The sequence below is a fragment of the Papaver somniferum genome, chromosome 6 (genome assembly GCF_003573695.1).
Source record: "Papaver somniferum cultivar HN1 chromosome 6, ASM357369v1, whole genome shotgun sequence".
Taxonomy (NCBI): Eukaryota; Viridiplantae; Streptophyta; class Magnoliopsida; order Ranunculales; family Papaveraceae; genus Papaver; species Papaver somniferum.
Window position 1 is genome coordinate 65,204,695 of NC_039363.1, and position 60,948 is coordinate 65,265,642.

At 36.7% G+C, this 60,948-nt stretch overlaps 3 protein-coding genes across 5 annotated transcripts; 2 read left to right on the forward strand and 1 right to left on the reverse strand.

Annotated features, from left to right (window-relative positions):
* Nucleotides 1–28,246: 28,246 nt before the first annotated feature.
* LOC113287807 (60S ribosomal protein L8-1) lies at nucleotides 28,247–30,462 on the forward strand. The gene is made up of 2 exons (XM_026536643.1): nucleotides 28,247–28,740; nucleotides 29,917–30,462. The coding sequence occupies exons 1-2, from the start codon at nucleotides 28,301–28,303 to the stop codon at nucleotides 30,257–30,259; spliced, it is 783 nt and encodes a 260-aa protein (XP_026392428.1). The 5' UTR covers nucleotides 28,247–28,300; the 3' UTR covers nucleotides 30,260–30,462.
* Nucleotides 30,463–31,865: 1,403 nt separating this feature from the next.
* On the forward strand, nucleotides 31,866–34,622 carry LOC113287808 (terpene synthase 10-like). The gene is made up of 7 exons (XM_026536644.1): nucleotides 31,866–32,167; nucleotides 32,338–32,602; nucleotides 32,732–33,113; nucleotides 33,224–33,442; nucleotides 33,580–33,718; nucleotides 33,812–34,060; nucleotides 34,169–34,622. The coding sequence occupies exons 1-7, from the start codon at nucleotides 31,931–31,933 to the stop codon at nucleotides 34,499–34,501; spliced, it is 1,824 nt and encodes a 607-aa protein (XP_026392429.1). The 5' UTR covers nucleotides 31,866–31,930; the 3' UTR covers nucleotides 34,502–34,622.
* An 11,024-nt stretch (nucleotides 34,623–45,646) lies between these two features.
* Nucleotides 45,647–48,775, reverse strand: LOC113287809 (protein PIN-LIKES 7-like). Of its 3 annotated transcripts, none has more exons than XR_003330344.1 (7): nucleotides 48,096–48,775; nucleotides 47,693–47,857; nucleotides 47,534–47,613; nucleotides 47,354–47,434; nucleotides 47,042–47,229; nucleotides 46,840–46,956; nucleotides 45,647–45,990 (listed from the first exon to the last, which is right to left on the reverse strand). XR_003330344.1 is itself a non-coding variant. In XM_026536646.1 (7 exons), exons 3-7 carry the CDS (start codon nucleotides 47,534–47,536, stop codon nucleotides 45,928–45,930), a joined length of 507 nt encoding a protein of 168 aa, XP_026392431.1. In that variant the 5' UTR covers nucleotides 47,537–47,613; nucleotides 47,693–47,857; nucleotides 48,096–48,775; the 3' UTR covers nucleotides 45,647–45,927. The 3 variants fall into 3 exon arrangements, 2 of the variants coding, with proteins under 2 accessions (XP_026392431.1, XP_026392430.1); XM_026536646.1 differs by having other exon boundaries at nucleotides 47,042–47,284; XM_026536645.1 differs by lacking the exons at nucleotides 47,354–47,434; nucleotides 47,534–47,613 and having other exon boundaries at nucleotides 47,042–47,284.
* Nucleotides 48,776–60,948: the final 12,173 nt, after the last annotated feature.

Consider the following 60,948-nt stretch of genomic DNA (forward strand, 5'->3'; position numbering starts at 1 on the left):
TTACTTGTTAATTAGTGAGAAAAATATTAATTAATTTGTTGTGGTTACGACACGCATCACCAGCACGTATATATTACAGTGAAGCTACTTTAGGTTTTACTAAAAGAGTACAGCAAGGTGACCCACTTGGATCGTTGCTTTTTTCCCTAACTCTCCATCCACTTATTTGCAAAATAGTTGCACAATGCTCTCTCCATCTCCACTCCTGATACCTTGATGATGGTACCATTATTGGAGACACCCTTGAAGTTTCTAAGGCATTACAAATAATACAACATGAAGGTGGTGCTAGAGGTCTTCACTTGAACATCAGCAAGACCGAGATATTTTGGCCATCCCCGGATTCGAGATGTCTTGCTGAGGGTGTATTTCCTAGCAATATCAGCAAATCAAGTGGCGGTGTAAAGTTATTGGGTGGACCAGTCAGCTTGGATCCACAATACTGCAGTGAGCTTGTAATGGCTATGTGGATGAAACTGTTCACCTCATGAACTGTGTGAAGAAGTTACGTGATCCGCTGTGCGAGCTTCTTCTTTTGCGTAGCTGTACTGGTGTTTCCAAGCTGTATTTTACTCTCCGCACCACCAACCCTCAAGTCCTCTCCACTGCAGTGAACCACTACGACCAACACGTTTTTCAGTATTTGCAACACCTCATCACAGGCGATGTTGCTGGTTTTGGGCCTGTTCAACGTAGACTTGCCACCTTACCCATCAAAGATGGAGGTTTAGGCGTGTACACTATGGCTGACACTAGACAGAACTTCTACCTCGCTTCTTGTATCCAGACTCAAGACTTGCAGATCCATTCTACGCAGTGTGGACACATCAACTCCAGGCCAGATCTTTCAGTCAGCTCTAAACAACTATATGCAAGTCTGTGGCTTTTCATCCTCCTCTTTCGATATCAAAGATACTGCCCCACATCCTATGAGATGTTTGGCAGTACGATACTTTGTTGTTGTCAAGCGGGAGGTTCCCAATATACTTGCGTTATCTACTAGAGGTGTGATTCTTTGGCAGAGCAACCAGATGGCTCATGCTCTGGACTTTCTTAAGGCCATTACCATTGCTGGGCTCAACCAGAATCTCAGGCCAACACAGTTTAGGGGTGTCCTTCAATACCGCTTTGGTGTGCCTCTTTTCGCAGAAGACAATAAGTTCTTGTGATGTAATCATCTTATGGATACTTTCGGGGACCATGCCATGTATTGTGTGAAAGAGGTCGGTGTTAAATTTAGACATGATTTAGTTCGTGATGTGGTCATGGATATATGTTACAAGGCGGGTGTTGCTGCTAGAAAGGAAGTCTCTTTGGGATTCTTCGACGGTGGTGGGGCCTAAAACCTGCTGATCTTCTTGTATATAATTGGGAAAATGGTCCAGATACTTTCTTTGATGTCACCGAGGTCTCACCTTTTTCTGGCGATGGATTCCGTAGCTTTACTCCGGGACGTGCTATTTCTGCCGCCATTAATCGCAAACGCGCTAAATATTTGGATCAATGCACATCTCATGGTCATGGATTTAATGTCTTGGCTTTCTCAACATTAAGAGAATTAGGAGATGATTTAATTGTGTTTCTAATTAGATCGAGGAAATGCTCAGTTAATTACGATGCTAATTACAAGATAGGCGGTTATCTTTTCTATAAGATAAGGATCGCTATCCAAAAAGGTGTTAAGGCGCAATTTTTTGCTAGGCTCACAACCCTATCAAACAACTCTATATAATTATCTTTTCTTTGCCCAATTCATGCCTTGGTGACCCTTTTTTTTATCTATAAATTAATAAAATATTAATTAATATTTTAAATTAATAACTATTAATTTATCAGTTAAAAAAAGGAAACCACATGAATGGGCCCACCGGCCTGCCGACTAGGCATGGCCCCGGTTTTGGCTGGTCCCCTTCCCCTTTCCATTTTATTTTATAATTCAAAAAATTATTATATTAATTTTGGTGTTCCTCTTTAAAGGATTCCTTTTTCAACCAAAATTCCTAAGCTTTCATATTTTGTGAAATCTTGATCCATGGATCATATGGATGACAAAGCAAGTGGTCCATCAACCATCTTGTCTTTCCAGCATTAAAATAATATTATTTTAATACTGATCAATCAAGCAAGAATTAAGAGTTTCAGTCAAACTCAAATTCTTTGAATTAGGAGTTTTAGTAAAACTCAAATTCTTCATAAAAGGATGAAAAAATGCTCGATGGACCATCAACAAATACCAAAATTCTCAGGATTGGTCCACGGGTGACATGGAAACATAAACACATCACCATGACCAGTCATGGTCGAAATTTTTCTTGACAAGGGTCGGTACCACCATTATCATTGATTAATGACCTAATTGATCATTCAGAGTCCATATTTGATTCAAACTCTCTCCAACCAACTTGGATGATGATCCATCAACCATCAGTTGGTCCCACAGCCACCTAGGGACGGTTTTACACCCCTTGGTTGGTTCCTCATGCTTCCCTAATTAGGTTTTGCAACCTAATGCTCAAAAGAGCACTATTTTAGTTATATTAAAACACTGATTGATCATTCTTTCACCAACTGCTCTGCAAAAGGAGTTTGGTAAATGCTCAGTCTAGCATCCAGTAACTATATGGTCGGTCCATCACTCATAGAGGCGGTCCCTCTCTTACGCATTGGTTGATTCTCAGTTGATCATTCATTGATCATAATTAGGGTTTTGAACTGAATGCTCTGTCTAGCTGTTTGAGGGTGAAAACGGTTTCTGCCGATTTTGGTAATTTCGGGTGTGTGGGTGAGAAATGAGTTTAAACCCTAAACAATGTACTACAAGGGAGTACTTTAGATTCGAGAGATCAATCTATACAAAGCCGACCTAAACCAAGAAGTGTCCGTTCCAGACTTGCTTCGGTCACAAAGTGAAGGAGAAGGGTTGGTTTTGGGGAGAAAAGCAACGAGAGTATTGAGAACATAATAGTTGATTCTGAAAGAGTAGTTTTTTTACGACTTGTATCAGAAAGTGGGAAGCTAATAGATGGAAAGCTAGCAAATATTTTCTGAGTGTTGTATGCTCCTGACCCGAACTTTTTGTTTGGTGGAAATAGGTGAAACCTATTTATACAAGTTGTAGTAAAACGTACCCTGGTGTTTGAGGGTGAAAACGGTTTCTGCTGATCGATTCAATAAATGTGCTAATGGTCATAGTGACGTCATGTCAAATGTGCGATTTTACGATCTGTGAGTCTGTTGCGTCCTTTGAGCAATGGATGCGATTCATGATGAGCCATGAATGTGTAAAAGCCAGTTTGACCAAGGCGCAGATTATTGATGTTGTCGCGGCTTCCACAGTGCTTCAAATTAGAAAAGATATTCCAGGCTTGGTTGCCTTTATTTCCAGATGGTGTCCGGACACTCACACGTCCATATGCAGGTGGGGTGAAATGATTATTTCCTTAGAGAGCATGGTTGTACTGCTGAACCTTTCCGTAATAGGAAACCTCGATGTCAATCTGCAGATGAAGAAGAAATGTGCGCCGCTCTGGTTGCGAAATCAAAAGGATTTGTCCGGAAAGAAAACGAGACGAGGTGCTTCTATGGCTGATGGGTATCTCAGTGTTTTCCTGATGAGTTGGAGCCAAATCAGAAGAATAGTACGCTTCATGTCGCGACGTTCTTGGCTCTTTGGTTATCTAGGGATATTTTCGATGACGGCTCTGGTAAGAAAGAGATAAGACAGGAACTTATCAAGTTTGCCATAAAATTGGCAAAAGGTGTCGTTCTCCCCATTGGCGGCTTGTTTCTTGGTTCTCTGTACACGCACTTGGATCAGATGGTCGCGGACATGTGCGCTTCAAATGGCTACATAAAAGTGGATTCGTATATCCATGCCGCCTTTCTCCAAGCGTGGATGTGGGAGCACTTCGAAAAGTATGCTCCCAAACCGTTGGCCTTACTTCCTGAGTCTTAGGGTGGCTCTAGGATACTGCGCTGGTCGAATAGGCGCCCAAAGGTTGGTTCAAAACTGGTTGGATTCCTTGACAACTCGCACACGGTTAACTTTCTCCCATGGGCTCCGGTGCATGCGTCCATAACTCAGATCAATACCTTTGCTCCTTCTCCGAGCATGTCATTGTCTTCTGATAAAGAGGATATGAGTGTTGGAGAGATGGTGTTCATGCGAAGCTGCACGCCTGGTCATGTGCCGTCATTCTTTTGAGGATCTTGTAAAGCAGTCTCTTACAATTAGGGCGGATCGACATATGGATTTTGACCAAGGGGTCCCACTCGTTCGTCAGTCAGTTGTTCCAGAAAACTCGTTGCCAACTGTTCTCGATGCTAGTGTTCTTGTGTTGGGTAAAAGCCTTCCTTTTCTGCTCGCGGAACGAAATCCATCAACAACCTCCAAATATATCATATTCTGGCAGGATGAGTTTCTTGCTATTCATGGGTTTGTGAATGATGTGGTAGAAAACCGTCGCGGTAAGCCTTCTCCTGCGGTTTTAGTGGAGCACCCATTGCTGAGGGATCCTTCTTCAACCAAGCGAAAATCCGTTAGCCTGGACGCGGACATTCCCCAAATGAAGGAGCGAAGGTCTAAAAGCCATGCAGATGGTTCCCAGTCAGATTTGGCGGCTTTTCCGATTTTAAGTTCGTCTAATATGCGAGTATGTATGATTTTCTCTTTGATTTTAGTTGGATTGCGTATATCCTCGTCTCTTTTCTAAGCGTCTGTCTTCGTGCCTTGCCTAGGGTCTCAGCAGCGTGAACGCCTTTACCAAACTTGCTAGTAGTCAAAACAACGTTTCTCGAGGAAGGAAGTGGCGGTGCGGAACCTGTCCATGGTGAGGGGGAATCCGAGAATGGAGAAAGTTCGGAGTCTAGTGACGACGAGAATAGTTTTTCCAACAGTAGCGTTGAATCTTCTTTTGGCCGGTCTGAAAGCGGATCAGTGAATCTTCTACATGTTTTTCCTTCTTCCTTCTTTCTTTCTTCTCTTTGAAAAAGCATCTAATACGTGATATCACAGGGGGAAGCCGTTTTTGAAGATGAACTCGAGACGGAGGTTGGTGGAGATACAGCTTTGTCTCCAACTGTGGCAGCTGCACCGGGCGACCTTGAAATGGAGGTTGATCGAGGTGAAGACGTCGGTGTGACTCAGACAATGGAGAGCACCCCAGTGGCTGCAGGTGCAATTATCGTTAGGAATCCCTTGCCGATCGTTGATGCAGTCGCGGACGCCACCTTCAACCCTCCATACCTGGTTCCTCATCCGAATCATTTAGCATGCCAGCCAAATATGCGGCGTTGTATACTAAGATATGGTAGAGCTACAAACATATCTCCACGACCAAGAAAAAAACTAGTCGATTTGTGTTGGTTAAGCGTGTGTAGGAAGCCTTGTCTTCAATTAACGACATGTGCAACGTGACTGGCTATACCGTTTCTGAGGATGTAATCTCAAGCTGGAGGTTCCATCGTGACATGTGCATAAATTTCGAGTTCAATGCTCCATGGTTCGTCGAGGGTTTCTCTGAGGTTGAAAAGTTGCTGGTCGAAACAACCGAAGGTCCTTCTGCAGATACGGTCAAACAACAAGAAGCGGAAGTCGAAAAGTTGTCCAGGAAGCTGAAGATGAAACGGGCGGCTCTCCAAAGTACAAAGGAGGCTTTCGCTAAGAAGAGCAAGCCGTTATTGAAAAACTTTCCTTGAATGCATTTTTGTCTTCTGAACTTCTTATCTTAGTTGTTTTTTTTTTTTGAAAGGCAAATGAAACGCCTAGTTTACGGTTTTGATTTTCAGGATTTTTGGATTGATAGACAAGTATTACCCCTGAGGGTTTTGGATTATTATTTGGAATGAACTGTTTTAGAATAATGATGTTTTGGTTATGATTGTAAGTAACACAAACATCTCAGGGAAGATATGGAAACGTGAACATTGCGTGTCAATAAATGACATGGGATGAAACATAACATGGCTATCAGTTTTATCATTCCTGTGAAATCTTGAAATAGTAAACCATGTATTTTTTCTAGGCAGGACTTACTCAATTTTTTGGATCTGCTAACGAAAATGAGTCAGGTGCAATTCCAGGTCTTGTGGGAAGCACCGCGATTGTGGAAAGTCCCCAGTCGTCCCCGAGTCACTTGGTAATCGATTCGTCGATCCATGGACGGATCGTTTGATTTTGACCCCTGGGAAGTCCCCAGTCGCCCCTTGCCGTGTCATGACTGGTAACCGGGAAGTCTGGTAGCTGATTCGTCGATTCCTGAGCGGATAGTTTGATTCTACCGTCCTGACGTCTGGGTCAAAATATGAGATCGAGGATTGAAAGTTGACATTGTAACCGAAAGATCAATCTCCCACTGTGGTCGCCAATTGTTTGAGGGTGAAAACGATTTCTGCTGATTTTGGTAATTTCGGGTGTGTGGGTGAGAAATGAGTTTAAACCCTAAACAATGTAATGCAAGGGAGTACTTTAGATTCGAGAGATCAATCTGTACAAATCCGGCCTAAACCAAGAAATGGATGTTTCATACTTGCTTCAGTCACAAAGTGAAGGAGAAGGCTTGGTTTTGGGGAGGGAAGCGAAGAGAGTGTTGAGACCAGAATAGTTGATTCTGGAAGAGTAGTTGTTTTACAACTTGTATCAGAAAGTGGGAAGCTAAAAAATGGAAAGCTAGCAAATATTTTCTGAGTGTTGTATGCTCCTGACCTGAACTTGTTGTTTGGTGGAAATAGGTGAAACCTATTTATACAAGTTGTAGTAAAACGTACCCTGGTGTTTGAGGGTGAAAACGGTTTCTGCTGATCGATTCAATAAATGTGCTAATGGTCATAGTGACGTCATGTCAGATGTGCGGTTTTACAATTTTAACCCTAAGCTAAAAACCACCATCAACACTAGCATAATTCTGAACAGGTTCAAACACCAATATTTTAATATTGATCCAGCAATCAATATTTGAATTAATTAATTAGATAATATTCACTTAATATTTTTAATTAATATTTTATTTGGTCTTGCTACAAATTATTCATGAATCTAGCAGTATTTACTCTGACTATCAATACTTGCTCTAATCATCAATGTTTCATCTGTCAATACCTTAATTGCTTCAGCTAGCAACGTATCACGGCCAACAGGTTCAGAAACGCCGCCTCTGACAATATTGATTCAACTATCAATATTTAATTGCTCTACAGAGAAATATTCCTCAAATTGATTCGACTATCAATATTTGAGTTGCGGTATTTTTCATGTTGATTCAGCCGTCAAATTTTAAGAATTTAATACTGATCCAGCTATCAGTATTCTATTGGTTCATCAACACATTTGGCTCGTTTGTCAACCATTATTTTAATATATCTCCTCTTCATTCGACTGACTCATGACACATGGATCGAGAAAGACCTTCAATGATCATTCAAAAATGATTATTTTCACAAGTGCTCTGTGTACCAACATAATGGTTTATGATCAATCTAGCAATCTCATTAAACAATCACTAAGTCATTCGACTACCATTACTGCTTCAACTAGCATAACGATATGACACAATCATCAGTGAGCATGTTGTTGTTTCAACATTCCATGCTCCATCCATCTTAATGTTGAACTCCGCATGTTCAGGTCATAAGACTCATAGTCTTAGGTCAAAGATTGACCACTTACACACGAGACATCAATTCACGTCACATGGGGGGATATCACTAGGGTTTTGGTCTGGCGGCTTACAACACATGCGATGTGAGGTACATCCGCGATGAGAGTTGTGGTAAGCGTGCTGACAATTAAGTAGTAAATGTAATAGTGGATGGTTGATCAACCCAGTCTTCCGTACAAAATGGAAATGGTTTTTACACGATCTCCCACTTCCCAATTATTCAACTACCTTCAACTGTCACCACTTACAGGAGATTGATGTGTTGCTATAAATAGGTTTCTGAACCTATGATATGATAACTAAAGACAACTATGGCTCATTACTGTCAAGTTATGAAACACTTTCAGAAGATTTCTCTCGTCTACACAGAGAATCATCTTCACAGCAGTTCAACACATCACATCACTAACAGATCAATCTCCACACAATCTCCGATTCCCTCTCTATAGACCGACCCTTCTCCTTCTCTTGTAACCGAATTGAACCTAGAACGACCATTGTCTTGGTTTAGGCCAGGGTCTTACGGATTAGTCTCTCGAACTCAATGTACTCCCGTGCAAAACATTTGTGTAAAGGTTTAGACAATTTTCAAATTCAAGAACCTGCTTCAGCAAGCACTTGCCCCCTCCACCACCTTTTTACCAAAAAACCTGTCAGTCATTTTTACCCGCAAACAAGAGTTTATTTTCCTCAAGACCTCTGTTCTTTCAAGATAATATCGGGTCATCTAAAAATTTAGAAATCTTAGATGATGGAAAACAATCTAAAGGAAAAAATAAAGGCTCCTTCAAAAAGGTTCGTTGCAGGAAACGTGTGAGCAAAATCTCAAGGATATGGAACCTCACTAGCCTGCTTCTCAATATATTTGAGTAATACTATCATGACGGATCAATCGACAAAGATATATTCAAGGCTTTTGAAAACGTTTTTAAATCGCTGGAACAACTTAATTCGATTAAGGAAAAGGTTTGTGCTGGTGTTAATTCCGACTCTGTCAATTCATATATTCTTGACATGAAATCTGGCACCTCTGTCGACTCAGATAAATTCGGTAAAAAGATTTATGTTGATTTCGTTGTCAGTCCCAAATATCGGAAAACTCCATTCATTAATCGTAATAAAGAGGAGTCAAAAATATCAACTAATCCTGAGTATCAGCATTACTATGACTATACTTCTGGTACATATCACAAGTATCAAACTGAGATGGTGCGTGAGCTACCTCCTTCCCATCTAGAATATTGGTAACAAGATTGGCTCCACCTTATCTGTATATAACTTGAGATGAGATAAGTAACAGTTTGATTAACTTTGTGTTTTTGTATTACGGGTTAGTTTTTGTTTTTGAAATAAAAAAAATTCCTCTTCAAGAAAAGCTCCTTTTACATAATTCTTCTGTCTACCTGAGGTTAAATAGTTTTTTGTAGTTTTTCTACTATCTTATTTACCATACTGTGACGTGGTACTCATAGTGTGCGAACCTCATGGCTTAGCTTTAAATTTTTGGTTGTTTGAACCTCCTAGGAATCATGCCTTCCTTTTATGGGACACGGTTCATTAACGGGTCCAAGCCCACTACTTAGTATATAAGGGTTCCAGTACGCGTGCCCTTCATCTTCTCCATCTCTTTGTACACATACGTGAACAAGGGTGTTTTTAGGGTTCACGTATCAACTCCATTAGAACCAATTTTGAAGTTATAAAAGTGGCAAAGGCTTGTCATCATCTACAAGGAGCATATCAAGTAAGATTTTCCTTCCCTTTTTTCTCTCAATTTTTTTTAGGTTTCATGGGGAAAATCAATAATGATGATAAGAAGTAAAAGACGATATCAAAAAATCTTGTTTCATCTTCTTTTATGAGTATGAACATACCGAGTGACCAAGACTCTATTAAAATTAGATTCATCAATAATTTTAGTAGTAATTTTTTTTGAAAAGATTTTTTCTAGTGGATTCATACTAGAGAAGAAATTGATAGAGGAAAGTGGTCATAAAGAAGATTTGGTGTGTTTTGAAAAGTTTAATCTTGGTAACATCTTTAATGGTCTTGGTGAAGGTTTTGATACTCTCACAAGAATTTTTTATGCTAACATCCATGATGTTAATCTTGATGATTTGGAATTCAAGACTATGATAAGTAGCAAAAGGATTCTTGTTCATAGAAAGTTGATTCAAAGATTACCAAAATTCCTTTGGGTAGTTTTCGCCTTCCTAGACCAAAAGGAAAAGGACCATCATGTGAAACAATTTCCAATGGTCTTCGTGGCAAGAATGTTGATTGGATAGAAAGGAAATTTCCTACTCATTTTCTTAGTCTTGATTTGATGGTTTTCGGAAAACTTGATAATCTTTGTCCCTCCACAATGGAGAACTCTCAGTGGAATCGTGAGTTTGAGGAGTTGATTTATTTCCTTGAATTGGGTGCTCAAGGTATTGATATTTATGGATTTATCATTCTTCAAATGGTCTCAATGACATCATCCAATAATAAGTTAGGATGCTTTATTGGGAAAACATGTAGTGCACATTCCATTACTCCCATTGGCAACTCCATTGGAATTCCCAAACTAGTTCGTCATTGTACCTTCAAACGTATGAAAACGAATCTCTACAAAAGACAAAGATGTGATTCTCCTGACGGTTCTTATGATCCTACCACCTTGAGTCTTCTTCATCAAATTCGCAAGGGTGTTCATAAGATCAATTCCAAGGTAAAATGTGTGCAAGAACAATTATGTATGATTGCTACAAAGTTTCCCGAAATCAAGGAAGAAATGGAAAAAGTTCAAACCTCTTGGATGGATTCCGATGATGATTAGCTTCTCTAACTCTTACCATGTTTATCTTATTGTCTAGGAAACTTCTTATAAGAATTTATTCCTATGTTTAAGAAGGATAACTAGGGTTTGGAATATAAAATATTGTGATTACACATAGCTATTGCCAACGATTTTCATCTTGCAATGTTTTTGGATTTATTTATTTAAATTCTAAATTAATTGGAAGACGATTTTGCAGCATTAGTCTTTATTGGTTTTATATTGCAAAAACATTATTTTGGGATATGTTTGTTTATGTCCGTGAACTATGATTATCTCATATATGTTTAAAAATTAAGTCTATTGTGTCTTTATGCAAATATTCATAAAAGATAGAATGAACTTTTGAAATATTCCACAGTATTGATCTTTCTCTGATCCACTTCTATGTGAAAGTATTGTATGGCTCCATAAGTTTTCTTATGTTGAGCATTTCCGATTAAATTAATCTATAGGGTTCCCTTGTGGTTAATTTATTCGAGTTTTCTGGATACAAATTCATGTGATTTGTTAATGTCCAAAGAGATCCTTATTTTCTTGTAAAAGTAAGGTCGTTATTGTTGTTTTTTCGGGAATGACATTTTACGGGGGAGAGTTCTTAATTCAACTTGTGCTTAATTGCCAAATCTTTGTGGGGAGTGCGGCTGTGGAATATTGTAGGAGTTATCTTGTATCTTTAAAAATTCCTTGACGAATACATTAAGTTTCGACTTTGTGAAATCATCGAAACAAAGTTGATATGTTCTCTTTTAGTCATGAATTATCTCTTTGAGAATTTCATTATGATCCCGTAGTTTTCGTACCTTTGCCAATTTATATTGACAAAAAGGGGGGAAATTATTTGGTAGTTCACACTACATACATATGGTTTACGGATCGTTATGTAAGGGGGAGTGGTTTTCATTGTGAGATGGAAATATTGACTAAGGGGTAGTGATGCATATCGCCGTAGTATTATTGTCAAAATTGTGATACAATTGGACTTTGATGATGTGTAATAATACTATGACATTGTATAACAATGATTGAGAACAAATGTTAATTATATGTTTTATTATTGTTATGTCTAGGGATCTTCAACAACAATGATGCTGTGTTGAACACGTTCAGAATTGCTGAAGTACTTGGAGTGACGAAGAATTCAAGGAATGTTGAAGAACCAAGGAAATCAAGCATGTTGGATGAGAAGCTACAAAGTTTATTTATTTTATAATCCATATATTTTGATAGTTTTATAACTAAAATTGACAAAGGGGGAGATTGTTAGAGCACTGCTCGGTCGAACTCGTAAGCGTTGCTATCTCAAGCTTGTTTGTCAAGTTTAGGTGATCAAAACTATAAGTCTTGATTTCTAGTCTACTTATAGATATGTCTCGGATTATGATAGAATGTGTAGTTGAGCTATAAACTTCACGGCGTTCATCGATTGAAGACGAAGATCTACTAGGAACTTCATCAACAAAAGGTATTCTAATCTTACCTGTTCTATCTTATCTCCTAATAAGACTAAGTCGTGTAGCTATTTATACTTTTATATTATACACATTTGATATTTCCAGCCGACTTTATCTCGCTTATCTATTTCTCGAAATACGAGTTGAAAGCTTCTTGCTTTAGCTATGTTCATCATTATTCTTGACGAGTTTAGTTGGAAAACAATTTATTTGTTGGAAACTAAATAATAAGTTAAAAGATGATCATGTGGAAATTGCCTTGAAACATCTTATATGATTTGTGTAAGACAATCATTTGTTTTCGACTTAGAAAGTTTCGTGTTGGTCATTCAATCACTTGAAAATTATCTATAAGCTAATAGTTTGTGTGAGACAGCTATTGTCGTCTTCTAAGGATGTTTCAATGATTGTTAATGGGAGTTTAGAACAAAAACCTTTGTCTGGATACAACACAGTATGCGTACCTAGTATGCAAACTGTTTTGGTATGATTTAGGTCCGGGAACCTTGTTTGCATACCTATGCGAACGGTTTTAACTGTTAAAGTCCGGGAACATAGTTTGCATACCTAGTATCCAGACGGTTCTAACTGAGTTAGGTCTGGGATGACTGTTTGCGTACCCGTTTGTAAACGGCTGGACAATACCAAAGTCCAGAAACTACAGTTTTGCGTACCTGTTTGCAAACTTAGTGCTAAAATTGGTCAAGTATGTTTTTCATGCTCATGAAAAAATACATTTACGAATTATGGAATGCAATCTTTGCGAACCGTGGCTTAATGTTCATGATTCATTCTTATATAAGTACTTTATTTTAGAGCACTGCTCTGTCGAACTCGCATGTGTTTCTATCTCAAGCATGTTTGTTAATGTTAGTGATCAAAACTATAAGTCTTGATTTCTAGCCTATTTATAGATTTATCAGACTAGGACATAGATTGTGTAGTTGAGCTTTCACGGAGTTCATCATTTGAAGACGAAGAACTACTAAGGGGAGCTTGTGGAACTTCATCAAAAAAAGGTATGTGGAGACTTAAACTCATCTATCACTTGGAAAGTCTATTTCTACTATATCTATTATATTGAGATATAAATCGTATTACGGTATAGTTTTCTATATACACATTTGAGATTTCGAGCTGAGTTTATCTCGCTTACATATTTCTCGAAATATGTGTTGGCAAGCTTTCAATTCAACCAAGTTCATCTTATATCATGTGAAAATTGCCGAGTAACATCTTATATGGTTTGTGTGATACAATCATTTGGTGTTTTATTGGAATGTTTCGTTGTGATTATTTCAATAACTTGAAAATTGCTTTGATGCTAATAATGTGTGAAAACGGCAATTGTCATCCTCTAAGAAAGTTTCAATGATTGAAATAAGAGTTTAGAACACTTAACCATTATTGGATACGTCATGTTGTACACTCTTGCACATATGTAATCCATGTCACGGAACCATAGTATGCGCACCAGTTTGCGTACCAGTTGGTTTGAGAAATCCGGGAACCTAAGTATGCGTACCCGTTTGCGTACTGGCGTACAGGTTCATGTCCGAGAATTTCTGCTGGGATTGAAAGTTCGCTTACCCGTTTGCGTACTGGCGAAACCCAATCTTAGTCCGGATATATCAAGTATGCGTACCCGTTTGCATACTTGAAGGTTAAAGTTCTAAAATCGGTTATGAACAAGAACATAAACATTTATATAATAAGGAATGTAATCTTTGCAAACCGTGGCTATAATGTTCATGATTGATTCGAGTGAATCAACTTGATTTTGCTTCAATTGTGTTCTTGTATAATTCTATGAGAATATAGCAATTGAACAACTCTTTAACTAGTTTCATTTTAGTCATTTGAACTAGTTATGGTTAATATGAATAAGATTGATATGAGAGTAATCATATGGCTAACCTTGGTTAACTATTTGTGAACCAACATGGTGTACACGTTTAGGTACGGTTACATAAACCTAAATAAGGGTACATTTCATTTGAGTGTAACAATCTATGTTCGGTCTGACGGTTGAAAGATATTAGCTTGGATGAATCAGGTTTTTCATCTAACAGTGAATATTGAATGCTTTGTTACCAAGGTAACTTAGATTGCAAACCCTGATTTGAGAACTATACAAAGGAGAACTCTAGAAACTGGGAAAACTAATCCCAACACCTCCTGTGTGTTACTAGTTGCATAAACTAGAGTCGATTCTCCTTTAACCTTAGGTTTCTATCGAGACCCTGTAGGTTGACGACTTCAAAAACTTCATTGGGATTGTGAAGCCAGACCCAACTATTTTCTTTGTAGTTGTGTGTTCTGATCTTGCCCGATTTTATCGTATTGAGTTCAATTGAAATAATTGACTCAAGATTAATTTCTCCGATAGGCAAGATAAAAGTAATCACAAACATCTTCGTCTCATCGTTTGTGATTCCACAATATCTTGTTTCGCTAGTCGATTAAGATTATTGTGAGGTGATTGATAATACTAGTCTGTTCTTCGGGAATATAAGTCCAGTTTATCAATTGGTTCCTGTTCACCTTGATTTATCAAAAGACGGAACAAAAACTCTTGGCTATTTCTGTGAGAGACAGATTTATTCAATCCTATATACTTTTCTGTGTGAGACAAATATGTTTATCAAGTCTTCGACTTTGGGTCGTAGCAACTCTTGGTTGTGGGTGAGATCAACTAAGGGAATAAAGTGCGTAGTATCCTGCTGGGATTAGAGATGTAAGGAACATAACTGTACCTTGAATCAGTGTGAGATTGATTAGGGTTCAACTACTGTCCAGTCCGAAGTTAATTGGTAGTAGGCTAGAGTCTGTAGCGGCTTAATACAGTGTGGCGTTCAATCTGGACTAGGTCCCGGGTTTTTTCCTCCATTTGCGGTTTCCTCGTTAATAAAACTTCTGGTGTCTGTGTTATTTCTTTTCTGCATTATATTTTGTTATATAATTGAAGTATCACAGGTTGTGCGTTAAGTTCAATCAATTAGAATATCCGACCTTGGGTTGTTGATTTAAATTGATTGACACTTGAACATTGGTCTTTGGTACCGTTCAAGTTACTCCTCTTATATTCAATCGGGCACGCATATTTCTATTTGCTGATTGCGGATTGAATTAAAAGTTAGAGATATTAAACTCTTTAATATACTTTACTCTAGATTGAGTCTGATTATCTAGTTGATTCTCTAGAAAGTATATTTGAGTAAGTCCTCTCAGATTGTCAAACGAATTGTTGGGTATGGTTGTTAGACCCCCGCATTTTCAATTGGTATCAGGGCAGGCAAACACTATAAACCTAATAAGTTTGTGTTTGACTGATCCTTAAAAAGTTTGCCCTCATGGGAAATTTCTTTGTGAAACTTGCTCTTGGCATCTGTAACGCATGCCAGAACTCCTTAATGATTGTTCAGAGATTATTATGGATCAAACCTATGGTTTCTCATGATAATCTCTTTACATATAAGAACTTGGAAAACTTAGATGATATGAAACAATCTAAATGAAAAATTAAAAAGGGTGGGAAGTTGAGAAAACGTTCTTTATGCTCAAAGATATGGAATCTCACTAGATTAACTCTTAATCTTTTTGAGAAATACTATCGTGATGGATCAATTGACAAATATCTATTCAGAGCATTTGAAAACGTTTTTAGATTCTTAGAAAAACTTAATTCAGTTAAGAAAAAGAATTGCTCCGATAAAAGTTCGTTACATATCAAATCATGTAATCATGATGTACGAACTAGACATTTATCAACACAAGTAGGCCTAATGAAAGGGGTTCTCATGTTGTTGATGTTGGTTTGAGATATCGGAAAAGTTCCTCTATAGTCATATGAAAAAGAAGTTAGAAAGCCCGGTTAACCCTGATTATCATCATTACTATGATTATATCACTTGTACTGCTCACAAATATCAACCAAAAATAATGCATGAGGATCTCTCTGCACACCTTGCCACTTGGTAACTTTCTTGGAACTAGCCCATTTGTATATATCTTGGGATGGGGCAAGAAATAGTTTGATTCATGTATAGTTGGGTTAATATATTATTATGTTCTTCTAGGATATTCGAATAAGCTTTCTACTGCACCGGCTTTTCACACAAATGTGTGTTTTCACGAGTTGCACAACCTTGATGTATGAACATCAAAGAAAATCCTACATTCCTTTGTGGGTCGCGGTTCAGAAACGTGTCCAAGCCCATCAATAGGTATATAAATGAGTATGTGTACCTTCTTCTTCCTCCCATCTTACCCGCGTACGTGAACTTTCTAGGGTTCATGAAATTTCTCCATTAAATCATCTTTGGGGAAAAATAAGAAAAAAGGGTGTTCAAGACTCATTCCAGGTAAGTGATTTCCTCTTGTTTTCCTTTCCAATTTCTAGATCTCATGATGAATTTCAAGGTTTCAAAAGGAACTTCAAAAAATTTGGGTTCTTCATCTTCTAGCAAGGATTTTCCTATAGATCAAGATTATCTTAGGGTTAGATTTGTTAATGATTCTTGTGCTAGAGTTTTTGAAAGGATTTCGTCTAATGGATTTATTCTAGAAAAGAAATTGGATTTTTCTAGTGGACATAATGAGGATCTAATTTGCTTTGGATTTTTCTAGTGGAATAAGGAGGGTTTAATTTGCATTGAAAAATTCAAGCTTGGAAATATTTTTGATGGTCTTGGTGATGGTTTTGACACTCTTACAAGAATCTTCTATGCTAACGTCTATGATGTTAATCAAGATGACATGGAATTCAAGACCATGGTTAATAGACAAAGGATTCATGTAAGTAGAGAGTTAATTTCAAGAATTACTAATATTCCCGTTGGGAATTTTTGTATTCCAAGACCTAGTCATGAACGTCCCTCTTATGAAACCATCTCCATTGGTCTTTGTGGTAAGAGTGTTGCTTGGAATGAAGGGAAGCTTCCTACTAATAGTCTTAGTCTTGCTTTGATTTCCTTTGGTAAACTTGGAATATCTAATCTTTGTCTCTCCACGATTGAGAATTCTCGTTGGAGTCATGAATTTGCGGAATTGGTCTATTTTCTTGTGTTGGATTCTCAAAGTCTTGACATTTGTGGGTTTATCATTTATCAAATGTTGTCAATGACGTCTACCAACAAGAAGCTTGGATTTCCTTGCTTGATTGGGAGAATTTGTCACGCCCTTGCTGTAGATCCGATTGGGAACTATATTGGTACTCTTAAGCTAGTCCGCCCTTGCACCTTAAATCTCATGAAGGAGAATGCTTGCAAGAGACAAAGAAGCAACACACTTGATGGCTCATGTGATTCCTCATCCATGAATCTTCTTCATCAAATTCACAGAGATGTTTGTAAGATTAGTGCCAAAGTAAAGTGTATTCAAGAACAATTACTTGTAATTGCTACCAAGTTTCCGGATATCAAGGATGACATGGACAGGATTCAAGCCACTCTTATGGTTTCCGATGATGAAGATGTTGACTAGTCTCTCCATGTCTTATCTCTTGTGATTGTTGTTTTGTTTTATTTTGTCTAGGAAACTTCTTATGAGAATTTATTTCTTGCGTTTTTAGAAGGATTACTAAGGTTTGGAATAGCCATTATTGTGAGTACACATAGCTATGTCCAACGTTTTCATCTTCATGTTTTTAGATTTATTTATTTAAATTCTAAGTTTTTTTTGGAAGATGATGTTTGCAATTTTAATCTTTATGATTTTATATATTGTAAATTATTATGGATATGTTGTTTACGTCCGTGAACCTGTGACTGTCCCATACTTGTTTAAAAGTTATCTCTATTATGTCGGTATGAAAGTATTGATAAAAGATATAATGAACTTTTGACAATACAAAAGTTAAATCCTTTTCTGTCATTATGCAAATTTTGATGGGAGAAAGGATGAACTTTTGTTTACAAGGATTAAGTCTATATGTCATTGTGCAAATAGTGATGAAAAATAGAATGAATCCTTGTTTATTCCGCAGTATTGGTCTTCTCCGATCCACATTCTTGTGCATATACTGTGTGGCTCCGTAAGTTCTCTTATGTTGAGAATGGCCAATTGAATTGATCATTTTTGTGGTTAATTCAATTGAGAGTTTTGAATTCAAATTCTTGTTTTCATGTGATTTGGTTATATCCAAAGAAATCCTTCTTTTCTTGTAAAAGCAAGGTCGCCTTTGTTGTTCTTTCGAGAATGAAATATTATGGGGGAGAGTTCTTTTTGAACTTGTGCTTAATTGCCAAATCTTTGTGGGGAGTGCGGCTGTGGAATATTATAGGGGTTATCTTGTATCTTTATAAACTCCTTGATGAATGCATTCAGCTTCGGCTTTATGACTCCATCTAAATAAGTTGGTATGTTATTCTCTTTTGGTCATGAAGTATCTCTATGAAAATTTCATGAGGATCCCACTAGTTTTCGTACCTTTTCCAATTTATATTGACAAAAAAGGGGAGAATTAATGTGTAGTTTCATACTACAAATACATATGGTTTACGGATCATTATGTAAGGGGGAGAGGTTTTCATGTTGATATGAAGTATTGAATAAGGGGGAGCGATACATATCACCATATTATTGTTGTAAAAGTTGTGATACAATTGAAATTTGATGTTGTGTAATAATACTATGACACTGTATAACAATGATTGAGAACATTTGTTTTCACATTGTTATCGTTAGGGATCTTCAACAACTATGATGCTGAGTTGAACACGTTTAGAATCATGGAGTACTTGGAAGTGACGAAGATTTCGAGTCGTGTTGAAGATGCCAAGGATATCAAGCATTTGGATGAGAAGCTACAAATTTTTATTTATTTTGTAATCCATATGTATTGATAATTTTGTCACTAAAATTGACAAAGGAGGAGATTGTTAGAGCACTGCTCGGTCGAACTCGCATGCATTGCTATCTCAAGAATGTTTGTCAATGTTAGTAATCAAAACTATAAGTCTTGATTTCTAGCCTATTTATAGATGTCTCAGACTAGGACATAGATTGTGTAGTTTAGCTTAGACTTCACGACGTTCATCATTTGAAGACGAAGAACTACTAAGAGGATCTTGTGGAACTTCATCGAAAAAAGGTATGTGGATACTTAAACTCATCTATCACTTGTAAAGTCTATTTCTACTTTATCCCCTATATTGAGACATAAGTCGTATTACGGTATAGTTTTCTATATACACATTTGAGATTTCGAGCCGAGTTTATCTCACTTACATATTTCTCGAAATATGTGTTGGCAAGATTTCGCTTCGACCAAGTTCATCTTATATCATGTGAAAATTCCCGAGTAATATCTTACATGGTTTGCATGATACAATCATTTGATGTTGTCGTGGAATGTTTCGTTATGATTATTTAAGTAACTTGAGAACTGATTTGATGTTAATAGTGTGTGAAAACGACTATTGTCATCCTCTAAGAAAGTTTCAGCGATTGAAATAAGAGTTTATAACACTTAACCATTATTGAATACGTTATGTTGTGCATTCTTGTACATATGTAATCCATGTCCGGGAACCATAGTATGCGCACCCGTTTGCATACCGGTTGGTTTGAGAAATCCGGGAACCTAAGTATGTGTACCCGTTTGCGTACTGGCGTACAGGTTCATGTCCAAGAATTTCTGCTGGGATTGAAAGTTCGCGTACCCGTTTGCGTACTGGCGAAACTCAATCTTAGTTCGGGTATTTCAAGTATGTGTACCCGTTTGCATACTTGAAAATTTAAGTTCTAAAATCGGTTATGAACATGAACATAAACATTTATATAATAAGGAATGCAATCTTTGCAAACCGTCAATCAAACTGATTTTGCTTCAATTGTGTTCTTGTATAATTATGTGAGAATATAGCAATTGAACAACTCTTTAACTAGTTTCATTTGAGTCATTTGAACTAGTTATGGTTAAGATGAATAAGGTTGATATGAGAGTAATCATATGGATAACCTCGGTTAACTATTTGTGAACCAACATGGTGTACACGTTTAGGTACGGTTACAGTCCAGTGTGAGATTGATTAGGATATGGTGTACACGTTTAGGTACTATTAGGTATGGTGTACACTTTTAGGTACGTTTAGGTATGGTGTACATGTTAAGGTACTATTTGTAAACCAACATGGGATCAGAGACGTAAGGAACGCAACTGTACCTTGAATCAATGTGAGATTGATTAGGGTTCAACTACAGTCCAGTCCAAAGTTAATTGGTAGTAGGCTAGAGTCTGTAGCGACTTAATTCAGTATGGTGTTCAATCTGGACTAGGTCCCGGGGGTATTCTGCATTTGCGGTTTCCTCGTTAACAAAACTTATGGTGTCTTTGTTATTTCTTTTTCGCATTATATCTTGTTATATAATTGAAATATCACAGGTTGTGCGTTAAGTTCAATCAATTAGAATATACGACCTTGGGTTGTTGATTTAAATTGATTGACACTCGAACATTGGTCTTTGGTACCGTTCAAGTTACTCCTCTTATATTCAATCGGGCTCGCAGATTTCTATTTGCTGATTGCGGATTGAATTAAGAGTTAAAGATATTAAACTCTTTAATATACTTTACTCTAGATTGAGTCTGACTGTCTAGTTGATTCTCTAGAAAGTATATTGGAGTAAGTCCTCTCAGATTGCCAAACGAATTGTTGGGTGTGGTTGTTAGACCCCCGCATTTTCACTTTGTAAGATTATGAATCAATCCGATTTTGTTTCAATTGGTTCATATATATTTTTATGAGATAGTGAACAATTGAACAACTCTATGTGAAATACAATTAGGTTCATTTAATTATCTTTCATGATTGATTGATCATCATATTTGATCTAGAAGTGTTAGATGAATGTGGTTACGACAAAAGTGTTCAAATGGATAACTTCGGTTAACTGTTATTGAGCCAACTCAATATACACGTTTAGGTACGGTTACCCAAACCTAAATGAAGGTATATTTCATTTGTGTGTAACAAGCTAAGACCATCTAACTGTGGAAAGATATTGCTTTGGTTTTAAGCAAACTTAGCTTGAATCTTAAATCAGGATTTCATCTAACGGTGAATATTGAATGCTTTGTTACTAAGCTATCTTAGCCTTGATTATAAGCAAACCCTGGTTTAAAAGACTATATAAGGGAGAACTCTAGCAACTAGAAAACCTAATCCCGGTCTGTGTCCTAGTTACGACTAGAGTCGATTCTCTTTTAACCTAGGTTTTTACAAAATCATTATAGGTTAACGACTTGAAGACTTCATTTGGGATTCGTGAAGCCAGATCCAACTATTTTCTCTATAGTTTCATATTCTGATCTTACTTGTTCTATCGTATTGAGTACTATCTTCTCTAAGATTTGCTCGAGATTTATCTCCGATATGTAAGATATAAAAAGTAATCACAAAGCTCTTTGTCTCATTCTTTGTGATTTCACAATAAATTCTTCTACTACCATAAAGTTAAGTTATTGTGAGGTGATTGAATCTGTAGCGGCTTAATACAATGTGGTGTTCAAATACGGACTAGGTCCCGTGGTTTTTATGCATTTGCGGTTTCCTCGTTAACTAAATTTCTAGTGTCTGTGTTATTTATTTTCCACATTAAATTTGTTTATATAATTGAAATATCATAGGTTGTGCGTAGTTCAATCAATTGGTAAATCCGACCTTGACTGTTGGATAGAAATTGATTGACACTTGGATACTGGTCTCTGGTACCGTCCAAGTTATTTATCATATCAATCGGGCTTACAGATTCATATCTGTTCGATTGCAGATTGTATTGAGAAATTGAGATATAACTGTTTGATATATATCTTGGTTGAGATCGCTTTATTAGCTGGTGCTCGCGGAATTATATTGGAGTTAGTCCATACAGAGTGCAGAACGAATTATTGGGTGTGGTTGTTATTGTTACGTGTGTGTTTGGGGGGGCATGTCAGTAGGGTTTGATTAGTGTTTAGTGTGGTGTAGAATTCTGTAATGATTATCTAGATAACTACGGTTAGCGTCTTGGGTAGTTTTCCTTATTTGTAGGAAGTTGAAAGTGTAACTTGCGTAACTATCCGTGTATATATATTATGTGAAAGATCAATGGAAAAGCAGAGAATTATTATGTAAAACAATTGTTAGTCTTCTAACAAGGAGGTTTAGTGTCTCTTGAATGATATTAGAGGCCGGCGCCCCTCTAACGATACCGAAACTATTCTACAATCCATTTCTACATCATTTTCATCTTAACCTGTAGTCATAACCATGATCTGTTATGCGAGACCATAACAAGTGGTATCAGAGCGAGGTTAATCATCTTCCGAAAAGCCACCGATGGACGAGAACAAATTTAAGAATTTGGAAATAGAAGTTAGAAATATAAGCACCAAGAAACATGGGCTACAGAAACAAGTTAGCAATATAAGCACTGGTTTAAAGAAGGATTTGAAAGATTTGTGTGCAGCGTTTATATCTCGTTTGGATCAACTCATTAACAATGAAGGCATGGAATGTGGTGATACGACTAATATTGTTAATCTAAAAGATGATGTCCACAATATGGATATTGTCTCTATTGAAGATCATTGGACGGGGTCAAAAGAGATACATAAATTTGGTAATACTCGTATATCATCAGTGATAGCGTCTCAATACCAAGGTGGTTATTATCCTACTGATTTATTTGACATCTTCAAAGAAGTAAAAAAAAACTTGGATTTCAAGAACAAAAATCAGAGATTTGTCAATCTTTTATATTTTTGATTTCTTCGATATTTTGGAAGAAAATAGTGACAACGAAAGATCATCCCTTGTTATTCCACCATTGAAATCTTCTTCAAACTGTGGAGTTAAATTTTCTGATACGATTTGTAATTGGGTTTGTTTACAAATCAATTTTCAAATACTATCTTATCTAAAGAAAGTTTTGGGTGATCAGATATCGTGGTCGACTTAGAACTGCATTTCCGATCATTCTTCTTTGTGAAGTTAGAGACTATGAGGACAAAGTCTGTTTTACGATGGGAGGAAGGTTATATGACATGGAACTAACAGACTTGAGGACAAGTCTCAATTTAAGGGGAAAGGAATGTTACGTGTATTTTTGGGGGGGTCATGTCACTAGGGTTTGATTAGTGTTTAATGTGGTGTAGAACTCTGTAATGATTATCTAGATAACTACGATTAGCGTCTTGGGTAGCTTTCCTTATTTGTAGGACGTTGAAGTGTCACTTGTGTAATTTGCGTAACTATCTTTGTATATATATTATGTGAAAGATCAATGGAAAAGCAAAGAATTATTATGTAAAACAATTGTTAGTCTTCTAACAAGGAGGTTTAGTGTCCCTTGAATGTACTAGAGGTCCGGCGTCCCTCCGACGATACCGAAACTATTCCACAATCCATTTCTACATCATTTTCATCTTCACCTGTAGTCACAACCATGATCTGTTATGCGAGACCATAACAGTTATACCCCCGCTTTTTCAGGTTTAGTGACTATAAAGACTTCATTGGAATTCGTGAAGCCAGGTCCAGTTATCTTTTATCTTAATAACTCGAGTATCCTGATCTTGATTGTTTGTAGAACCTTGCTCCGACAATCAAGATAGATAATAATCAACAAAGTCTCTTCGTCTCATACTTTGTTGATTCGGCAAGTTTTATACTTGTGAAGTAATAATAGCCGCACTTCGGGTTGCATAAGTCCGTATTTTGAGTATAGACAGACCTTTGTAAAGTTGCTATCGATTTCCATCACTTGGATCTTTCGTTTGATCTGATCATCCATTTGTATCATAAATCAGGAAAACAATCATAGGCTTAATATGTGGGAGGCAGATTTGGTTTAAAGTCTTCAATTGAGTTAAAGAAACTCTTAGTTGGTGTGAGACCGTCTAAGGGAATCAATTGCGCAGAGTTCTCCTGGGATTCAAGAGGCAGAAGGAGCGCGACTGTACCTGAATCACTGAGATCGGGATCAACTACATTCCATGCCGAAGTTAATTGGTAGTGTGCTAGTGTCTGTAGCAGCTTAATACAATTTGGTGTTAAATCTGGACTAGATCCCGGGATTTTTCTGCATTTGGGTTTCCTTGTTAAAAAAATTTCTGGTATCTATTTCTTTTTCTGCATTATATTATTCATCTTTATAATTGAAATATCACAGGTTGTGCATTGATCAATCCCTGTAGATAGGTCCAACCTTGTTTGTTTGATTGACCCTTGGACATTGGTCTTTGGTACCGTCCAAGAACTCTCTTCGTAGTTAGGTTCATAGATTCAGTTATGTAAATGTTCTAACAACAAGAGAATGAGAGATATAACTCTAGATACTTTCATTGATTGAGTTTTTACTCTCGGAGTTGTGTTGAGTTTGTCCATACATATTGCCTACGAAAAGTTGGTAGTATATTTTGGTACCCCAGTATTTTCAAAAGTTGCTTCATAACTTATGTATATTGAATTACGATGTATAACGTCTTCTTTTGAACTTCGTAGTTGCGACATAGTAATAATTTTGTAACTTGTTACTAGATTGTGTAATAAACTTAGGATTTATTTCATGCCTAGAAAACTATGTTTGATCACATGAGTATAAGGAAGTAGACTTACGAACTTGTTTTGTAGTTGAAAGAAAACAATGGGTTGGTGGTCTGGTCCCTATTCGGGATCTATAACAAGACCGATCCCTATGCGTTGGGTATTTCTAGCAGGACTGATCCCTATTGGGGATCTCTAGCAGAACCGATCTCCATGGAAAAACCTATTTCAGAATTCACATACACTTAAAGGTTTGTGCGGTTTTGGAAGTTGGGTTTGGAAAACAGGAAATTTCAAGATGTTGACGTTGTGAGTAATTTGAACATACATACAAATATTATTTTCTATTGTTCAAAGATATTCCTTGATATTCAACGTGAGATACAAATCGAAATATTTAAGAATATTTTTGTTAAGATTTTTGAATATATATATTTTATTTTTCCAGTAGGCAAAACATATCTCTGGAAGATATATTAGTTAAATATCTTATATGCTATCTAATATTGAGTTGTAATCCAAGAGAGATTTCAGTATAACAGTTGGATATTGGTTGGATTAGATAAAGCTGAAAATAAGTGTTTATTTCATATCTTGAAAATATTTTCGGTTATGGAAATTCCTTGGTGATCAAACTACATCGTCTATAAATAACGAAGTTTTTTCTTCTTACAAACTTATCCCGAGTCAGGCTAACAACTTCATTTGTAGTCAATGATGTATCCGACTATTAGTATTACTTGTAATATCATCTTGGAGAGAGTAACTTAATTAGGCGAAATATCTTACGTCCGCTAGTTTTAAAAACTTATGTGGAATCAAGAAGCGTCTAGATAGTAGCGTTGATGGGAAACTAGAATTTACATTGTTATTTTAGTTTACCATTAATGATTTGATTGACTAACGGTTGTTAAACCTTAATTTTACCTAGTTCAATTATTCTTGAGAGCCTTCTCTTCTGCCATAAAGTCATTCAAACCAGATCAATGTTTTAATGGTAGTTCAAATCTGTTTTTAGATATGACGGTGACTTGTTTCATCCATTGTTAATAGACTCGGTTCTGTGTGTGCTCGAACATAAGTCGGAATCAAGTTTGGCTGTGCAGGTACAAAAGAAGACATTGAAGATTTTAAGACAAGAATATTTCTTGTTGGTTTCGTATCTTTGTGATTTAACTTCGTGCATAAACTTGATCGTCTAGGATACGACTAGATCTAGTTTATCTTTGATAGAAAATTGATTCACTAGTCGTATTAGATCGGTAAGCTATCATTTAGTGGTATTCTTTAGCATCTGAATCCGATAGTTTGTATACCTAGATCTTGTTATCTTGATAATCTAAATCTTGGTAGACCTTACCCAACAAAGAGGTTTATTAGATTAAATAAAAAAAACTTTTGTTGAACTCAAGTATAATCTCTGATTTACTTCTTGAGATTGAAAGAGTATTTACCGAACAGATTAGTCCTTAACTATTTCGGAAGAATATCCAAAGGTGTTAAGTGCTTTAAGTCTTCACAACGGCTTAAGCCACTTAAGATAGTGGATTCTATATTAGGATTCATGAGTTGTCCACATTGCTTGTAGGCACAGGGATACTGAGGAAACTAAGTAACTACGAGTAGTGTACCTGGTCTCAACAATACCAAGTTGGCAGTAGTCTGTGTATAGCGGCTTAATTCTGAGAGTGTTCAAAATCGGACTAGGTCTCGTGGTTTTTCTGCATTTGAGGTTTCCTTGTTAACAAAATCTTGTTGTGTGCTTTTACTTTACTTTACTTTTCGCATTATAGTTATTATTTATTTATAATTAAAGTAATTATACTTGTATGTTAATCAGACACTTGGGTTGATCCTTATAGTTAAGGTTCTGTTTCAGACTTATACCTATACACCAAGTGTATACCTTGTTGTCGCCATCTTCTTGATAGCCTCTGTATATATTAGATCATACAAGGTATTGGAATTATAGGTTGATACCAAAAATATTGTGGTGTACTTGGTACCCTCGTCATTTCACGGCTTAATACAGTTCGGTGTTCAAATTTGGACGACCCAGGTCTTCTACAGTTGCAGTTTTCCTCGTTAACAAAAATTTCTGGTGTATTGTATTTTTCCTTTTTCGCGTTATATTTTTTTATCTTTATAATAGGAATAATACAAGTAGTACGTAATCAATTCTAGTATTAATTGTGATAAATTACGAGACTCGTTCTTGTAGAACTCATATCTTGAAAGATAGATAACAAGTTTCATACTTGAAAAAAAATTCAGATTCGATTATTTGGATACGACTAGATTGATCTTGGATATTGATTTTTGAGATCATCCAGGTACTCTTCCGTACATTCAGGTTCACAAACTATTTTGTCTTGACTTTCTGATTGTGAACAGAAAGGGATATAAACTCTATGTACATATTTTCAAGGATCTTTAAGTAGGTCTACTTGCAATTGTATTACTTTTGTCTATATATGTTGTTGAATGAAAAAGTTGGTAGTATACTTGGTATCCTCTCCTTTTCAGGTTGTTCATCATATTTGCGAAATATATTTCCCACTTGGTGTTACCTTGTTGTTGTGCACCATTGATATAATCATGGGTAAAATAAACATAATTCCGATAAATACATTCATTTTCTGTGACAGTAAATTTTGAACCCGAGTTTTGTTACTTCGACCATATTGAGATTCATGTTGAGATTGAGAAGCCATATTACAGAAAATTTGACAATCGTGATATGTAGAGAAGGTGTGAGTAGTGTATTTTGTTTTAGATTATAAGAAATATGAGTGAGAGATTGAGAAATGTAAAGCACGTGCGAGTTGAAATGAGTTTGAAATTGAGTATTTATAAGGGGGTGAATCTGTAACTGTTTGATAATAAACCACTAGGTGACGAACATGCGCTAAGCGACGAAATCATAATCCGTGACAATGAAAATCCCATTAAGCGATATAATAACCACCGGATAATAAGTCTTTATCGCTCGATAGAGACCAATCTATACTGCACCTGGATAAGTGGTATATTTGTCCGTTAGGCAGTTAAGTTGCCACTTTGCTATATCCATTATGGGTAGGGGTGAGCATGGGCCGGTATGGATCGGTTTTCGCCTCATCCGCATCCAATCCATTGCACTACGGATTTCAAATTTGGCATCCGCATCGAATCCATATTCAACGTATTTGCATCCAATGGATGCACGGATGGACGGATTGGATGCGGATAATCCAATGGATTTGTTTTAGTTAAAATTTATAATAAAGAAAATAAAGCTAACACAAATGACTCCTTATAAAACCTACGTATCCTATATATGTATACAAACATAAAAATGCCATGTACAACACCTCAAGCAAACATCTTAAAAATTCCTAAATGATCCATAGTATTTTCTAGAACTATATAAATGCCCTTAATTTAACGGATATGGATGTCCAACGGATTTTCAAGATTGCATCCGGACCCGATTCGTTATCCGTTGGATTTCAAAAGTTCCATCCGCATCCAACCCATTAACGAACGGTCCGGACATCCATCCGCAAATGAACGGTTGGTCCCGGTTAAATCCGCGGATTACGGGCAAATGCTCACCCCTAATTATGGGTGCAAAAGTGTCAAATTCTCCCTTTTACTCCACCCATAGGAACCAGGCCTAAACAGAAGTTGATATACCCAACCCAGTATTACATAGGCCGGTGGCCCAAACGCTATACCAAGTTCTCAACCCTAATTTTCTTTACCGATATAAATTCTTTAGGTGGTCTTCATTTCATTAGCCTTTCTCCCCCAAACCCTAGACCTTCAGAGGAGAAGAACGCCGAGAGAAAGAGAGAGATGGGTAGAGTTATCAGAGCTCAACGTAAGGGAGCTGGATCTGTATTCAAGTCCCATACTCATCATCGTAAGGGACCTGCAAGATTCAGGAGTTTAGATTTTGGTGAAAGAAATGGTTACTTGAAAGGTGTAGTTACTGAAATCATTCATGATCCAGGACGTGGTGCACCGTTAGCCAGAGTTACTTTCCGTCATCCATTTAGGTACAAGCATCAGAAAGAGTTGTTTGTTGCAGCTGAGGGTATGTATACTGGTCAGTTTTTGTACTGTGGGAAGAAAGCTAATCTGATGGTTGGTAATGTTTTGCCATTGAGATCAATTCCTGAAGGAGCTGTTGTTTGCAATGTTGAACATCATGTTGGTGATAGAGGTACTTTGGCTAGAGCTTCTGGTGATTATGCTATTGTTATCAGTCACAACCCTGATAACGGAACCTCAAGGTATAATTTGTTTTTTCATTTAGGGTTTTCATTTTATTTATGGATTACAGTTTTGGTTGGTAAAAATGATTTTTATTTGGGAGTTTTCTGGACTATTTCAAGTTAGGGTTTCGGCTGGTAAATGAGTTGAATCTATTGATAATCGGCTAACATCGGATTTGATGCAAAATTCTGCTGCCTTATGTGGTACTGTTATCGATTCATATGTTTGACTATTAAGTAGAGATGGTTATTTGGGGGTTTTCATTTTATTTATGGATTATAGTTTTGGTTTGTAAAAATGATTTATATTTAGGGGGTTTCTGGACTATTTCAAGTTAGGGTTTCGGCTGGTAATGTGTAGAATCTATTGGTAATCGGCTAACATCAGATTTGATGCAAAATTCTGCTGCCTTATGTTGTACTATTAAGTTATAGAGATGGTTATGGTTAATCTCTCATGTTTGTTTTGGATGATTGTGATTGAATATTTACATTGATGTTGTGTGTAATGGATGTTACTTTTTGTCTTCACCCTCCTGTATGCTGCATGGATTGAATCTATTCAGTCAGTTTGTTGGATTTCTATAGATTATATTTTATCTGAAGCTGCTTATCTTCCTTTTGATTTGCTTTTTTCATTAACTGTTGATTTCCAGCACTGCATGAGTGCATTTTGAAAATGTGTTTAGCATTTATTCATACATTTTGTTGGTAGAATCTATATGATTGGAGGATCGTTGGTGTCTGTTTAACTAGAAGTAATTTGGGTCATTAATTGGGCTAGGAATAAGCGTGTTCTCTTTTTCATGGGCTGAGAGATATAAAATCCTTTGTTATCTTTCATTTAGCTTTGGGATTTCATCAGTGTCTGTTTGGTTAGAAAATAATTCAATGTCATGATATTCATTGGGCTAGGAATAACTGCATCATCATTCTGACTGGTTGAATGATGTAATAGCCTTGTTATGTTCCACGTAGCTTTGGAATTTCATATTTCTCTTTTGCTTTACCTGATAAAGTATTTGGCATGTTAAAGTGATGCTTTGTATGCAAATGAGTTTACTACTTTATTTCTACAAAGCCTTGTGTTTTCTGTTTTGCTTTTATCTTGTTACAATTGATGTTTAGATGTACTGATTTTTTTGTTGGAATGATGGAATATGCAAGTTAAATCTAACTGTGATAAATTATCAGAATCAAGCTTCCTTCTGGTGCCAAGAAGATTGTACCAAGTGGCTGCCGTGCTATGATTGGCCAAGTTGCTGGTGGAGGTAGGACTGAGAAGCCCATGTTGAAGGCAGGAAATGCATACCACAAGTACAGAGTGAAGAGAAACAGCTGGCCTAAGGTTCGTGGTGTGGCTATGAATCCAGTCGAGCATCCCCATGGAGGAGGTAACCATCAACATATTGGACATGCCAGTACTGTTCGTCGTGATGCACCTCCTGGTCAAAAGGTTGGTCTAATTGCTGCCAGGAGAACTGGTCGTCTTCGTGGACAGGCTGCTGCTACTGCTGCTAAGGCAGATAAGGCTTAGATTATAATATTTTCTGGATCTCTTTTTTGATACATTTTGTTGCCAAGTCTTGGATAATAGTCTACATTGAGGGAAGTAGTTTCAGAAAGAATTGAAGTTGTTTTTGTTACTGCTGTAAGTTTTGGATCTCAATTATTAGAGTTTTTATGGAACCTCTTGCTAGGTTGTATGTTTTTTCAGTTTTTACATTCCTATTTATTCTCTAGTTGCTGAGACTTTTAATGGCCCTGGTTTTCTCAAGAAGTCTTATTTGCGGAACTTGACTTAGAATCCCTTGATGATGAACAACTACTTGTAGTGGCTTTGGTGATGCCATTTTAAAATCATCTCCAACTTTGAATAAATAACACCTCAGGTACTCCAGTATACTAGGGATTGGATCCTCATCGCAGAAGTAACCAGCATACAGTGGTTTTCTTCTAAGAGCCCGACCTTGGCATACCATTTGTTTTTGTTTGTTAAGTTTTCTTTATTTTGTTTTTCTTGTTTAAAGGCTAAGTTGGTGATTCATTCTTTCCGAGGACAGTTAATGGTGAATCTGCTGAAAATCTTATTCTGTATCATTGGCCAAAATATGACTCAGGTTGAAACTTTGTCCAAATGCTGTATGCGAATAATATTTGATCCGGGGACGATGTTTGTTATGACAATGATAATTTGCATTCTTTATGGGTTCCCAGTTGTCTCAAAATTCAGAAGTAACATACACGCCGAGGAGTCGCAGCGAACTGTATACTTCCTCTGTGTTCCTATTTACCAGGGGAGGCCGCAGTGGACAATCTGATGTAAACCAAGCGTCAAAAGTGGATGCTTAGGTACAAACATGATGTCTGCCTGGGTAGCTCATATTCCGTGTCTCGGGTTCAGCTTGGTCTCAGAAGGTACTCATGCATGTTAAAAATTTGGCCACATACAAGGCAAGTGTGCAAGCCATCCGCATAAAGCCATAAACCATTCCGTATTCTACAACAGAGTCATGTTTACAGGAAGCACATGCCAATGCCCATAAGGTTTGGCCTAAGTTAGCCTTTCTTCTCATTGCATTTCCTTCGGCTGCTGCGATTTCACAATTTTTGGCCTATTGGAATAAGACTATTGGGATAAGACTAACTAGATTTTTATGGAGAGACTTACATAAACCATACAAGTGTCCATAAACCCGTTCCTGATTAGGTTCTATTCGAGGTTTACTTCGACGATCGATTGGTTATTCTTTTTTTGCGAGTTTAGGGACTAATAATTTGACTAGAGAAAAACTGGTTGCCTTAGAAAAGTTAGCCAATTTGTGTCCAACCCTGGGGATAGTACTCGATCGATGAAAGAAACCGTCTGTCTGTATATTCTTCTTTAGATTCTTCTAGAGAATTGTAGAACCTGCAACAGTCCAAATAGGTTTTTTCCTTCTTTTTATTCACTCTCCACAAGTTAAGTTTTCTGTGGTACGATATACCCATCTCTTTAATCATCTCTTGTTTGTATTTGTTTGGAAAATGAGACCATTTATTTGAGTGTTTTTTATATGTCACAAATATTAAAATTAGTCACTGTTCATTCTGGCCTAACTAGACCATATCAACTAGTATATATGAAGGACTTTGAATTGAATATAACATGTAAGACTACATTAGTTTAACTACACTCTTAAGTCGTAACACAGGAAGCAACACCATAATGGCACTTCACCTTCAACTCCTAACCCCTTCTTCCCCAATAAGCTCGCATATTGGTAAACACGATCTTGGTCGTCGAGTTCTCAACTTTAATTCACATGTAGCTAATTTACGTTTCAAATGTTTTTCCATCCCCGTCAATTATGAGGCAACAGTTCCTAGGCGGTCGGAACACTATCAATACCAACCCACCATTTGGGATTACGATTTTGTGGAGTCACTCCAGAGTAGCTATGCGGTGATTATTTTACAAATTCATTTTCCTTTTTTCTGTCATCGGTATTATACTATTATAAACCTTACTAACTAATATGGACGACCACATAGTGAATTTAGCCTCGGAGCCTGACACATTCAATTGGTGCTGTAGTAGTATGGACCATTACTAACACGTGATCATATGTGTAGGACGAAACTTACATGGACCGAATGGAGAAGCGGAAGAAAGACGTGAGGCTTATGCTAGAAAAGGCGGAAACACCGTTAGCCAAACTCGAGCTGATCGATACAATTCAAAGGCTCGGAATGAGTTACCTCTTTGAGGAAGAGATAAAAAGAATCTTAGGAAACATATACAATGAAGAACATATAGATAGTTGGAAGAAAGATAATTTACATGCCACTGCTCTCAGTTTTAGGCTCTTCCGGCAATACGGGTTTCAAGTCTTCCAAGGTATATATGTCATTTCTGTACGCAGCAAACTTCCTGGTTTTTAATCTTCCCATTGTGCTCTAATCATATGCGTCTCATCCATTATTAGGTCTTACCGTCTTAGTTAAATTGGATTCTTGGTCATGGCAGATGTCTTTTATGACTACAAACATGCAAGGGGAGATTTCCAAGAATTGGTGGCCGAGGATGTAAAGGGGATGTTAAGTTTATATGAAGCTGCACACGTAGTTTCCGAAGGGGAACAAGCCTTAGAGGACGCCATATTCTTCACAACCAAATATCTCAAACTGGCTATCTCATCAGGGAACAATATTGACCCTAACCTTGCTAATCGAATCAGCCATTCTTTAGAGATTCCATTGCATTGGAGAATGCAGAGAGCAGAAGCTAAATGGTTCATCGATGCATATGAGAAAGAGAAGGATGTGAATCCTCTTCTTTTTGAATTGGCAAAACTCAACTTTAACATGGTTCAAGCAACACATCAAGCAGATCTACGAAATATGTCGAGGTATATATATATATATATATATATATATGTTCCAGTTCTACTCAATATGCTAGTTAACCTGTCCATGTTGATCCTTCGTAATTATATATATGACATATTCTGTCACATAGGTGGTGGAGAAGTCTTGGTGTTGCAACCAAGTTGAATTTCGCTAGAGACCGGTTGGTTGAGAGTTTCCTATGGAGTATGGGAATAGCTGTGGAACCTCAGTATGGGCGTTGCCGGGAATGGCTTACGAAAGTTATGAATTTTGTGCTAATCATCGATGATATCTACGATGTTTATGGTTCCCTAGAAGAACTAGAGCTATTTACTGAAGTCGTCGAGAGGTACTTATTCTCCATATATAACTCTTTTGAATTTGCAACCAAGATAAGAATAATAGTACTGCTTGTAATCTAGTTTTGATAAGTTGATTAGTGTTTGTATTAAGTTAAACATAGTTCTAATTTATGATTATTTATAGGTGGGATACTAAAGAAATGGAGAAACTGCCCTACTATATGAAGATATGTTTCTTAGCTCTATACAATACAACAAATGAAATGGCTTTTGAGACTCTTAAAGATCAGGGATGGGACATATTGCCTTACTTAACGAAATCGGTAATTATTACTCTCTTCTCTAATTCTTGGATAATCCCATCCTGCTAACGAAAGGGACACTCTGCTCATTGCCGGTTGTGGGTTTAATTTCAGTGGACGAACTTTATAAAAGCGATGTTGGTAGAGGCTAAGTGGTGTAACGAGGGCCACACACCATCCCTCAAGGAGTATTTGGAGAATGGTTGGCTCTCATCTTCTGGCTCTGTATTTCTAGTCCATGCTTTCTTTGCAACAAAACAGAACATTAGAACTGATGTCTTACAAGCCCTGGAAGACAACCATAATCTTCTCTATTGTGCATCCATGATGTTTCGACTCTCCAACGACCTCGCAACTTCATCGGTAAGGATTCATACTCCTATCAAATATTTATTTTGTTAAAAACCAATATTTTTATTTTTGATTTAGGATTGGATTAGACTATTAATTAGTAAGTTGCTTATATTGTAGGCGGAACTGGAAAGAGGTGATGTTGCATCATCGATACATTGTTATATGCGGGAAAATAATGCTTCGGAAATGGATGCCCGTGAGCATGTAAGAGGTTTAATCAAGGATACATGGAAGAAGATGAACGGTTCAATATGTGATTCTCCATTTGACCTTCCATTCATTAACATGGCTTTGAATCTTGCTAGAACATCGTTATTCATTTATCAATATGGGGATGGACTTGGTGTTGAAGACGCTAAAAGCAAAGACCATGTCATGTCTTTGATAGTTAATCCGGTTCAAATTGAAACCCATAAAGAAACCTTGGTCAATCATTTCGCTGCTGTATAAGAAGTCGAAAATATATTTTTCTCTCGTATAATCTTTTGGTTTCAAAAGTTGTAAGTTGTCGATGTACTAAACCTATCAGGAATAATAAATCCGAACATCTCAAATGGTGTTTTGTTCTAAATCAGGCAAAGAACAGAAGATACACTCACTTGATCATTTTTATTTTATTGGGCGGACCGACGGGAGGGCCCGAAAAAAATGAGACCATTTTGTGACCACTTTTTTTAAAATAAAACATAACGCAAACGTGCAATTTGATAAAAAAAAGATTTAAAGTGGTTTGGTGGGGGCTCTCCTTGAACTCTGCTCCGTCATTGTGACGTAAGAAAAATTCTCCAGATGCAATTCGGTTTTTTTCTTAACAAGCTCAAATCAATCACTACTATCTGTCTATACCTAATAATCTTTGGAATTCTAGAGTCCTTCACTAAGAACATCACCTGTATGTATATCAATTGTACTCGTTCAATTACCTCTGAAATCAAAGAAATAAGAGAAATAGACAATCAACTTCACACACATCAAATCAACAACCAGCACAAGTTCAGTACCAAGGAAAGCTTAAACATTTACAAGAACACAACTGGGTTAACTACATTCAAGGAAAGGAAAAACAAGCAGAAAACTAGTTCTAAACATCCGAAAGACCTTCAGCTTCATTACAACCTTTTTTGCACTACCAAAAAACAAAGCTGCAAAGTTGCTATTTCACCTTACAAAACAAACCCATCTATTACTTCTACTGCAACTCCTCGAACTTCTTTTCAAACCATGCATATGTCGCCAACTATACCCCAAAATCACACTATGCATCTTAAAACCGAAACCATCATCAACCACCAAACAAAAAATCATAAAAGAACCTACCACCAAATGGCTGCTATTGAAACTCCCTTCTCCAAGCACTTCTTCAGCAACACTAAATACCATCAATTTCTCCACAAATTTTCACGAAGATGCACAAGAGTATCTTTGACTAAAACGTCTCAATATTCTAGTTCAAGGGGAATTGATAGTAGCTTCTGGACAATTATTCAGAATCGTCCTCACTGTAGATGGTGTAATTCAACTCATCAAAGATATAGTAAACATCCTTATCATCATCACTGTCTGAAGTTGTATAAGCCCCCTGGAAATCTTCATCTTCATCATCCTCATCAACGTCTTCATCAATGCAAGGCTTCATCTCACCAGAAAAAACGGGATCTCCATCATTATCCAATCCAGGAATTTCCTCTCCGTAGGAATCAACATTTAGCGGTTCTGACATGGTCCGAGAAAACTTACGGGGATTGTGTGCCTTCTCTGCAAGATAGCGCTTATACATTTCCTCTTCAAATTCATGCCTCTTCCTTTTCTTATTCTCTAATTTTCTTGCTCTCTTCTCCCTTTTCTTTGAATCATCACTTCTTTCCTCCATTTCTTCTTCTTCATTGTTCTTCTTTTCTTCGTCTTCACTATCACTCTCAGTCATACTTCGAACCTTCCCCCATAATACCTTCCATCCTCCTCTTCGCTGAAACCTCCTCCTATGTCGTCTTGTATCAACAACATCTAATTTCCTCATCCATAGTTGAAACTCTCATCATTCTCAATTCTTTGTCTCTCATACTCTTCTCTCTCTTCTTGCTCTTTCTTCTTAGTCTTCTCCAGATTCAGATGAGCAATCAAACTCTCCATCTCTAAACTGGTTAAAGCCTCAACTGCTCTTTTCGCATGTCGCATTGCATCGGAGTCAGGTGGTAAGCCTGTATTTTCTCCGCCGCTATAACTGGATGCAACATCGGCCATTTTCTTTTCTCTTAATCTCTTTCTCTATATATTCTTTTTTTTCTTCTTAATGTGGTATAATATTCGGCTTATTACCCTGCATCTATTAAATAAAGGTAGTAGATTAGCCATAAATGGCCTTTTATGGCATTTGATCAAGCATCTTGTCACTTGGCTATTCACGCCACTTCAATGCCATGCACAACCCTTGAGATACCATCATTACCCTACTAAACCCTATTTTCAAAGTCTAATTTTAGACGTTTCATCTGCCTTCAATTCTGTTGGAATTACCTTTAAGGGAAGTGCAATTAGGCCACCTAATCTTGAAAAGTTTATTTGGGTTTTAATTAAAACTATTGGTTTTATGCAGATTCAGAGCAAGCATCACCTGTTGGGAGGCATTGTTTTTAGTCGGGGTACCAACAGTAGTTGGATTATTTCTTTCGTTTCTCAGGCAAGCATGCCCTTTCACAACATAAAAAAACCCTCTTCTTTCAGCACCAGTAATTCCAATTATAACCCTAATAAATTTCACTCTTACCATCACCAGATTTTATTTTTACCCCCCACAACTTTGTTTACGGCAGTTGGAAGGTTGTGCAAAGATACTCAGGGTTACTACCTATTCCAAGACAAAGCTATTAAATGCTCACCAACCTTCATATCTATCATGCTTACATATGACCACGACGTACAAATAATAAAGTTAAGTAATCTTGTGAAGTATACCTCTTGCTTGTTTCTGGGTCACAAGTACCACGTGACATCTAAGCCCACGTCTCTTTCTGCTGCTTCAACTAAGGGTACCAGGTTATCTAGTACACGAGCTCTTTGTTTAAATACAAAAACTGGGAACCTTTCATAAAACCATACCATTCTCCACCTCCCTACTTTCCAGACTATTTTCAACTCTCTCAGAATTCTCATTTTAAGGATCAGTCTGCTTTTGATAACTCAATCTGGTTGTATCTTTAAATTTGCTTGACAAGACCTTATCACTATCCTTGCACTTCTACAAGAATCTTTTACTTTCATATTCTTATTTTAATCCCTAGCCAATCTCTCTTCTTTGATAAAATAACTATTCTCACCATCTCTATTACAATCTATATAGAATCCTCTCCACCTCAGACCTCTACTTCACCTGAAAATCTTGAAATTCAAAACCTCACTAATCAAATGGCAGAAAAGCTTACCCTACCCTCTTCTTTAGCTGAACTAGTATTTATAGATAAAGCTGTTATCTTATCTGAGGATGGTAATAGTTGCAAATGGTGTATGTTTGGCTACATATGTTGTGAAACCCTTATCCCCACCTCTTCTACTCGTTATTATATCTTCAACCAATGGCCTTTAGCTCAAACTCCTTCTGTCACTACCTTCAATGGTTTGAAAAACAAGGTTCTTATCAGATTATTAGCAGAGAGTGATTTCATCATAGTTAACACTCAGAGACCCTGGTATGCTTGTGGGCACTTAATGGTTCTCAAAGTTGTTCCACCAAATAGCTGGCCTGCAAACCATCAAGTCTCTTTTATCGAGGAACTGTTTTGGTTCATTTTATGTAACATCCCAAAGGAATGCACCGAATTCGATGATCTTAAGAAACTTACTCTCAAGATGGGTGAATTGGTAGAAGCTCAACAACCTTATGGGAATCATCCTTTAAAGAAAAATGTCAAGGTCTACGTGAGAGTGTGTGTTCAGAAAGCTTTACCAATTGGAATCCCTCTCTTCACTGCAAGAAGAGAGCGACCCTTTCTAATTGAATGCAGATACTATAAAGTCCCTAAGTACTTATGTACTTCTTGTCGTGTGTTAGATCATAAAGATGCTAACTGTCCAGCTTGGAAATCTAAGCAGAAGATCATTCAAGAATCAGCTGCTTCAAGATCTAAATATGTTCTTCCAGCTGTCTCGAAGTTAATGATGCCAAAACAACTTGAGATTCAACATTCCTTACCTACTACCAACTTGGTGATTCAAGATACCATCATGTCTCCAGCTGAAATTGTACAAGAAACTCAAACTGAGGTTATTAATGCTCATGCTAACACTAAAAAAATCTAAAGATTTAGCTCAAGGCACAGAAAATGTGGTTCAAAAAGGTTAATCTAATAATCGCCAGATAGGTCACTTTGTTAATCGATCTACTGCGCTGAAAATCTTCGATGTTGGGCGAGTCCAGCAAAGCTCATCTCACTTAAACAACGATCTTCCAGTTATTTTCAAATAAGTGACTACACAGAATGTCACAGTTAAAACCTCAAGTATTCCTTCTGAATCGTTGAATCGGGGTCTTCTTCAAACCACCAACTCTTCTAGAAGATTTAAAACGGCTGCTGTTCCGACAAATCAACCTACCATAACTAGAGAAGAAACTATAATTGCTACTGCTGAGCATGACGCTTTGTCTAATCTTAAAAGGAAGATTAACCCAATAGCTGATCTGAGAAAGCATACCAGAGCTAGTAATTCTATTTTAGCCAGTATTGTGGTCATCCCAAATCAATCTGATACATCCGAACCTGATTACTCAAAACTTTGTCCCTCTATTACCAAATTAGGAGATCTCCCTGCCATTGATCTCTCCAACTGTTCTCTCAATACCCATTCTCTGATTGACCCCTATGGAAGTTATAATGTACCTGTTGATGCTACCCCAAGCAACGACGATGTCCGCAATAATTCCTTTCATGAGGATGCTTCTCTGAATCTCGTAACTACCCAGGAGACTAATCAAATTGATGGTTCTAATAATTCTACTCTTGATGGTGGTTCTGATTCCACCACTCAGGTAAACTCTAATCCCTCTCCCCATATCATTGATCCCATTAATGCTACCACAAATACCAATATTTTCCCTGTTAATAATGTTAATGTGCTTGGATGGAATATTAGAGGATTGGGAAAGAAGACGGCTAATAAAGAGCTTAACCTGCTATGTAGAAATCTTAAACCTGATATTATCTTTTTGTCGAAAACTAAAATGAGTAATGATCTGGCTGCTATAAGACTGAAAAACTTTGGTTATCCCTGCACCTTTAATGTCCCAAATATTGATAGAAGTGGTGGTCTTGTTCTTGCCTGGAAAAAGGAAATTCATCTCGATGTTTTATCTTCTAGTTTGATGGGCATCTATGTTGCATTCACTGACATTATCCATTTTAAGATGTGTCACTTACACTTCATATATGGTGAACCAAATAGTAGTCTTAGACAAGCCTTTTGAAAAAGTCAATGTCAGTTACCTCCTACCTGTAGATGAACCTGTCTTCTTTATAGGTGATTTCAATGCTCTATTAGGTACTGAGGATAAAAATGGTGGTCTAAAAGTGGATGATTCTGATTTTCTTAATCTTAGAATTTTTGTGATACGTTTGATTTTCATGATCATGGGTTCTATGGCCCTAGATTTACTTGGTCTAATATGCAACAAGGTCCTGATCTTATTCTTGAACGTCTTGATAGATGTCTTATTAATCCTACTGCTGAAACCTTGTTCCCTAAATTCTGTGTTAATAATTTGCCTAGAGATTCTTCTGATCATTGTCCTATGCATATTGGCTTTAATTATCATGATATCTGCATGCCTAGGCCTTTCCACTTCATGGCAATGTGGATAGAAGATCCCACTTGTAGAGACATTATAGCCAATTCTTGGTCTGTTAATGTAGTGGGATCTCCTGCCTACAAGCTTAAATCTAAACTTTTAAATACCAAGAAAGGTCTTCGTGATTGGAACAAATCCTCTTTTGGTAATATTAAAAATAATATTTCTACTACTAGAAAGGAACTAATTGACTCCCAGACCATCACTCTTACAGATTGTAGGGCCATATCTAGACTCAAAGCTAGATTGGAATATCTCTACAATCTACAAGAACTTTACGGGAAAGATAAATCCAGAGAGGTTTGGATTTTGCAAGGTGATACAAATTCACCATATTTTCATAGAGTCACCCTATTCAGGATAAAAAGAAATGCTATTAGTTGGATTAAGAATGCTGCTAGTACTATTCTAACTGATAGACATAGTATTGGCACATATTTTGTTGATTATTTCAAGAATCTGTATTCTTCTCACCCTCAACAATTCCAAGATGAGATCCTTCTTGACCTTCCTGTGAAATTTTCTGAAAATGATAATTCCTTCTTGAATTCTCCTTTTTCTGTAGAGGAGATTATGAATGTTGTTTTTCAAATGGGTGGAAAAAAGACTCCTGGCCCTGATGGTTTTACTGGTCTTTTTTATCAAAAACATTGGGATATTGTGGGAAAAGTTGTTGTTGATATGACGCAAACTTGCTTTAGAACAGGAAATATAGCTACAGTTTTCAACCGTACCAACATATCTCTCATCCCCAAAATTCCTCTAGCTGAGTTGGTCTCCCAATATAGACCCGTAGGACTTTGTAACTTTATTTAAAAGATCCTATCTAAAACTCTATCTAACAGATTAAATCCCTTTATGAATAATATCATTTCCCAAAACCAAAGTGCCTTTGTTCCCAAAAGAAGTATTTCTGATAACATCCTTCTAGCTAATGAGGCCATCTATGATGTCAATCACCATGATAAAGCTATTGGTAATGGTGTTATAAATATTGACATGTCTAAGACCTATGATAAGCTAGAATGGTCTTTTCTGGAGAAAGTTCTAAAAAAATGTGCATAGTCACGCTAGTTACCAAAATTCAGTTGACTAGGTGCTAGGATCGGTTCTCCACAACTTATGGTAACTACTTGTATTCGGTTGCACATGTCCATAGGATCGGTTCCCCCAAAACTACAAACTTGTTGCACATGTTCATAGGATAGGTTCCCCCATCTACTAAAAATGTGTTGCACCTCTTACAAGGATCGATTCCCTCTTGTAAATTTATTGCACCTCTTACTAGGATCGGTTCCCCAGTGACTAGATAAAAGTTGCTATTTACAAGGCATCGATCATACCATCTTGAGTGATTACTTAAGATCAGTTTTACTAATAAAAGTCATACCAATACATAAGTCATGGGTCTCTCAGATCACTGGGTTAAACTCATATATAAGTGTATCTCCACAGTTTCTTATTCTATTCTTCTTAATGGTAGCCCCACTGGCCATATCAATCCAGAAAGAGGGTTAAGACAATGAGACCCTCTGTCACCTTATCTTTACGTTATTTGCGCTGAGGCTCTGTCCTCTTATATAGATGTTCTAACTAGAAAAGGTTTGGTTGAAGGAATAAAGGTGTGTAAAAATGCTTCTGCCATGACACACCTTCTGTTTGCTGATGATTCCTTACTATTTTCTAAATCTACTATTGAAGACTTCCAGACTATCAAAGAGTACCTTCAAAAGTACTACTTAGCTTCTAGCCAAGAAATTCATTTTGATAAGTCTAGTATTATGTTTAGTAAAAAAATTCCAGAACATCTTAAACAACAGCTCTCTAGTATTCTTGATATTAGTAATAGGGATTTAGGAGAAAAATATTTAGGGTGCTCCTACTTCTTTTAAAGCTTCAAAAATCCAAACTCACATGGGTATTCTCCAGGCTGTTGATGCTAGGATCTCTATCTGGATTCATAAGCTTCTTTCCCAAGCTGCTAGAACCACCTTAATTAAGCACATTGGTCAGGCCATCCCCCTATATAAAATGGGTACTTTTCTTATCCCCAAACACCTTTGTAGAAAAATGGACTCTCAGCTTTGTAAATTTTGGTGGGTGGAAATTCTTGACCCAAAATATAGAAAGCTGCATCTTTTGGGTTGAGATATTCTTTGTTCTCCTAAGTCTGAAGGAGGTCTTGGGTTCAGGAAAACTGAACTCAATAATCTTGCCATGCTTGCTAGGAATGCCTGGAGGATAATTGAAAACCATGATTGCTTGTTAGCTTCCACCCTTAAAGCTAGATACTTTCCTAGAACTGAAGTTTTAAATGCTAAGTGTCCTGCTAATTATGCTTGGACCTGGAAATGTCTGCATGCTATCAAAGAGATCATTAAACCCTTTATCACTTGGATTGTTGGAGATGATCAATTTATTGATCCTTGGTGTGGAAAATAGATTCCTTCCTTAGGCTCTGCTGTTCCTAACCCTTTGGTTCCTCCAGATCTAACTATAAAGGTTTCTTACTTTATTAATCCCATTACCAGATCTTGGGATGTTGATAGATTAAACACTCACTTTGATGATGCTTCTGCTAAGAAGATTGTCACTATTCGCTTAAGCCAGTTTTGCACTCCTGACAAGAGGGCTTGGGATCTTTCAAATAATGGTATATTTACTTCTAAATCTTCCTACTTGGGACTTCGAGGGCTCAAGCCTTCCCTTGTAGTGCTCTTTGGAAGCATATTTGGAAAATTAATGTGCCTTATAGAATTCGAGTTTTTAGTTGGAAAACTGCCAGAAATGCCTTACCTGCTAGAACTGTCCTTCATACTAGAATGCCCATGAACTCTGTTGATTGTGCTAGATGTAATGATCCTTCTGAATCAATTATGCATGCTCTAGTCCTTTGTCCATTTTCTAGTCGTGTTTGGTTCTTATCTTCTTTCTGTGTCAACACTCTGGTTTTTAGTAGTAAATCCTTTATTGGTTGGATGTTATTTTGGTTAGTTAATCCTGTTTCTAAGCTCCCTAATGAGGATCAATGCTTGTTTGTTGCTATTCTCTGGTCTTTATGGCAAAGTAAAAATAACCTGATTTTTCAAAATATCAAAGAAAACTATATTGTCGTTCTGATGAGAGCCAGAGCCATGTTATTAACTAGAAAAACTAGTGTTATTGTTTCCCCTATGGGTCCTGTTAGTGTCTGTGACAAATGGATGCCCCCACCAACTGGCTGGATGAAATGAAATACTGATGGTGCTTATGATGAACTTTCTGGAAACAATGGTGCAGACTTTGTGATGAGAGACTTCTCCAACACAGCCTCCTTTTGTGCTTCAATAGTATTTCAAGTAGAGTCTGCTGAAGAAGCTGAAGCCAGAGCTATTTGGGCAGCCTTGAAAAAAGCTGTGGAGCAAAAGCTTACCCATCTAATTATAGAAAGTGACGCTCAGAGTCTGATCAATCAATTTTCAGCTGGCTTGTTTGATGGAAACTCTACAGCGGATGCTATCTTTAAGGATATCCAGTTTTTCTCTTCTAGTCTTGTAGCCTGTTTGTTCATTTTCCAACCACGTACTTGTAATTATGTGGCTCATGAACTTGCCCTATGGGATAAGACAAACAATTCTACTATGTATTGGTTTGTTCCTCCAATATGGTTGATGCCATTTGTTGAGGGGGATCATTAGCCTTTTAGAAGGCCTTTTCTTATAAAAAAAATGGTTTGGTGGTAATCTGTGGGACCTGAAAAACCTAAAATGCCCCTCCCTTTTAATTCGATTATTATAATTCGCTATGTATCCTATTTTTTCAGAGGTATAATTGGCAAACAAACTAGAATATAACATATATAAAAATCCGGGCGTTATATAATTTAACAAATTTTATCTCGTTGGAAAGATTTTAAAGAGATCTACACAATGAGAGTTTTCTTCTTCGAAACACCTACAAATGTAAGGTACAAACAATAATATCAAATTTAGAGATTTTATGAAAAATTCTGAGGTGTTTATCATTTTAGACACAATTTTCGAAAACTGAATGCATAGCCGTTATGCAAACCGCTACAAAGGATGCATAACACATTATGCATCCATATTTTAGTTTATGCATCAACTAATTTTTCGTTGCAACTAATAAAACGATGCACTCCCTCTGTTTCAAGAAAAGTGATACTTTCATTATAAGTACAATTTTTGAAAATTTAATGCATAGCCGTTTTTCAAACTACCATAAAGGATGTATTTTGGTTTATACATCAACTAATTTTCTGTTTCAGGAAAAGTGATACATTCACTCAGTTTCAAGTTAGCCTATTTTTAGGCAAAAATGAAATTGTGAAAGTATCTCTTATTCTGGAACAGAGGTAGTATATGCTTATAAATATCATTCCAACAAAAAGAAAATAAAATGAAACACCACTGATTGCAAAAATCAAGAAAAGTGATACTTTCACCTAAAAAGATTACGTCGCTGATGTATAACGCGTTCTGCAATCAGCGGTGTTTCGTTTTTCTTCGGTCGACCCTCTCGTCCGGGGCAGCGGTGTTCTAATTTTTTTATAAGAGGTAAGCCCCAAGATTTGATTAATGTGAGCCAATTCAAGATTAGAATCGTTACTGAATTAAAAAAGAACCAACTATAATCATCAAAGCTTAAAGATTTCTACTTGTTATTTCCCCAACTTCCCACCAATACAAACATTATTGGCCACCTTAGAGTTCAATTAGAAATTGGCCAAGTTTGTTTTGTTCAAAATCAAACTAAACATAAGTGCATAACTGTCAAAAAAATAACAATGCGATTATACCATCTGTTAGAACACTGCTCGGTCGAACTCGCATGCGTTGCTATCTCAAGCATGTTTGTCAATGTTAGTGATCAAAACTATAAGTCTTGATTTCTAGTTTACTATAGCTAAGTCTCGGACTAGGATAGAAAGTGTAGTTGAGCCCAAGAACTCCATGGCGATCATCATACAAGACGAAGGACTATTCAAGGAACTGGTGGAACTTCATCGACTAAAAGGTATGTGGAGACTTGAACTTATCTATCACCCAAAAGTCTATCTACCATATCTCCTATCTTGAAACAAAAGTCGTTTTGCTGTATAGACTTAGATTATACACATTTGTTATTTCGAGCTGAGTTTATCTCGCCTATCTATTTCTCGAAATACGTGTTGGTAAGCTTTCGGTTTGGCCAAGTTCGTCTTTACCTAGCGACGAAAGTCATGTTATGTTTCAATCACTTTGAAAATGGCTTTGATGAAAAATGGTTTATGAATAACAACTATATAACGTCCTCTAAGAATATTTCAATGATTGAAATGAGAGTTTAGATTATATAACCAATGTTGGATATACACTACACCAAATTTTGGGATTAGAAACAGAATAAAACCGTTATGGATCGAGGTTGTAACGGCCCTCACCTGTTTCAAAAGGGCGTATTACAGTTTTTTTCGCAACGGTAGTTGATCCGTTACAAATTTTGGGTGGCGACGGCATTAGTAACAGCTGGCAGCCATTACGAAATCACACGTAGTAACAGCGGCTGGCCGTTACGAAATGAGACGTAGTAACAGCTGATGACCGTTACGAAATTTCGTAACCACGTGGTCGTAACATCGTTAATCCGTTACGAATTGTTTTTGTAACAAAAAAATTACTGCCAGTCAACCTTGACCAGGTCAAAATTAGTCAATAATGACCAATTTTGACCAGGTCAATATGACTGGAAGTTCAGTTTCTGCTGGAAATAAGCCGGAATTCCAAAAGATTTTCCAAAATAATTACCGGGACGAGCCTTTCATTCAATCCACACAAATTATATTACACATTGGACAACCTTTCAACAACTACTTAAGAAAATTCCTAAGTTTTGTGGAATACAACATCTGCTTAGAAACTTAAAGAGGATTCCTAAGTTATGTGCAACATAAATCTCATACAACAATTGTTTACAACTATGAGCATATAAGAATAAAAAAAAACAAGCACGGAATCACGTAACAGTCTATGCCTTCTCTTGCTTAATGTTTTGCTCTTGCTTAATAACTTCCAACAATGGGCTGAGTAACTGAAAGGGACCAGACTTCTCTATAATCTTGAACCTGCAAAAATTCATAGTTACACATTTCAGATGGAACATTATTTAACTGAATGTCTTTGCATTTCATAAAATTAGATACAATTACTTCAATAATGATTTATCAAGGAGACTAAAATTAAAGAGAGCTACCTCTGTAAGCTTATAAATTGATACTAATTTACATAATAATTCATCTTAAGCACATAGAAGTGAAGTCAGAAAAACAGAACAATTCAACCGAAACCGACCTAAACAGAACATTACAAACTGATCTAACTCTTAATTACAACCTATAAATATCGTGCTGTAGCACTTAATGTCAAACTGGAACCGTTGGAGAAAGCGCTAAAAATTAACAGTAGAAGCCTAAGGCTAACTCAAGATGTAAACATGTCAACTCGCCGAAAATGCAACTGCCATAGGTGCAGAACAACAATCTCTAAAACTGGTACATATCACAACGTATAAAAACAGAGTGGAGCGCTTAACACCGCATTTCCATCGTCATTCAGAGTTTTACTTTTCAAAGGAAGGAAACTTAATCCCAATCAAAACCTATAGTGCCCTAAAAACAGGCCAAAATGTCACCTGCCATCGTGTTTAAATTCTTTAGTGATGCTGTTCATTTCACTTCAACAAATTTTCATATAAAATCTAAGATTTATAGTGACACGTAAAATCCCAAAATATATAATTCCAAAACCTTAAATAATTCTAACCCTATCATGAACCAATAGTATGAGATATTAAATTAAATTGGTTTTTCAGCCACGTAACTGCTCCAAAGATGAGCCCTTTAACCTATTAACTAACTGAATTAGTTGTGCAAGATAGTAGAAGATTGCAAATGAATCATCAGATTATAACTTACTGCTGCAATGGTAGGAGGTGTAATTAGTTCTTCCCCAATCAGATGAAGAAAATCCTTTAGTTTGGCCAAGAATGTTACGTTTCTGATCTTCCCAGTAGTAGACATGTGTCGTACAATCTGCATTAGGATACTAAGAATTTCGTGAAATGAAAAAGAAAAAGAACTGTATTACTGTCTATCATAATATTTTATATATACTTACAGGTTGATTTTTTGTGAATTCATTATCATTGATTCTCTTTGTTGACTGAAAATGGATAGCTTCTTGGTCTTGATCTTGTTTGTCTGCTGATATGAGAAGGTGGGATTCCTGAGTAGCATCCAAATCTTGGTTGGGTTCATTTTGGATTGCTAGAGTTTCTTTTGACGCCTGTAGTGCTTTATACTCATCTGATGATGAATGCAGAAGGTGGTAAGTGTGCGTCCAAATGTAGAAACCACCAAGCTGTTGAAAAACAATAATCAAATGCTTTTGAATATATTGTAATCTATGGTCTCTATTGTGTATACTTACTGCCATGGAGAAAGATACGTATGAGAGACCAAGGGATTTGCAAGTAGAAACGTTATGCCTACATTTATTGACATAAACCACCTGCAATGTATTTCATCAGATCTATCTACCATATCTTAGGATTTATGGTAAACCTATTTAGTAGATGTTGTTTAGTAAGCTTTAACTTAATAGGTTTACCATGAAATGATGTCTTGAATTGTAAAGGTTTCCGAGAGACTCGCAAACACCAGAGCTGGAGAGAATACTACAAAAGATATCTGCATATTTCCAATTTTATGTGAACAGCTTAGCAGTGTGTAAAACCTACACTCACAAAAAGAGCTGGTAGTACTAGACCTTGTTCATGTGTTTGCGAGCATCAACAGATAGAAGATTGCAATGCTTGGTAACCATGAAATCTCCAAGAACAGTTATTATTAGAACCTCCAACACTGGCATGCTTTCCTCCTCCAACAGTTCCCAGAACCTTCCTTCCATTTCTGCTTGCGCTCTTGATATGATCTATAAATTTCAATCACAAAATGAGCGTCAAATCCTCATTTTCTCCACCAGCATTTCCCTGTTATTGAAATCCTTCTCCAGACTCAACTTGAACTCTAATCACATTTCATTAATTCAAGGTTCATAATATCTAAATTATAGCTATCACAGATTCACAGTAATGCTGAAATACTCAGATGATAAACACAATCATAATTCACAGAACATAACAAACTTTTATTAGGTAAAGAAAATTTACCTTAAATCAAATTCCTATAATGAATTAGTTGATCTTGATTCCTTGTTTTTCCTCAATTGATCTTATGAATCCTCACTTCGAACCCTTACCATCGATTTCATCTTCAATGACCATCATCTATACTCAAAACCAGAAAATAATTCCCAATTCCTTCTTCTCTCCAATCAAAGTTCAAAACATCGATTCACTTCTCAAACCACCAAATCCAGTCATCGATATCTTCTCATCTATCACTAAATTGAACCTTAAATCAATTTCCAAACCCTAACGTCCTTTCTCTGATTTACCTTATCCTTATCCTCCTATTATTCAATCTACCAATCCCTCATTCGATTTTGCACAAACCCAATACTAACTGCAGAAACCCTAACTTTATTTCTTACTGATTCATCGTTATTCAATCAATAATAACCCTAACCAAAACCAAATTCACAACCTCAATAACACCTTCCTGATCTATTTACTTCTCCAGATTTTTTCTTAATTGAGATGAACGATTTCTCAGTTCATGCTATTGAAAAGTAAAAAAAACGAAGATCAAAAAAAAAAAAAAAAAAGTTGAGAAGAAGAAAATCGAAGAACGGAGAAGAAGAAGAGAAATGAGTTTCTCTTCGACCCTGTTTCTTCTGAAAGCTCGAGAGAGAGAGGAAGAGGAACGATGGAAGAGAGACAGGAAGAAGGATTATGAGGCGGAGAAAAAAGAAATGAGATGTGATAATGTGGAATGGGAATAAAATCTAGGGTTTTAAGATTTAGATGCATCTCGAGAATATAATGAATGGTAAAGATATGAGTTTAGAGAATACACGGCGTAGATGAAAGGCTAAATAACACGCATGTGAATGGCACACGCACATACTCAAGGTATTGCGACCAATGTGTGACCAAGCGTGTGACTGGCACGCCTATAAAAAACTTCGTAACGGCTCATCCTTGTTACGAATTTTTCTAAAGTTAGTAACGCCTTTCACCTGTTACGAAGTTTTTGTAATGGCATTTTGTAAAGACTGCAAAGCCGCTACGAATTGCTGTTACTAATCCGGGAATTTGGTGTAGTGATAAGCATTGTGTGGCAACACATATATGTACAAGTCCTTATTCCTTGAACCAAAGTATGCGTACTTTTTTGATCAGGAAAACCAGAACAGGAGCTATGAGCTCAATCCGCGAACTGGCGGAGGTTCTCATCCCGAGAATATCTGCTGGAGCTTGTGAACTCCTTCCGGGGAACTTAAGTCCGCGAACTTGAGTTGGTTATATCTAAAGACGATTATTTGTGAACTTATATTTATATAAACTAAGGAATGCAAATTGCAAACCGTGACTATAATGTTCATGAATCGATTCGAGTGAACCAAATCGTTTTTGCTTCAATTGTGTCTTGTATAGTTATAAAAGATTTATACAATTGAACAACTCTCTAACTAGTTAATTTGAGTCATTTGAACTTGTTATGGCGAAGAAGAATATGCTTGATATGAAAGTGCTCATATGGCTAACCATTTGGTTAACTACTGTTGAACCAACAAATGTACATGTTTGGGTACTGTTACAAAAATCTAAAATCGTGCATTTCATTTGTGTGTAACAAGCTAAGTTTTTGATCTAACGGTTGAAAGATATTAGCTTGTGAAAAAGCGGGGGGTCTAACAACACCACCCAATATTTCGCTTAACAATCTGTATGGACAAACTCGAATATACTTTTATGAGAATCAACAAGACTCAATCAATTAAAAGTACATCAACGAGTTTATATATCTCTCTCTTGATTTGATTTCCTCAAACAGAAACTGCGAGTACTAATTAAATACAAGGAATAACTTGGATGGTACCAAAGACCAATATCCAATATTCAATCAATGACAATCAACAACCAAAGGTTGGATTACTCTAATTGATGATCTAACACACAACCTGTATTAATTATAAAGATAAAACAATATAATGCAAAACTGAAATAACACAGACACCAGAAATTTTGTTAAAGAGGAAACCGCAAATGCAGAAAAACCTCGGGACTTAGTCCAGATTGAATACACAATGTATTAAGCCGTTACAGACACTAGCCTACTCCAAGCTAACTTCGGACTGGACTGTAGTTGAACCCCAATCAGTCTTCCACTGATCCAAGGTACAGTTGTACTCCCTATGCCTCTGATCCCAGCAGTATACTGTGCACTTGATTCCCTTAATTGATCTCACCCACAACTAAGAGTTGCTACGACCCAAAATCATAGGCTTTGACAATAAACAAATCTGTCTCACATAAACAAGTCTATCAAAGGATCAATCTGTCTCCCACAGAAAAACCCTAAATTTTTTGTTCCGTTTTTTGATAATAATCAAGGTGAACAGGAACCAATTGATAATCCGATCTTATATTCCCGAAGAACAGCCTAGATAAATCAATCACCTCACAACAATCTTAATCGTATGTTAGTGAAACAAGATGTTGCGGAATCATAAACAATGAGACGAAGATTTTTGTGACTACTTTTTATATCTTACCTACCAGAGATATTAATCTCAAGCCAATGAATCTGATTGTACTCGTACAATAGAAGATGCAAGATCATATCACACAACTACGATAAAAGTAGTATCGGTCTGGCTTCACAATCCCAATGAAGTCTTTATGTCGTTAACCTGGTTTTAGATGAAGAAAACCAAAGGTTAAAGGAGAAACGACTCTAGTACGCAAACTAGTATCACACATGAAGTGTGGGGATTAGTTTTGCAGAGTTGCTAGATATCCCCTTATATAGTCTTTCAAATTAGGGTTTCGCTTTGGTCACAAAGCAAACAATATCCACCGTTAGATGAAAACCTGATTTAGATTCAAGCTAATATTTCTCAACCGTTAGATTGAAAACTTAGCTTGTTATACACAAATGAAATGCACATTGTTAACCGTACCCAAACGTGTACATTGTTAGTTCAACAATAGTTAACCAAAAGGTTAGCCATATGATCATTTCATACCAACCATATTCTTCTTCACCATAACTAGTTCAAATGACTCAAATGAACTAGTTAGAGAGTTTTTCAATTACAAGGAAATATTATGTACTACACAAGACACAATTGAAGTAAAGATGATTTGATTCACTCGAATCGGTTCATGAACTTTATAGCCACGGTTTGCAAATTGCATTCCTTAGTCTTTATAAGTTTAAGTTCAGAAATCATCTTCAGATATATAACCTTCTTAAGTTCGCATACTAGGTTCGCGGACTTAAGCAACCGGGCAGAGTTTACAAACTCCAACAGAAAATCTCCGCAAAGACTTTCTGCCAGTTCGCGGGCTGGTACTCACGCAAAACGTTTGTCAACTCCAGCAGAATTTCTCGGGATGAAATGTTGGACAGTTCGCGGACTTGTCAACAAGATTCTTCTGGTTTCTCTTGATCAACAAAGTTCGTAAACTTTGGTTCAAGGGATAGGACTTATGCACATATGTGTTTCCACAACAATACTTATGTCCATCATTGGTTATGTCATCTAAACTCTCATTCCAACCATTGAAACATTCTTAGAGGAAGTTATACAGTTGTTACACCATTTCTCGTCAAAGCAATTTTCAAAGTGATTGAAACATATCATGACTTTCGTCACTAGGTAAAGATAAACATGATCGAAGCGAAACGCTTACCAACATATATTTCAAGATATAGATAGGCAAGGTATACTCGGCTCGAAATACCAAATGTGTATAATCTAAGTCTACATATAGCATACGACTTTTTGTCTCAAGAAGTAGGAGATAGAGTAGATAGACTTTTGAGTGACAGATAGGTTCAAGTCTTCACATACCTTTTTGTCGAGAAGTTACACCGGTTCCTTGAGTAGTTCTTCTTCTTGTACGATGAATCGCCATGAAACCCTTGAGCTCAACTACACTTTCTATCCTAGTCCGAGACTTAGCTATAGTAGACTAGAAATCAAGACTTATAGTTTTGATCACTAACATTGACAAACATGCTTGAGATAGCAACGCATGCGAGTTCGACCGAGCAATGCTCTAACAATCTCCCCCTTTGTCAATTTTAGTGACAAAACTATAAATACATATGGAATACAAAAAGATAAAGAAACTTTAGTAGCTCCTATTCCACATGTCTAATCTTCAACATTCCTCGAAATCTTCGTCACTTCCAAGTACTCCAATGATCCCAAAGGTTGTAAGTTTAACATCACCATTGTTGAAGATCCGTAGCTATAACAATGAGAAAGCATCGGTCTCGATCATTGTTATACAGTGTCATAGTATTACTACACAGTGTCAAAGTCCAATTGTATCACAACTTCAACAATAATACTATGGTGATATGTATCACTCCCCCTTAGTCAATACTCCATCTCACATGGAAACCACTCCCTCTTACGCAATGATCCGAAAACCATATGGAATACACATAATTAATCTAATTGGAATACACAACCAAACTAATTACAAAAGTAATCAATTTAATTGTTATTTGTTTTGCTCGACATAAAAAGACTTATGGAGCAATAACTAAATAACCAAACAAAATGACTAATGTAGTTCAAGAATGCTCAACATAAAGTACCTTACGGAACAACCAACAAAGCTAATAAAAAATTAATCAACTTGGTTGTATCGTGATCAACATAAGACACATTACGGAGCCTCAGAGTATTACATAAAAAATGGATCAGTGAAGATCAATACCATGGAATACACAAGGATTCACTCTATCTTCCATCACTATTTGCATAATGATATTTAATAGACATAATCCTTGAACACAGAAGATTTTAACCTATCTTCCATCAAGGAATTGACAATAAAGGCTTAACTTTTGTATATGTCAAAAGTATATTCATCCTTAAATAAATACATGAATACCTATCATGAACGACTTTACTTTTGACAAAATATGGGACAACATAGTTCACGGACGTAAACACCAATATCCCATAACAAATTGCAATATAACAAACCATAAAGATTAAATAATGCAAACCATCATCCTCCAAATATTTTTAAACCAATAAACCTAAAAAGGAACAAGAAGATGAAAAATAATAGCTATGTGTAGTCACAATCATTGCTATTCAAGCACTAGTTATTCTTCCAACTAAACCAAAAAGAAGACATACTAGGCAACATGAAGTTTTCCCAAGGCCTCTTCGGAGAATTCCTTCTCGTTGTTGAAAAAACCATTGATAATGGGATCATACAATTCCTCCAACTCTTTGGAAATAACTGTCAACTTACTAAGTTCTCTTTTCAGTTTACGTACGGTGTTCGTTATTAGAGACAACATCCATACATAGTGAATTAGCTCTTCCAAAGACGAAGCGATTTGGGATTTTAAACCATTTCTTTTGCTGATGAATTCTTTTACCATGTTCCTGAAGTTATCATCACTTTGATAAGAAGAAAAGAACCAGTTTGAGGAATGACCTTTACCATTAATTGCAGCCTTCACTTTATTCACCCTTGTGGAGGAAATTCTTGTACACCGACGTACGTTAGATGCTTCAACTGCATCCTTGCTTGTGCTGCCTCTAGTTACAGGAGCCATGAAACAGTAATCCTTTGGGAAATAACACAACGTTTACAAACGACTAAAACGCTAGACAACAAGACTTTTGTAGTTCATAATTTATATAGTTTTAAACAAACCTTTTTAACCAAGAAAATACTACTTGAGCCAAAAAGACGCAAAACCCCATTTTCTCAAGTTAAAGATGAGGATGTGAACATATATGAAGTTAGGTAGAGACGTTGTGAGCCAAAATCTCCCCCTGTTTATCACATCATGAAATTTCAAGGTTTGTTGTGTGAGCAGAAATCCTTCTCCTTTTGATTCTGGAAATACTAGTCTCATAGGACCATGACGATTATCCATTCGAAACAGCTTGTCCTTAGGAAAACAAGCACGAGCTAACAAAAGTAGAGTGGACTCAGGGCATCCCACAGGAACAGGTGTTTCGTCAAACTCAAATTCTTCAATCCGTGAATATCCTTGAGTGACAAGTCTGGCTTTGTTTCTGACAGTTGTGCCAAATTTATCAGACTTATTCTTGAATACCCATTTGGAACCAATAATATTGATATTGGAAAGACATGGTACAAGATCCCACACGTCTTATATTTGAAATTGATTTAACTCTTCATGCATTGCATTCACCCAAAGGGGATCGTTCAGAGTTTCATCAGAATTTCCTGGTTCTATTTGTGAAAGATAACAACCAAACTTGCACATATTTTGAAGTTGTCCTTTTATTTTGGATGTAGAATCTCTTCCACCTTCACAGTCGATAGATGACACAAACCAGGAGAATTCCCTATCGTATGTAATAAATAACTACATCTACTGTCAAGGAACCATTGAAAGGGAGATGTAGGACTTAAAGCAAATGTACCCATACTATCAGTACTTTTCTGTTTAGAATTTCTTGATAGTTTTGTATGTCTTTTTAGAGTAACACAGAGTTGTTTAGTTTTCTTACAAGGATCACTTGCAACATTCAGATTCTTTTCAAAAGACGTACAAACTTGTTGAATGTGATCGAAGGAATCACAATACCAACACGGGCCAATACTTTTAAGTTTGTCTAAGTGGTTCCTAGTCATATCAGTTTTCACAACATTTGATCGTTGTTTACCATCTGAATTATGACTAATCTCAAGAGAGGAAAAACTGGAGTTACTCAGATCCATCAAGGGACTATTACCAGGAATCAAATCCTTAAGAAGTGCGATTTCTGCAACAAGACCAGAGTTGATCCGAATTTTTTCATCCAACCCTTTTTGAAGAGTAACCAGTTTATCAGAATTTTTCCTACGATTGGTTTTTAAAACTGGTGAGGTGTAAATTGAGACTTTGTGGTCCATATAGTCAGATCGCTACAAACAAAGAATTGTAAGGTCTTGAAAGTGTTTGCCCGCTCTGATACCAATTGAAAAAGCGGGGGGTCTAACAACACCACCCAATATTTCGCTTAGCAATTTGTATGGACAAACTCAATTATACTTTTAAGAGAATCAACAAGACTCAATCAATTAAAAGTACATCAATGAGTTTATATCTATCTCTCTTGATTTGATTTCCTCAAACAGAAACTGCGAGTACTAATCAAATACAAGGAATAACTTGGATGGTACCAAAGACCAATATCCAAGGATCAATCAATGAAAATCAACAACCAAAGGTTGGATTACTCTAATTGATGATCTAACACACAACCTGTATTATTTCAATTATAAAGATAAAACAATATAATGCGGAAACTGAAATAACACAGACACCAGAAATTTTGTTAACGAGGAAACCGCAAATGCAGAAAAACCTCGGGACTTAGTCCAGATTGAACACACACTGTATTAAGCCGCTACAAACACTAGCCTACCCCAATCTAACTTCGGACTGGACTGTAGTTGAACCCCAATCAGTCTCCCACTGATCCAAGGTAAAGTTGTACTCCCTACGCCTCTGATCCCAGCAGGATATTGCGCACTTGATTCCCTTAGCTGATCTCATCCACAACTAAGAGTTACTACGACCCAAAATCGCAGGCTTTGATAATAAACAAATTTGTCTCACACAGACAAGTCTATCAAAGGATCAATCTGTCTCCCACAGATAAAACCCTAAAGTTTTTGTTCCGTCTTTTGATAATAATTAAGTTGAATAGGAACCAATTGATAATCCGGTCTTATATTCCTGAAGAACAGCCTAGATAAATCAATCACCTCACAACAATCTTAATCGTATGGTAGCGAAACAAGATGTTGCGGAATCACAAACAATGAGACGAAGATGTTTGTGACTACTTTTTATATCTTGCCTACCGGAGATATTAATATCAAGACAATCAATCTGATTGTACTCGTACGATAGAAGATGCAAGATCATATCACACAACTACGATAAAAGTAGTATCGGTCTGGCTTCACAATCCCAATGAAGTCTTTAAGTCGTTAACCTGGTTTTAGAAGAAGAAAACCAAAGGTTAAAGGAGAAACGACTCTAGCACGCAAACTAGTATCACACGTGAAGTGTGGGGATTAGTTTTGCAGAGTTGCTAGATATCCCCTTATATAGTCTTTCAAATCAGGGTTTCGCCTTGGTCACAAAGCAAACAATATCCATCGTTAGATTGAAACCTGATTTAGATTCAAGCTAATATTTCTCAACCGTTAGATCGAAAACTTAGCTTTTTATACACAAATGAAATGCACGCTTCTAGGTTTGTTAACCGTACCCAAATGTGTACATTGTTGGTTCAACAATAGTTAACCAAAAGGTTAGCCATATGAGCATTTCATACCAACCATATTCTTCTTCACCATAACTAGTTCAAATGAACTAGTTACAGAGTTGTTCAATTGCAAGGAAATCTTATGTATTACACAAGACATAATTGAAGCAAAGATGATTTGATTCACTCGAATCGGTTCATGAACTTTATAGCCACGGTTTGCAAATTGCATTCCTTAGTCTTTATAAGTTTAAGTTCAGAAATCATCTTCAGATATATAACCTTCTTAAGTTCGCACACTAGGTTCGCGGACTTAAGCAACCGGGCAGAGTTTACAAACTCCAGCAGAAAATCTCGGCAACGACTTTCCGCCGGTTCGCAGACTGGTACTCACGCAACAAGTTTGTCAACTCTAGTAGAATTTCTCTGGATGATAAGTTCGGCAGTTCGTGGACTGAGTTCGCGTACTTGGCAACAAGTCATTCTTCCGGTTTCTCTTGATCAACAAAATTCGCAAACTTTGGTTCAAGGGATAGGACTTATGCACATATGTGTTTCCACAACAATACTAATGTCCATCATTGGTTATGTAATATAAACTCTCATTCCAACCATTGAAACATTCTTAGAGGATGTTATATAGTTGTTACACCATTTCGTGTCAAAGCATTTTTCAAAGTGATTGAAACATATCATGACTTTTGTCACTAGGTAAAGATAAACATGATCGAAGAGAAACACTTACCAACACATATTTCGAGATATAGATAGGCGAGTTATACTCGGCTCGAAATACCAAATATGTATAATCTAAGTCTATATATAGTATACGACTTTTTGTCTCAAGAAGTAGGAGATAGAGTAGATAGACTTTTGAGTGACAGATAAGTTCAAGTCTTCACATACCTTTTTGTCGAGAAGTTCCACCGGTTCCTTGAGTAGTTCTTCTTCTTGTATGATGAATCACCATGAAGTCTTTTAGCTCAACTACACTTTCTATCCTAGTCCGAGACTTAGCTATAGTAGACTAGAAATCAATACTTATAGTTTTGATCACTAACATTGACAAACATGCTTGAGATAGCAACGCATGCGAGTTTGACCGAGCAATGCTCCAACAGCTTGAATCTAGTCAGGTTTTCATCTAAAGGTAAATATTGAATGCTTTGTTACCTAGATAACATTGATTGCATACCCTAATTGTAAAGCCTATATAAGGGAGAACTCTAGCAACTGGGAAACCTAATCCCTATACCTCATGTGTGATACTAGTTGTATTAGCTAGAGTCGATTCTCCTTTAACCTTAGGTTTATTCTTGTAAACCAGGTTAACGACTTAAACACTTCATTGGGATTGTGAAGCCAGATCGATACTACTTTCTCGTAGTTGTGTGAACTGATCTTGCATATTCTATCGTGTTGAGGACAATCGTAACGATTGGCTTGAGATTAATATCTCCGATAGGCAAGATATAAAATTAGTCACAAACATATTAGTCTTATCGTTTGTGATTCTACAATATCTTCTTTCACCGTGTCGATTAAGATTATTGTGAGGTGATTGATAATACTAGGCTGTTCTTCGGGAATATAAGTCTGGGTTATCAATTGGTTCATGTTCACCTTGATTTATCAAAATACGGAACAAAACCTTGTAAGTATTTCTGTGGGAGACATATTTTATCTATTACCATAGAATTTTCTGTGTGATACATATTTGTTTATTAAATCCTTCGACTTTTGGTCGTAGCAACTCTTAGTTGTGGGTGATATCACCTAAGGGAATTAAGTGCGTCGTATCCTGCTGGGATCAGAGACGTAAGAAGCACAACTGTACGTTGGATCATTGTGAGATTGATTGGGGTTCAACTACAGTCCAGACCGAAGTTAGTTTGTAGTAGGCTAGTGTCTTCAGCGGCTTAATACAATGTGTGTTCAATCTGGGCTAGGTCCCAGGGTTTTTATGCATTTGTGGTTTCCTCGTTAACAAAATTCTGGTGTTCGTGTTATTTCTTTTCTGCATTATATTTTGTTATATAATTGAAATATCACAGATTGTGCGTTAGAATCAATCAATTGGAAATCCGAACTTTGGTTGTTGATTGAAATTGATTGATACTTGAACATTGGTCTTTCGTACCGTTCAAGTGATTTCTCCTGTATTCAATTAGACTCGTAGATTACCATTTGCTTGAGTAAGAATTGAATCGAGAAAGAGAGATATAACTCTTTTATATACTTTATTAAGATTGAGTCTAGTTGATTCTCTTGAAAGTATATTGGAGTTAGTCCATACAGATTTCTAATCGAAATATTGGGTGCGGTTGTTGTACCCCTTCTTTTTCAATTGGTAAGAGAGCAGGAAAACACGTTTAAAGACCTTACACGTATGTGTTTGTAGCGATCTGACTCTATGAACAAGAGTACTATCTCTGATAAATGCGTCACCAGAAACAAAAGTTCCGTCTCGTCTAACTCTATTAAAGAGAAAGGTTCTTCAATCTTGAATATAAATGAACCTTGTGTTTTGACGAGATAGACAAACACTGACATGTGTGATCCCGATTACCCTTTAAAAGAGACCATCTCTATTAATGAATGGGAAACAACTGAAGAGAGTGAATTGATTCTAAATCTTGTTAGAATCCAAGATGATAGATTTAGTCGGTTGAAACACCATGTCAATGTTCTTCTTGGTATAGTAAGAGACTGCAAATTCAAAGAAAACACTGAAGATCATTCTTCACGTATGTCTCTTGAGGCTAGCCTCAAAAAGTATGCTATGGAAATTGAACATCGCTTGAGCAAACTCTCTATTCAAGGATGCTCTAAGCAGTCTAATATACCAAGTACTTCTGCTACGACTGAAAATGTTCCAGATCCAGAAGTAAAATCGGAATCCCTTCCTATCAGAAAAGATGTGTTAGTCTCCTCTAATAAAGGATGTTATACATCGCATGGAAGGACAAAATCTCCTAATGAGACTATTAAGACTGTTCTATCTAATCATTCTTGTGATCGAAAAGTCTGTCTCTTCTGTAAGGCAAAAAGTTTTGTCAAACAAAAGGGAAACTCTAGGTTGAACAAAAATCCCTTTTTTCAATCTCAACACACCTTAGAATTAATTCTCAAAGGTGTAACTAACATTCGTATGTCTAAACCAATTGATTTTCGTACTTACCCTATGTATGCTGCTAGGAAGGTCAGTTCAATGAGTTCTTCAAACACTCAGAAGCAGAACAGTGTCTTAACAAAAATCGTATAAGGAAATATCAAGTCTTGTCTTCTGTTAATAGAGAAGATAACGTTACCTTATTTGAGAACAAAGTTCCAGGAGAAAGAAGTAAAAATGATGATATTAATGATAACCTGAATAAGATGATTAAAGGTTTTATCAACAGGTTGTCTATCCTCTCAAGACAAAATTCTTCTGGTAAGAACTCAAACCATGTCTCCTAGTTTGATAATTTCTCACATCAAAAGGGATTCCTTCCTAGATATGAAAGGAAAAAGAGACTTGATCGCAAATACCATTCATTTGATGAGCTAAAAGCTCATACTTGTGCCAATTGATCACAAGGTTGAAATCTCTCACACAAAATCCTGGTTGAGAGATATGCTCAGGTATATTTGTGTCAATAGTATTCTCGTATCCTCAAGCTATTTTCTTATCGTCTTTAGCATGAGTATCGATGCAAAATACTTGCACACGTATTTTTGCTTGCTATGGTAATTTTTCTTTTTGATTCTTTGGTTAAACAAGGTGCCACTCATGCATTCTAAATTTGCTTCTCTTTTGATTTTTTTTTTTGGAGTCATGATGTTTTATTCACATTAATGTGAGTTTTTCTGCAAAGTCGTGTGCGCACGACTCTTGTTTTTTCTTTTGGGACAAGATTGATTTCGTACAGGGTAACCGTGTGACTGGCGCGAATCAATTAAAGAAACCCTAGAATTCCTTCCCTAAGAAATCCTTTAAGTACCCGACCTATTGAGTTACGTAAGTCACGTACGCATACTCTAGGTTGTTTTCTGGGTTATCAAGAATGTCTTCTTCTTCATCTCGCTATGGTGATTTTGCAAGGGGATTTCTTGAGAAAGGTTTTGGTTCCGAGTCCAAGGGAAGGAAGAAAAGAACCCTTGTAGATGAAGATCATCCTAATGCCTCATGTTACTATGCATATACTCATGAGGATGTTGAGGAGGAAGATATGATCCCTGCTGAAGTGGTTCATGATTTTCTTAAATACTTTAAGGAGTCAAAACTACCGCTCGTTGACTCTGAAAAGTCTTGATGTGTTAAAGACTGAGTTGAAAAAGGTTATCTCTAACCTTGGTCTCATAATTAAAATCTCACATCAATGATCTTCTCAAAGAGAATCTCTTCTCTGAAGATGCAATGGATGTTGTCAATCACAAGCTCAAAGACCCCAAGATTCGTGAGGTTCCTGAACCGTCTAATTGACCTTAGTTCGAGTATGGACATAGCATTGGAGTCTTCTTTTTGTTTCTTAGCTTTTGATTTTTAATTTTGCCTAGTAAATCTTCCATTTTCTAGTTTTGATTAGAGTTTGGAATAGCCATTATTGTGATTACACATAGTTATGTCCAATGTT

Coding starts and splice junctions, on each gene's coding strand:
- LOC113287809 (XM_026536645.1), bottom strand. CDS start 47,833: ATGGAAGGAAGGTTCTGGGAACTGTTGGAGGAGGAAAGCATGCCAGTG. Junction 47,285..47,692: donor CTCGCAAACACATGAACAAG/GTCTAGTACTAC, acceptor GTTTTTCAACAG/CTTGGTGGTTTCTACATTTG. Junction 46,957..47,041: donor AATTCACAAAAAATCAACCT/GTAAGTATATAT, acceptor ATCCTAATGCAG/ATTGTACGACACATGTCTAC.
- LOC113287807 (XM_026536643.1), top strand. CDS start 28,301: ATGGGTAGAGTTATCAGAGCTCAACGTAAGGGAGCTGGATCTGTATTC. Junction 28,741..29,916: donor CCTGATAACGGAACCTCAAG/GTATAATTTGTT, acceptor ATAAATTATCAG/AATCAAGCTTCCTTCTGGTG.
- LOC113287808 (XM_026536644.1), top strand. CDS start 31,931: ATGGCACTTCACCTTCAACTCCTAACCCCTTCTTCCCCAATAAGCTCG. Junction 33,114..33,223: donor GATCTACGAAATATGTCGAG/GTATATATATAT, acceptor TCTGTCACATAG/GTGGTGGAGAAGTCTTGGTG. Junction 33,443..33,579: donor TTTACTGAAGTCGTCGAGAG/GTACTTATTCTC, acceptor GATTATTTATAG/GTGGGATACTAAAGAAATGG.